General features: G+C 46.3%; 4 protein-coding genes across 4 annotated transcripts; 3 read left to right on the top strand and 1 right to left on the bottom strand.

The window, feature by feature from the left end:
- Window positions 1-10,156: 10,156 nt before the first annotated feature.
- LOC124685147 (hydroxyproline O-arabinosyltransferase 1-like) lies at window positions 10,157-13,720 on the top strand. Its single transcript, XM_047219469.1, has 8 exons — window positions 10,157-10,564; window positions 11,450-11,517; window positions 11,598-11,799; window positions 11,882-11,979; window positions 12,147-12,216; window positions 12,312-12,383; window positions 12,465-12,578; window positions 13,198-13,720. The coding sequence occupies exons 1-8, from the start codon at window positions 10,157-10,159 to the stop codon at window positions 13,267-13,269; spliced, it is 1,104 nt and encodes a 367-aa protein (XP_047075425.1). The 3' UTR covers window positions 13,270-13,720.
- Window positions 13,721-13,987: 267 nt separating this feature from the next.
- On the top strand, window positions 13,988-16,431 carry LOC124685146 (putative glycerol-3-phosphate transporter 5). The gene is made up of 2 exons (XM_047219468.1): window positions 13,988-14,997; window positions 15,717-16,431. Exons 1-2 carry the CDS (start codon window positions 14,055-14,057, stop codon window positions 16,232-16,234), a joined length of 1,461 nt encoding a protein of 486 aa, XP_047075424.1. The 5' UTR covers window positions 13,988-14,054; the 3' UTR covers window positions 16,235-16,431.
- Window positions 16,432-23,353: 6,922 nt separating this feature from the next.
- Window positions 23,354-28,885, top strand: LOC124685149 (probable protein phosphatase 2C 54). The gene is made up of 4 exons (XM_047219471.1): window positions 23,354-23,712; window positions 26,660-26,860; window positions 27,367-27,578; window positions 28,063-28,885. The coding sequence occupies exons 1-4, from the start codon at window positions 23,635-23,637 to the stop codon at window positions 28,631-28,633; spliced, it is 1,062 nt and encodes a 353-aa protein (XP_047075427.1). The 5' UTR covers window positions 23,354-23,634; the 3' UTR covers window positions 28,634-28,885.
- Window positions 28,886-44,824: 15,939 nt separating this feature from the next.
- LOC124685145 (putative UPF0481 protein At3g02645) lies at window positions 44,825-46,879 on the bottom strand. The gene has a single exon (XM_047219467.1). It carries the CDS (start codon window positions 46,795-46,797, stop codon window positions 45,055-45,057), a length of 1,743 nt encoding a protein of 580 aa, XP_047075423.1. The 5' UTR covers window positions 46,798-46,879; the 3' UTR covers window positions 44,825-45,054.
- Between the last annotated feature and the right edge of the window lie 18,043 nt (window positions 46,880-64,922).

Raw genomic sequence — 64,922 nt, 5'->3', positions numbered from 1 at the left:
ACTCACCTCACCTAAGGGAGATCACCTCCGGTATGTTTTACAAGTACACTTCAGGGCATCAAACAACGTCGGCTGAGTATGAAGCTGCGATACATGGGCTTAAGGTCGCAAAAGAAATCGGAGCGCTCGGGATCATTTGCTACGGCGATTCAGATCCGGTGGTGCGGCGGTGTTCCGGAGATTGGGATGCAAAAGATGCAAACATGGCCTCATACCGGTTCCATGTGCAAAAGATTGCCGGCTTCTTCGAAGGGTGTGAGTTTCACCATGTGCCGCGGGCTGAAAATGAAGCCGCAGATGCTCTATCCAAGTTGGGCTCATCTAGGCAAGAAATTCCACCCGGAATAGCCTTGGCACATCTAAGAATTCCATCAATCAAGCCAAGTCCGGAGTCGGAATCAATTTTCGTACCGGAGTCGCATGTGGTGCCAATGGAGATTGACGAAGGAAACCCGGGGACTGTACCGGTAAACTCGGGGACTACGACACCCATGCCGGAGGAGGCAATGCTCGTGGACAGCATGGACATAGACATGCCGGTGTTTGTGGTTAGAGAAGCGCCATCTTGGGTTAAACCTATTAAGGAATTCCTGGTCAACGGCACCTTGCCGGTTGACGAAAATGAGTCCAGAAGGATACAAAGGAGGTCCAAAGCTTACACTATCATCAACGGTGAGGCATACAAAAGAAGTGTTACCGGTGTCCTACAAAGATGTGTGGAGCCGGAAGAAGGAAAAGAAATGCTTGAGGAGATTCATCGAGGAGAATGCGGGCACCACGCCTCGTCAAGGGCGCTGGTGGCAAAAGTGTTCCGGCATGGATTCTATTGGCCAACGGCTTTGGAAAATGCGGAGGATATGGTAAGAAAATGCAATGGGTGCCAGAGGTACGCCAAGCAAAACCATACCCCAGCATCCGGTTTAAAAACCATACCGCTAACTTGGCCATTCGCTGTCCGGTGCCTGGACATGGTTGGACCATTTAAAACCGCAAGGGAAACATGACCCACATCTTGGTAATGGTGGATAAGTTCACCAAGTGGCTGGAAGTGAAGCCTATCGCAAAATGTGATGGCCACACGACGGTAAAGTTCCCGAAAGATGTAATTCGCGGTATGGATACCCGCACGATATCATAACTGACAATGGCACAAACTTTGCTCAAGGAGAGTTCAAACGATTTTGTGAAGACAAGAACATCCGGTTGGATTTGTGCTCGGTGGCGCACCCGCAAGGCAATGGCCAAGTTGAGAGAACGAATGCTTTGGTACTTTCCGGTATCAAACCAAGACTCATTGATGCAATGGAAAAATCGCCGGGATGTTGGATCGATGAGCTACCATCGATCGTTGTGGAGTCTAAGAACAACTCCGAACCGGTCTACCGGATACACGCCATTCTTCATGGTTTATGGAGCAGAAGCGGTCATACCAACCGACATTCTCCATGATTCCCCAAGGGTGCAACTCTATACCGAAGAAGAGGTAAAAGAGGCCCGGGAAAATGATGTGGACTTGCTAGAAGAAGCAAGAGAACTAGCTACGGCAAGAACAGCCATTTATCGGCAAAACCTCGGACGCTATCATAGCCGGAAGGTTAATCCAAGAGTGTTCCGAGAAGGGGACCTGGTGCTACGCCTGGTGCAGCGCACTGAAGGCCGGCACAAACTTTCCCCTCCATGGGAAGGACCTTTCATTGTGAGCAAGGCTCTCCACAATGATGCCTATTACCTAATTGATGCACGGGAATGGAAGAAAGGAAAGGCGGACAAGTCGGGAGAGGAGACCAAACGCCCATGGAATGTAGCTTTGTTGCGTCCTTTCTACTCTTGAAGTGGTCTTTGTAAGAGTTCCTTTTTTGTACCTTAATTGCTATGAATAAAAAGATGTCGGAACCTCGAATGAATCTCGGGGACTTGCCTTATTAAGTTGCATGAAACATGTTTATTTTTTCTGTTGCCGGTTGCTTATTGAACGTTTTTTCTTTCCGGTTTAGTAATGTGCTAGACCATACCGGAATCTTCGACTTTGCTGTTGTCCATAACTTGGCTTCATGGCAAGCAAGATAAACCGGTAGGGGACAAGCACATGAACTGCGGAAAGGGAGAGCAGGAAAGAACAATCCGGAAAAGTTTAACTAACCCCGGTTATACCGGTTTTTTGCAAAAATTTCGAGTTATTTCTAGGTTCAAGAAAATGCTTGCTTGGTGAAAGAACTTTGTGCTCATACGCCAAAAATGCCCAGAGAAGGTAGGCAGAGCCAGGGCAAAAGAGCCAAGTGTGCATCAATTGGATGCGGAAACAATTTCGGAATCATTGCAGTGCAAGAAAAAGCAAATTAACAAGCAAATATCTCAAGTCAAACATAACTTAATAAGTTAACCGGTACAGCTTACCGGCATAAAAGTTGCAGCACAAACCAAAAGGTTAAGTCTTATCTTACATCATAAACCCCGGCATACCGGGGTAGAATTTAACAAGTTTTATGACAAGTAATCGGGGACGGGTGATATCTATGACAAGGTCGGGCGGCGGGGGCTTCCGGGGAGCAGCGCCGGCATCAGGAGTTGGCGGTGGCACGTCCTCGCCTTCATCTTCCTCCTCCTCGCTCAGATAATCTTTGACATCTTCAGGAGGGGGGATGAAGGTGCGCATGTCGGCATACTCCGCGATGTGGTACGCACGGTCCTGCCGCTTAGCGGTAAGAACCGGATCCACATCAGTGGGAGCACCTTCACGCACGCCGATGAAGGCATCCAGGTCCAGCTCCGGATACCAGGAGCAGGCGATGCGGAGTGCGGAGTCCGCTCCGGCGCGGGCAGCGAGACACTGCCACTCCCGGATCCTACTGCGAGCGCCTTTAGCCGGTCGGTCGATGAGGGAGAAGGTATCCGGCACCGCTTCACCAGGCCAAAGGGTCTTGAAAAGCTGGGAGGCTACTTCAGGGATGTCGGAAAGGTTCCGATCCACTGAGCGCATGTGGGAGATCCGCGCGCTTAGAGCAACCAAGTGATCGTAGGGATCCCAAGGTGCACCCAAGTTGTCGCCGGCCTGCTTTGCCCGGTGCTCCGCAACCTTCTTGATAGCGTGAGCCTGGGAGTCCGGAAAGAGCCCTGCGAGACAAACAAAAGCTAAGTATATGATACCGGAACGAGTAAGCTTGTAAGCAGAAACCGGAAAAGAGAAAAGGAAAAACTTACGGAGGGCAAGCGCGTCAGTCCGCGTGACCAGAAGGTCGTACTCCTTCTGTTCCGCTTTCAGCCGCGCAACCTCGCTCTCGGCTGCTTCTACGGGCCTTCCTGGCCTCCTCCGCGGCAGCTTTGTGCGCTTTGGCGGCCTTGCCCTCGGCTGCTTTTAGCGCCTTGGCGCCCTCCTCCAGCTCTGCCTGCAACACCGCATTGGCATTGCCGGCATCCTCCAGCGCCTCGTTTAGCCTGGCCTCCGCGGCAGCTTCGCCGGCCTTCAGCTCCTCAGCGTACCGGACTCCGGCCTGCATAGCCTGGTCCTTGAGCTCTCTGGAGATCTCCTTTTGGGCGTCCAAGGCCTCCTGGTGATCCCGGATGAGCTGCTCCTTTTCAGCTAAGAGCCGGAAGAGAAGATATTAGCAAAACACAAAGGCAAGTGAGAAGCAAGTCAACCGGAAAGATAGAAGTTGTACCTTGGAGTTTGGCAACCTGGTCCTTGAGGGCCTCAATGGAGGCTTCCGGGATAGCTGTTGTGCAAAAAACTTGTAAGTCACGAAGAAAAGAAAAACCTTCCGGTGAAAAGATGTCGGAGGTGCGAGAAATTACCTAGGCACTTGCTGTGCGCCTCAGCAAGGCTCCGGTGCTCCCATAGAAGCTCCTCAAAGAGGGCTTTCCGGGCGTCGGCCGTGCTCTGTTGAAGGAAATGATGTTAGTGAAGAACAAAGGATTTTAACCCGAAACTCGGGGACTGGTAATGCCGGTTTCGTGCATTGCTAGCAAGTTTCGCGCTAAGAGCAAGCTCTCAACCCAAAACTCGGGGACTGGGAGTTTGCGGCATCTTTAAAAAGAAAGTTTCGCGCTAAGAGCAAGCTCTCAACCCAAAACTCGGGGACTGGGAGTTCGCGGTTTACTAAGAGAAAGATGCCGGTTTCGGAAATTCTTTAAAAAGGAAGTTTCGCGCTCAGAGTTACACTCTAAACCCAAAACTCGGGGACTGGGAGAATAGACAAGATCCGGAAAAGAGGAAAACCGGCATCAAGAAAATTTACAAGGGAAAGTAGTAGAACTTACCACCACGTTGGCGGTGGCGTCGTACCACGCGCTGTCGAACTCCTTCACGGCACGCTTGAGGCGCGTGAAGTGTTCTTCAGTAGAGCGAGGGCCGGCGGGATCTGGCGCTGGGAGGCGGTCCTTCCCCAAGCCGCGGGTAGCTGCGGAGATGTCCGCAGCGTTCCGGCGCTGGGCGTAAGGAAGGAGAGGCCCCAATTCTTGGCCTCCGCGCTTGAGCTCAACGATCCGGCCCAAGAGGCCGGTCGGTTTGTCTTGAACCGCCATGGCGGCAGGCCCGGTGTGCAGCACTAAGGGCTGCGAACCGCCTGAGGAGCTGCCGTCCGTACCCTTTCCGCGCGACGCTCCCGGCTTGATCTTAAGGGATGCCGGCGGCGGCTTAGGCGCGGTCGCGGGAGTTTCCTGGGTCGGTGGAGGCGTTGGCGTGGGCCCGGTTGCCTCAGGAGCAGAGGTTTCCGGTGGCGGCGGCGGTGCAGAGGTTTCCGGCGCGGAAGCTTCCGGCGCAGGCTTGGAGGAAGTTTTCTTCCTTTTCTTCTTCTCGAGGACGGGAGGAACAGAGGGTTCCGCCCGCCCGGCAGGGTCTTTTCCGGCGCCCATGTTGCTGGCGCCGGTGTCTTGGGTCTCTGGAGGGGAGGCAAGGTCCTCCTCCGCGCGGGGATCTGGCGGTGTAGGGGCCGCGCGCCCCGAACTTGTTGTGCCCCCCAGAGGGGAGGCAGAGGTGTTGCCGGCACCAGATGGTGCCGGACTGGAGTGAGGAGGAGGAGTCGAGGTCCGGGCCGAGCCGGCAGAGCCCTCAGGCCTGGGGCCAAGCTTGAGCGCGGGGCTGAAAGAAAGAAAAGAACAAAGTTGGGAAAAAAGCAACCGGAAAAGAACTTGGTGAAAACAGAACGAGCGGACCAAAGAAGCCTTACCCGGTGGCCGTCGGCATCTGCTTGCCCTTGCGGCGCCTCATGGCAACGACCTTACCCGCGACGGGCTCGGTCCGGAAGCGTTTGGCAGGAGGAGCTTGGCTTGAGCCGGCATCAGAGGCCGGCGTCTTGTTCTTCTGGCCCTGGGCCATGAGCTTATCCACAAACTCCTTGCCTGCCTCGGCCTGCAGCGGCGCCACGTGCTTATGGACCTGTGGGTTGAGGTTGGCTGAGGGCACATCTACAGAAGAACAATAGCAAAAGAGTATGAGAGGAATGAAAGAAAAGCTACCTCAAGAATGGTCAATTCATCGGACGAACCGGAAGGTTCCGGCGGAGCTTTGCCAAGACGCGCGGCTGGAGTCCGGCCCATCTTCAAGTCCTTCCAAAAGATGACGGGGTCGGGGTCGAACTTGTCGAGACCGCGCTTCCGGCAACGGCCGCGCTTGTCGGATTCGATGCCGGGGAAACAGTCCTTGGCCTGAAAGAACAAAAAAGAAAGAAGGTTAGCCGCAATAAAAGCTTCCGGAGAACCGACCCGAGTTGTGTAAATTCTTACTTCTTGGGTCGGAGGGTTAGTAGAGCTAAGAGGCCGGAGGCCCCATTCCCAGTTTTCCGGCATGGAGGTCTGGCAGATCTGCACGGCCTTGAGGACGACGTCCTTCTTGTCGAGAGGGAGGCCGGTGATCTTGGTAGGATCGCCGGGACCATACATCTCGCACATCTTGTGGGCGCGGCGCTTAAGAGGAAGCACCCGGCGTGAGATGAAGGTGCGGATGATGTCGTCAGAGCAGAGGTTGGTGTCCTTCATGCGCTGTTTCATGAAGCGTATAATCCGGTTTGTCTCGTTGTGAGACTCCTTCGGATTATAGCTCCAGTTAGTCTTGGTGGGCGGCGCCGGATCGAAAGGAGGCAGATCAATGAGATCCGCGGCGCCGTTGTTCCTAACATAGAAGAAGGTCCCTTGCCATGACCGGCATGACTCGAGACCGGAGAATTTGAAGAAGGGGCTCGCTTGACGAGAGCCAATGATGCAGGACCCGCATTGAACGGGGGGTTTGGGTTTCGGAATGTCTAAGCCCTGAACGGAATTAATCCGAAGGGCGAAGAATCGAGCAAACGTCTCACGAGTGGGACGAATGCCGATGTATGCCTCCATGAAGGTGACATAGCAAGAAAGGTAGAAGATGGCGTTGCCGGGAAGATGGTGAGGTTGGAGTTTGTAGAAATCAAGAAAGTCCCGAAAAAAGGAAGAGACGGGAAGGCCGAAGCCGCGCTCAAAGTGAGCGAGAAAGACAACACGTTCGCCGGGTTCGAGCACCGGTTCGATCTCGTCGCCGGGAATCCGGCAGGTTACTCCTTCCGGAATCCTCCGGGACCGGTACAACCAGTCAATCTCGTACTGGCTAACGCTGGAGCCCATCCAGGCTCCGCGGGTGACCTCGGAAAGATCAGTGCCGGAAGCTTGGCTAGAGCTTCCGGCATCTTGTTCTTGGGAGCTGTCGTTTTCCATCTGCGCGAGATCTGCGCTGACCCCGTCAGATGCGGGATCTTCCGGGTGACTGGAGGAAGAGGTGGAAGCGTATTGTTCGGAAGACATTCGGATTCGAGAAGTTTTCGGTATCTACTCGGAAAAAACAGATTCCCTAAGAACTACCCCCGCGAGAAGATCTACGAAGGACAGAAAAAGCAAAGAAAAGGAAAGAATAAATATGCTTTCAACCCAAGATCTGAACTGCGAGCAAAAGAGGAGTAAACGTGAATAAGGCCTAACCTGGGGCGGCAGAGTCGCACAGGGAAGTGACCGCCGGCGTCGAGGCGGGCTCGCTGTGCACAGAGAGGTCCGGCGACGGCGAGGTGGAGAAGAACTTGAAGAAACCTCAATGTCGCGGCAGAGAAGAAGGCGCCGCGGAAGTTCTTCCCGCGGAGAAGTCCGGCGGCGTCCGGCGGCGCGCTCGTGAGGGTTTGCTGGGCGGCGGAACTCGAGCGAGCAAAGGAGCGGCGGAGGCGCACGAGCAAGGAGCAGTACTGCGCGAGCGAATGGGGAATGCGAAGAAGAGGAAGGAGAAGGGACGGTTTGACCTTATAAAGAAAAAGAAGTGGGCTAAAAACCGCCGAACCGTAGCGGTTCAGCCGTGGGCCGCGACGGTTCGCCTCGCGTGTAGCCACGTGGCGCGAAGATACACGCGCGGAAGAAAAGGGCCACAGGGAGGCACACACGATCCGGAGAAGTGGTTGGGATCCGGTGCGGGTCAATTAATGCGCGCGCGGAAGCCGAACGGAAGTGACTACTGACACTGGCGCGACAGTCACAGTGCGCATGTCTCTGTCAGGCGCAGGACCCGATATATTCTCGACTTCGCCGAGGAAGTATTTAATGACTAAGAAGCCGGAAGATAAGCAGCCGGAGAATGCCTTGCAAAGAGAGAAGGCATGAGTCCGGGCAAAGATGCCGGAACCAAGTTGAGCACCGGACTGATTAAACCGGTATACAAGAACGTGAGAACCTGGCATGGTCTGTTGGATAGAATCCACCAGACTATACCAGCTTCGGGGACTAATGTTGGGGGGATGACCCCCGGTATGCCAAAGGCATGCCAAACCGGATGGTCTTATCCATCAAGGTACCGGTTTAATATTTATACCGGAGCTCCAAGTTAGGAATCTGGCTAAGTAAGCTAAGCCGGTATCCCCAAGAGGGGTATACCGGAACCAGGAAGGAAAGATACCGGAGCGCCGGAAGGAAGAACATGTCGGATAGCTGGTCAAAGATTCCGTCAGGAGCTAAAAGACAAGGATGAGCTAAGCAAAGTAGCTTTAAACGAAGGCCTGAAGACAAAGAAGAGGATGACGGCCAAAGAAGCCGGAGGACGTCAGCCTCCCCTGTTTAAAGAAGACCCCGGTGTCATCTATGATTAAAGTAGCTTTATAAAGTATCTTTGTAAAGTAGTTTGTCTAGTCAAAGATCCCATTAGGGTTTCTTGTCCTGTAAGCCACCCTCTCCCCTATATAAGGAGAGGGAGCAGCCTCTTTCATACGCGCGTGACATTAGAGACAGAACCTTGTAACCTCAAACCTGTAAACCTGTGGAGATCAATGAAAATGGTGATCTAGAGCGAGTTCTTCCTTGTGTATTTCTTCTTCAACCTCTGGCCTTCGCCAAGTTCTTGAGGAAACCATCCGGAAGTTCGTCCCATCTAGTCACAAACCCTCCCCCGAATCCTCTAGCATCCATTCGGCCCCAAGATAAGCCATCCTATGGCATCTGTTTGTTCCCCACGACGACAGTCGTCGCCTATGATCCTACCATTCCATTCTTTTATGTGTGAGATGTATCATTGTTGAGATATTTGTTCATTTGTTTGATTGTTTGAAAACTGTTGTAATTTGGTTGAGACATTTCTTTATTTATTTTATTATTTCAAAACTATTGTGATTTGGTTGAGACATTTGTTTATCTGTTGTAATAATTTGGATGATTATTTGATTAATTATGATCGATTGTTGTATATTGATGTTTATACCATGTTGCATATGAATTCTATGAAAAATCCTACTTTTACGGGTTCAGATGTCGCTGGCGCAGAACAGAGCCCGTGACCCATAAATACGAGTTCGGTGAACTGAACCTAGAGTTTTCAGTTCGCGTGTTTACGGGTCCTGTTAAAGATGCTCTAAGTGACCTTGTCAAGATGAACTCCCAAAGTGGCCCATCCCAAAAGAAATGGGTTTGAGGAATTTTCCACGGTTCAACTTCCGCCTATTTCGCGGTATATTGAACAGTCTAGGGGATCAAGTTTGTCAGTTTAGTGTGTTGCTTAATTTTTTTTCTTTATTTTCCAAGTCGTCTCATGGTTAGGCAAACACCCGCTTTTCGGTCCATGTCTACATCATATTTGGTCTACATTTAAGGATGGCAATGGAGCGGGTTTGGATGGATATACCAAAACTAGATCCATGTCCAAATCCATCAGCCTTGCTCCGCCCCACCCACGAAAGTATCCACGGGCATGGTTGTCGCTCCAAATCCAAATCCGTCGGATATCCGGATATCCATGTGTGTACGCACTATGCACGTGAACATAAAATATTTGAGCATAACAACAACATTTTAGCAGCATTTTGATAATATTTTCGTAGCATTTCAGCAATATATATGGGCAATGAATACGAGGAGGCAGAAGGGAGATGGGATGAGAGCAAACTCATTGTCCGCCGGTGCATCTCCTAGGCGGAGGAGAGCCGAACTTCCGGAGAGGTGGAAGGGATGGCCGCCGAACAAGCCCTCCTAGAGAGGGAGGCCATGAAAGAAGTGGTAATCGATGGATAAATCTTAGTTTTAGCGGGCCTTTTATGATTTTGGCCTCAAGAGAGAGGCAGCTAGGTCTAGGTAAAATCCCATGTTTCACTAACATGTGGTACTCACATGTCAGCTGGATATCTATTGGATATCCATGGAGCAAAACCTCTACCCATACCCACCCCATGAGTTATCGAATATCCACGCTATGAAATCCGTGGGCATAATCAACCCTCCATATCCGTGCCCGTTGGACCGAATATCTGTGGATACCCAGATCCGTGGATAAAATTGCAATCCTTATCTACATCTGCTTCTGGCAATATCTGTTTTTATTTGTTTTTAACTTTTTTCTGTAATATTATTTTTTGACGTGTGCATATGTACTGTTATTAGGACAGTGTAATTCATATTTTCACGATATTAAATATAATTTTTTGTCAAAAAGTGGCACACCAAGATTTTCTCGTAAGAAGAGTAAAAATGAAATACTGTAGGAATATATATGTAGTAATGTATGCAAATGGAAACACTCCACTAATAACAAAATCTTTCCCAGCTCCAGGCAAGGTAACCGGATGAGGTGTACGTTAGATGGAGTGGAGGGTTGCTTTGGCGTAGTGTTCAGGTTTGTATATTGCGGCTGCACTGCCCACGCACGCGCACGTTCCCAGCTCCGCTCCGGACTTCGATCGCCATGGCACCGCCGTGCGGCCGCGGCGCCCCGCCGCTGGTCTTCATCGCGCTCTCCGCGGCGTTCCTCACCTACAACGCGCTCCTCTCGCCCCGCTCCGTCCCGCCCCTCCCCACCTCCTTCCCCGACGCCACCGCCGCCTTTTCCTCCTCATCCCGCTCCCGCCGCCTCGCCTCTGGCGGCGGCAGCGGCGGGCCGAGGCCGTTCCACACCGCGGTGACCGCCTCCGGGTCCGTCTACAACACGTGGCAGTGCCGCGTCATGTACCACTGGTTCAAGGAGGCGCGGCGGCAGGCGCGCGGCGGCGACATGGGCGGCTTCACCAGGATCCTGCACTCCGGGAAGCCCGACGAGTTCGTCCGCGAGATCCCCACCTTCGTCGCCGACCCGCTGCCGGAAGGGACGGATCAGGTAATGCGCTCCGTTGCTTGGTTACCTGAAACGCCAATTTTACAATGTTGTTTGCTGTTTTCCTTGTTGCTTCCCTGGTTTCTTGTTACTACTACTAGTCGTTACTGGTTTTGAAGAAATGTGAGTAAAAATTAGTAGTTGAAAGTGAGAAATCTGAACTTGTTAATTCGGCATCATGTGAATTGGTTGATATGGAGAGGTAGGCACAATTAGCTTTAATGCAGCAGCATCATAGCAGTTATTGGAATTGTCTAGATACTGGTTTATGTTCACTTTGATGCTCAACTTGACCTCCATAACACTAACACAGTACCACTATAACAAATTTAATGTCCCAAGTCCTGCGCTCCCGGTTAAATGGAAAGGTTAAGACAGAAATTAAAATTCCAGAGAAAGATACATGATCATTAACTTCTGGACAAAATAACAGCTGTCCTACTTTACCTTATGCAAACATGTGGTGTGTGGGATCAAGTACCTCTGTGGATAGGAGCAAATGGTGAGGCCAAGTTGGTGGAAAAGACTGACTGGCAGCTAGGATGAGTAAACAGGATTATTGGACCCTGCTGTTACCTGCTTTGCATCATGTGGCGTCCAAGGCAAGAACTATCGATGTAGGACGCAAGCTGACAATAATGCTGTGGTCAGTGGGTCTCTCATCATGATAGACTCCTGTGGCCATTCTTCAGTTTTGTTGTACATGCATACTAGAATACTGATGGATGAACAATTCAAGATCTCACAAAGTTACTGACCAAGCCTTAGTACTAAAACCATGTATTTTCTTTGCAAATGTTTTATTTTTTTTGCTTTTCTGTTGCAAACTGTTCCCAAAACACCGCTCTTTGGAATTTTTCTCTTAACAGAGTTCATCCTAAATCTCAGGGATACATTGTTCTTAATAGGCCATGGGCATTTGTTCAATGGCTCCAGAAGGCAGACATACAGGAAGAGTGAGTTCAGTAAGTTCATACAAGAAGTATACACCAACCTTCAGATACAGTATTTTGGTTAACTTTTATATATTTTGTAGATATATCTTGATGGCGGAGCCAGATCATCTTATTGTCAAGCCTATTCCGAACTTATCAAGAGATGGCCGTGCAGCAGCTTTCCCTTTCTTCTATATAGAGCCCCAAAAATATGAAAAAATGTTGCGTAAGTTCTTTCCTGAAAATAAAGGGCCAATCACAAACATTGATCCCATAGGAAATTCTCCTGTCATCATTGAGAAGGTAGTTTTACCCTGTGGAATATATTCTGTGCATGTACTCATACGGAATCAATTAAGCAGTTATGTTTTCTCTAATTTGCTAGGAGTCTCTTTCTAGGATTGCACCGACATGGATGAATATGTCGTTAGCCATGAAGAAAGATCCTGAAGCAGATAAAGCTTTTGGATGGGTTCTTGAAATGTAAAGTACATCCATTCATTATCTTATTTCCACGATTGGTCCAAGCTTTCAATCAGGCTTTGAGAAATGCCTTCGAAATCTTGCTGTTGATGTTTATTCTAGTCAATGCACTGCATGTGTAATTATTCTGTATACTGATGTTTCTATGCTGCTATCCTGGGAAGCAGGTATGCATATGCTGTAGCATCAGCTCTGCATGGAGTGGGGAATATCTTACACAAGGATTTCATGATTCAGGTTTTTGACTGTTTGGTTCAGTAGAATGTAAGCATGCATATTGGGGAACTTGTGCAATTCTGTTCTGAGCTGATAATTCCATTCTGTTGTTTTAGCCACCATGGGACTTGGAAATTGGTGATTCATATATCATACATTATACTTATGGGTGTGATTATGATATGAAGGTATATAGTTTTCTCTTTGATGCAAAATTTCAGGATTCGTCTTATAAGTTCATGCTTTAACCATGTTCTTCTCTGAACTAGGGTGAATTGACTTACGGCATAATTGGAGAGTGGAGGTTTGACAAAAGATCCTACGAGAATAAACCTCCTCCTAGAAATTTGCCATTACCTCCGAATGGCGTACCTAGAAGTGTGGTATGGTTCAGCTCTACCTGCAGATCTAATATTGATTTTCTGCTTGAAGACCTTTTTATTGTTCATTCTAGTGAGCATTATTCTGAATTTTCGACGGTGTTCTTTTTCCACGGCGTACCTGTCCTGTCCTTGTTATCCACTCTTTCAAGGAGTTTTGTTGTCTTAGTCAGTACTCAATACACACTACATAAACTACAAAGGATGAACATAGGATTGGTATAGTTACTGGTGTTGCAAACAGGCCCTAGTTGCAAATCGCAATGAAGTATTAGCGATGTAGTAGGATGACCATTAGGTATAGGTGCAAGTTTAAGTATGTCAGTTTCATGGCAGAATAATACAAGTCATCCGTTATTCTTCATCCATTACCCTTCATCCGTTATTAGCGATACTTCAGATTTATCATCCAAAACAAGCCATTTTTTTTTTTGCAATAGATGTGCTTGGAATACCTTCACTATTCCTTTTTCTCCAGTTAAGGTACCTAAATGTGATGGGATGACGAGGGATAATAGATCGTTCATGCATACTACAGAGTCATTATTTTGCTATACCATGCTCCTATTTTCTTGGAATAGTTACTAGTCACATTTACTAATGGATTCTGTATTTTCCATAGGTGACACTTGTGAAAATGGTGAATGAAGCAACAGCCAACATACCCAACTGGGAATCTTATGCAGCCGAGTGACCTTGTATAATCTGATACTTGGCATGTCCATTCAATTTTGTCCCCTCACCGCTGAAGCTTGGACAACTGGTTCATATATAGGCTTACCCAGAGCTGTTGACATCATACATTTCTGCTTGGATCACCAAGTGTATGTTGAGGGATTGGATAGCCTAAAGCTGAATTAGTGCAAGTCAATATGATCCCTTTGGGTATATGTTACAATACACATACACTACGGCTAAATATATTTTACGTGAAAAGTCTGTAAATGTAGGTGAAAAGTCCAATGTAAATGAGTGAGAGGTGTGTTGAGCTCTTCTGGTTCTTGATCCTCATTCCTGTCTTCATCCTGATTCTTTTCTGCTTCAGAAAAGTCAGGCATAGACTGTCATTTAGGCAAGACACACTAATCTACTTGTTTTTCCATTTGAAGTGTAGCTGAAATGCATGAACCAAGTTTGCTTAGTAACATAAGTGGCTGCCTTAGAAGGAGTTGGAAGTGATACATTTTACTCATTTACCTAGTTTACCCAAGTGATTGTCATCTGCTGGCTAACTGGTTAATATGTTTTGCCAGGGAATACAAATACGCTATTGTTTTAAATTACTGAAGATAGATCTAGAAAGGAAATTCTTCTCGCCTTCTCAATTTAACAATGAAGAAAGTTCTATTTGTGACAAAGAAGAGTCAATTCCTTCGCTCTTACTTCTCTTCCAGTCGTCTCCTTCTCTTCAGATCCCACCTCCCCTTGCCTCCAATGCCACCGAACCCAACACCACCTCCCTAGCTTCCGTCTCCTCCAATGGAACCGGCGGCGGCGCCGCCGGCCTCTCACGTGAGCGCTCAGGGCGGCCATACCGCCGCCACAGCCGCGCGTGATCTCCGGCGCCGCCAGTACGCGGTGCTAGCGCTCACCTTCGCCGCGTACGCCGCGTTCCACGCCTCCCGGAAGCCGCCCAGCATCGTCAAGGCCGTCCTCTCCACGGACTGGGCGCCCTTCTCCGGGCCCAGCGGGACGCACCACCTGGGCGAGCTCGACCTCGCCTTCCTCGCGGCCTACGCCGCCGCCATGTTCGCCGCGGGCCACCTCGCCGACCGCGCCGACCTCCGCGTCCTCCTCGGCGCCGCCATGCTCGCCTCCGCGGCCACGTCGGCGGCGCTCGGCGCGGCCTACTTCCTCGACATCCACAGCCTCGCCTTCTTCCTCGCCGCGCAGGTCGCCAGCGGCGTGGTCCAGTCCGCCGGATGGCCCTGCGTCGTCGCCGTCGTGGGGAACTGGTTCGGCCACGCCTCCAGCCGCGGCACCATCATGGGGGTGTGGACCTCGCACACCTCTGTCGGCAACATCGCGGGCTCCTTCCTCGCCGCCGCCGTGCTCGAGTTCGGATGGGGCTGGTCCTTCTTGGTGCCAGCATTTTTCATTGCCGCGCTCGGAGTCGTGGTGCTGGTGTTCTTGGTCGCCCACCCGAGTGATGCTGGTTTGGAGCTGGATGCAATGGAGGTTGAGATGAATGGGGAAGGTGGGGAGGAGGTGGAGCTTCTTGTGGAGGAGAAGAAAGAGGTTCAAGTGGATGATGACGAGTTTGAAATGGAGATGGGGTCTCAACTTCCTCTTCCTAGGGCCATTGGATTCTTGGAGGCATGGAGATTGCCTGGTGTCGCGCCTTATGCGTTCTGCCTCTTCTTCTCCAAGCTTGTTGCTTATACCTTCCTCTACTGGTTGCCATTCTATATACGGAACAATGGTGCGTGCTTATATTCTCCTGCAGCCACAATAGAAACATACCATCTTGTTATCTGCTGCTTGCTGTTCACTACTTGGATACTTTGTGAAATTGGGTCAAGTAAAATGAAGAAATAGATCATGATTAGTTTGAACTGCTACCATTTGACATTGTAAGTTTGTAAGTCTCAAACTGAACTGTTAAATAATCTATCCTACCTTAACAGTTTGATATAGCAGTGGTTTCACTTTGATGCCGTGGTTAGCTGATTGCTTCTTATTGGACAACATGATCAGTAGTTCTGTGACAAGGGGGAGATTGATCTCTTGTGATTACCAGGGATCACATCCCTGTCAGCATTTCTACACATATAAAAGTAATGGAGTAGCTGTGTTAGTTTGCTGAGCGGCTTGTACGAGGTCAAAGCTTTGCATATTGAAGAACCCTCTTTTGTTGATCATATCCCTGTCAGAATTTCTACACATATTAGTTTTCCAGGTAGTAATGTGATAAAAAAGACACGCGACTAATCCAGCTTGTAGTAGTTGTAAAATACCCACACTTCCTTTGTTTCATTTCTGAAGTCTAATGAAAAGACAAAAACTACAAGTGACGAGTGCTATTTGGAGATTACTGTTATATTTGCAACCATTTTTTAAATACAGAACTTTTCCAAAGTATCAGTTGTAGTCTTAGCACACATCATGCATATACTTATATCACATGCCACTATGTTGCAGCTGTAGCTGGCCAGTTCTTGTCGCACAAGGCTTCAGGAATTTTGTCAATCGTATTCGACGTTGGAGGAGTTTTGGGAGGGATTTCAGCTGGTTACCTCTCGGACGCAATAGGTGCCCGTGCTATAACATCAGTTTTGTTTCTTCTCCTGTCAATCCCTTCGCTTATCCTTTACCGGGCATTCGGAAGCATATCCATGCGCCACAACCTTGGCCTCATGTTCATCTCTGGTTACTTCGTGAATGGCCCCTACTCCCTCATCACCACTGCTGTGGCAACAGATCTCGGCACCCAGGATGCGATCAAGGGGAACTCACGAGCGCTGGCTACGGTATCGGCAATAATCGATGGCACCGGATCTGTCGGCGCTGCGCTGGGACCCTTACTGACGGGGTACATCTCGACCAGAGGATGGAACAGCGTGTTCTTCATGCTGATCTTGTCCATATCGCTCGCCCTGGTGTTTTTGATACGCATAGCGAGAGATGAGATAGTTGCTAAGATCGGTGCCAGGCATTAGGCTTCGTTTGCTTTGCTGATGCTTCGGAATTGTTAGACACTTGATTTTTTCTGTGGGTTCTGGGAGACTTAATTACTTGCAGGAGTTGTAAGTCTGTAGGAGTTAGGTTAGGACCATTTCTTGGTGCATGTAAGTTGTTGGGCTGGTTGGTTGGTTGCACATATGTACACTCATAGAAATCAAAGGCTGGATACAAATTGTCCCTTTCTTTTTTGCATAATAGTGAGTGTATTGACAAATTATTAGTTCATTACATGTTATCCATGTTTGTTCTGATGCTTATGGCTTTTCCAGTGGTAGACTGTTCAATCAGCAAAAGATTGTTGTGTGCAAAGTATAAGTTTGGTGCCGCAAAAAACATAAGTAGAGCTCCGGTCATTTGAACACGATGTCCTAGAAAGCTCCCCACATTGTGGGTCCTCGGCATCTAAAGAATAGTTTAACCACATTTAAAAGCTTCGAAAAAATCTGATGTTTTACACAAGTGTGTATGCTTTTATTTCATCAAATTTCATGAAAAAGTATGTTTATTCTGGGTTACTAAATAATACAAATACATGGATGTATAATGGATGTACTACTTGCCATTATAGGTCCATACATCTGCTGTTGTTTAGAGCACAGATAACAATATTCATTCACAATTTTTGCATTTATGTCTATACATGTGAGATTTTTTTTTAAAGAATGAAACTGCAGCATTTTTCCCTCATTTTTTGTAAATTTTGTTCTCGGAATCCACTTGCTCCTTCCCAAAATATTTTGCATAGAAATTTTGGTCAGTGTCAAAATTTGTAAAGTTTGATCAAGTATAAAGAATCAAAGATAGAAATATCAATAACTACAATATAAAATGCATACAATAAAGGTACATTTGATGTTGGAAAAATGGAACAAATTGTGGAAAAATGGAATATCTCAGAATTTTATACTTAAAATTTGGGAATTTCGAAAGGGTGGAATTTTGGGAGACTGAACTGAAGGTGGACGATGGCCACGATGGCGACACTGGAAACAGGGAGCGCCGTTGCTTCGAAATAGAAGATGCGCCATTGCACATTAGCGCGGTATGCGACCTGGATTATCACTCCCAGCCCAGAAGCAGCAATTACTGGTCCAATGCAACTGGAGTCACAATCTTGGTGACCTGGTCACTGGTCAGGTATGCAGCCATTATCATCTTAACCGCGCGCACAGTTAGGGTCCTCAAGTCTTCGACTGCATGCTCTCACCATTCTTTGGTTCCACCAAAATAGGGTGACCGTTCCTGCTTTTGGATAAGAGAAATGTATTAATATCATGAATATACTAGTTACACCCAGCCAGCAACAACGAAATATTCTAAAGACATTACAGATGCATGACCCTAAGATAAAAACAAGAAAAAGAAGGGGAAAAAAAAATCAAAGAACCCGCTTTGGTGATCTAAACCTTGTAGCTACAAAAAAAAAACAACTACCAAGACACCACGGGGAGTCCGTGGTGATAAAACAATGTCTTCAACAAGGTCCTTGCTAGATACAACCAATTAATACTAGACCTTGAATTTTGATCTCGGAGTAAATGCGCCCTCTCAAAGCAGTGTCTTCAATAAGATCATTGCTAGACGCAACAAATTAAAGCCAGACCTTGGATTTTCACTATGAAAGATGAGAGCATGCACTCCTCCTGTGTTGTCGCCCCCACTTGCTGATGTCGCTGCTGCAAGTCAAGAACCACCAAGTTAGGTCCATATCACCATGAAGACACAGTCGGCCATTACTAGCCTCAGAACACAACCGCCTAACATTCTTCGCCACTGTCTTCTCCATGAAAATCGAAAACCAATATGTCTCATGGTGACAACAGACAACGAAGTTTTGCGTCACTTGGTGATTTAGCAGAGTATAGCCATGTGGCCGAAGATGGCTAGGTAAAAGTATCAGGCACAGTGACATCTCGTTCCACTTCTTGAATTGCCAGGAGTAGGGCCATGCCCTCTTTGATACCCTCCACCGATTGGCCTGTAAGAGCAATTCTAATAGTACAGCTGGGTGCTGGCTATAAGGCCAGCTATAGTCAGCTTATAGCTAACTTGTACAATAGTTGGCTTTAAGGATTGATAACTTTATGTATAAAAGGCCCACCACACATACTCACAAAGTGCCTAGGAGCACGTGCAAGAGCTGGCTCTTGCATGAGAGCCCATCTCTCTTCTCTCTCCACTTCTCTCTTATCCACCTAAGCAAAACAATACTATTTTAATTCTTATAGCCCGCTGAGTCAGCCTTATTATACTTGCTCTAATTGCATCTTGCACCCAACGATCATCTGCGAGACCTTGCTCGACAGTTCGGATGTTCCTAATTCAAGTTCTGATAGCCATGGACAGCCTCAACGCGATATCAGCAGCAATATTTCCATTGATCCAACGATCACACCAAAACAATTGATGCTTCCCATCGCCGATAGTGATGTGCATCAGGATTATTTTTTTGAGCCGAAAGCAATAGGGGAGTCCCCGACCGTAAATTTATTAAAAGAAATAAAATGTACAAGAAGGAAGAAAATGATGTACAAAATAACGGGCTTAGTGACGAGGGATCACCTCGCTAATGCCTACAGATTGTAGACTTGGGTTTCGGGAGAGAGCGACGATGGAGATTCCGGGAGCGAGATTAGGCACATGACGTACCCTGCTTCGGGTCCCCTCGGAGGAGGATCCCTACGTGCTGCTAGCAATCCAGTATAAGATCATAAGTATGTTTACAGGGTGCCGCCATAGGCGGAGCTATGTTGTCTATCTATCATCTATCTGTTGTCTCTCTGTTGGCCTTCTTCTATCGGGTACCCTGGCTGACTTTATATATGCAACCATCCTAGGGTTTTACAAGAGTCCTAGTTGACTACTTCTTCGGGTTGCCTTGTTGGGCCTTCTCCATATTGGACCGAGCCGAGCCAGGTATACCAATAATGGGTACCCGAAGGGTATACCCATGTCACTTAGCCCAGGGCATAGCCCAAACAAACTACAAAGCGTCTAGCCACGCCAAGAGGGTCATTCTGTAAGAAAGAAGGAAGAGGTCCCTTTTTAAAAGAAAAGTACCAAACACTAATGGAAGGTGTTACATTATCAAAAATGAGAGAGTTCATATGCTTACAAATCTTCTAACAAGTAGTGGCAGACGCTTAGCGTTGAGAGTTAAGTGTTTTTTTCCTTAGTAACATATCCTTCGTATTGATGCGGTCATTAGCGAGGAGCCAGAAAAAGAATTGATCTTAGGTGTGCATTTCATCAATCTCCAGATCCAAGGAGAGAAAATGGGAGCCTGAATATGTTTAAAATTTAACTTGTAGAATTTGCTGGTAGAGAAACAGGAGCCGCAACTGTAGGACCAAAGTCTTTCTCTTTGGTATTGATATTGGCTCTAGTTTGTCTCACAAGGACATTGAACAGAGCAATGTCTTTCTCACCCACCAGAGGAAGGAGCTCCAGCAGGAGGGGTACACCCGCATAAGTGAGCCAAGGGATGAGGGCACGCTGGACCCCAGCGGAGAGAACAACAACAACCGTGGCATGCGAGAGGTGGATTGTCCAACGACTCCACATGTCTAGCCATAAGAAGTTTTGTTGGATGGTGCTTGTGGTTCCCCCCCTCTATGTTGGAGGCGTTCTCCAAGTTAAATCTTGTGTCTCCCGCCGCGATTTCCTTTTTCGTTCTTGGTTATTGCTTGTCATATTTATAACAGGTTTGGTCTGGGCTTTGCGACATGGAGTCATTGAAGTTCGATCTACTACAGCTGGACTACACCGCAAGATTCTCTCTATGGCAAGTGAAGATGAGGACGATCCTCGCCCAAACTTTTGATCAGGATGAAGCATTGATGGTTTCGGGGAGAAAGACAGGGACGGAGCCAGCATGGGGCTGGCTGGGGCCATGGCCCCCCTCATGGTGGAAATTTTTGTGAAAACCCCCTTGCTAATATGCTTATTTTACCTGTAATTTCACCTAAATTTAGCTATATGCCCCCCTCCAAGAAATTTTGCATGTAGTTAGCCCCCCCTTGTGTCACTTCCCTGGCTCCGTCCCTGGAGAAAGATTCGTCGACATGGAACATTGAGGAAAAGCGCAAGGACCGTAAGGCTTTGTCTTTGATTCAGCTTCATCTATCCAATAATATTTTACATGAAGTGTTGCAATAGAAATCTGTAGCATCCCTATGATTGATACTAGAATTGATCTGCATGTCAAAAGATCTAACCAGTAAGATGGCACGTGAAGATGCAGTTGTTCTCGCACAAGTTGCAATAAGGTACGTCACTGATGAATCAACTATTGATCTTTAGAGAGACCGTTTCTGATTTGCTGTCCATGAAGGTAAATATGATGATGAAGATTTTGCTCTTTTATTGTAAGCCCCGTTTCCTAATTCATTAAAAAAATTGTGGGACACTATAACATTGAGGTGTGATACACTAACCCTTCTCGAAGTTTATGAGGCCCTCTAGCAGAGAGAAAAAAATGACAACTGTGGTGCAGGCAGAGGGTTCGTCATCAAAGGTAGAAGCACTACAGGTTCGAGGACAACAATAACTACAACAACAGAGATAAGAGCAAGACCAATAGAGGTCGCTCAAAGTCCAAGGAATGAGACAAAATTTGCGGGTATTGTAAGAAAACTAATCAATATATTGATGACTGTTGGAAGCCGTAGAACAAGGAGAGAAAAAATGGTACGTACCAACCAAAAACAAATATGATGGTGATGGTATGGTTGATGTTGTTTCGAGTGATAATTCTGATGTTGATTGCCTAGTTGTCTTTGCTAGTTGTGTTTCTGGTAATGATGAGTGGATACTTGATTCTGCATGTTAATTTCATATTTGCTGTAACAAAGACTGGTTCAGTTCTTATGAGTTTGTGCAGAGTGTAGATGTTGTGTGTATGAGAGATAACAACCCACACGAGATCGTGGGCATTAGATACGTTCGGATCAGGATACACGATGGCATGATACGTACATTGACGAAGGTGAGACACATACTAGGCATGACAAGAAATTTGATCTCGCTCAGCACCCTTGATGTCGAGGGGTATAAACACTCTAGTTCACATGGAGTTTTAAGGTATCAATATGTTCCCTCGTTCACCTGATAGCGATATGAATTCTGCAAGACCAAATATGCAAACCAAATTTAAGCACCCTTGATGTCGAGGGGTATAAACACTCTAGTTCACATGGAGTTTTAAGGTATCAATAGGTTCCCTCGTTCACCTGATAGCGATATGAATTCTGCAAAGTTATATGTTCTTAGAGGTAGCACTTTGACTAGTATTGTTGATGATGTTGTTATTCCGAATGAACATTCCAAAACTAATATTTGGCATATGCGTCTTGGACATATAAGTGAACATGGCATGACCGAATTACATAGGAGAGACCTACCAGATTGCTGCAATTTGAGTAATTTGAGGTTCTGTGAGCACTACTTCTTTGATAAGCATAAGAGAGTAAAATTCAATGCTTCCATTCATACCACTAAAAAGATTTTAGATTATGTGCATGTTGATGTGTGGGGATCTTTCCTCAAGACTTCTCTTGGTGGTGCAAATTATATGCTTACTAGCATTGATTATTACTCTAGAAAAATGTGCTCTTTCTTTTTGAAATATAAATATGATGTGCTTGATGCTTTTATAAAGTAAAAAGTTATGGTGGAGAAACAAAATGAAAAGAAGGTTAGATTGCTTCGTACTAGCAATGACATCAAATTTTGTTCTACTATTTTTAATGATCACTGCAGCGGTGAAGGCATTGTCAGGCACCACACATCCCGTACACTCGCATTGTTAGGCACCACACCATCCTGTAAACTCCTCAACGGAATGGTGTGGCAGAGAGGATGAACAAAACCATCATCTCCAAGACACGTTGCATGTTGTCCAATGCTGGTATGGACACACGTTTTTGGGATGAAGCTAGCTCCACCGCCTCTTACTTGATAAACATGTCACCTTACATTCCGCTTGATAAGAAAACTCTTTGAGGTATGGTCTGGTTCACCTCCTGATTATTCACAGTAGAGAGTTTTCGGTTGCATTTCTTATGCACATATCACCGCACCGGCTAGGATTTATCAGATTATAAGATAGAGAGGGGATTTGGTGACTAGGTGTATACATGAGCACCCTCTAGATACCACACGATCTGCGTTGAGATCCGGTTCTCGTCAATTGGATCTGTTGCCTTGACGTTGTCTTATCCATCGGTAAGCGTACTTGGCGTGGGCTGTGGGTCCTGCGTTTCAATGATTGGTAGCGCCAATCATTAGTGCCAATGATTTGGAAGTGTTGTTAGTGTTGATGTGGTTTGCTAACCTAACAATGATGGTAACGGTGGATTGCTAGATGTGACACGTGTCAACCAATGGATGCGTGCTCACGTATACACCCGGTCACCAGGCTTCTTTTGTTATAAGATAACCCACGATGTTTGTAAACATTACCAATATAGTAAATTTTTGCTGGCTGGCGCCCGTGATTTTTCCTCCTCTATGTTGGAGGGGTTTTCCATGTTAAATCTTGCGTCTCTTACTACGATTTCCTTTTTTCGTTCTTCGTTATTGCTTGCCGTGTTTATAATAGAGGTGTGGTCGCCAACCTGGGCAGCTGAAACACCACGGTACAATTACACCATGGCGTTGAGGTGCTTCCAGTGTAAACCAGGGGTGACGTGGCCGGTGCCCGTGTTTCCAGGCCCACCATGGCCACGGGGTGTCAAAGTCGGAGTGGAGGCGGTGCACAAGCTTCAACTGCAGTGATGTTCTTGATGTCTAGGCTACCCCGCGCTTTGGACAACACATTGTGTCCCACGCCACGAGACATGATTTATAGGAAGTGCATACATCCCTAGATCATCAATTTGACTAATATATAATATAAGTTATACAAAATAAATATTATATCATTAAAATATGTTTTTAATAATAGTATATATTTTTATCATATATATATATATTAAATTTGACTGAGTAAGCACTGAAGCCCAATGACGTCACATCTGACGCTCACGCACCACGTGCCTTTCTTCCTCCCTCTCTCTCTCTTATCACCGCTCTCCTCTCTTTCTCTATAAAAAATTCCAGCTCCATCCAACAAACAACCACCTCAAGCTTCCCCTTCGCCTCTACTTTCCCCGAAGGATTTCTTTCGCCACAGATATTCCCAAAGCATCTCCGTTGCTCTCCTCCTCGGATTCCTCTTCCTCTGCCCCTCCTACTCTACTCCTACCCTTACTATTCTTCTCCCTCCTAACTTGTTTCCCTTCCTTCTACTCCTTTTCCCTGGTGCTTGCCCGATCTTCCTACCAGCCGTGCCAAGACCCAAGAAACGCAGGAGGCAGGCCTGTCAGGGGCCGGCATGTGCGTGGACGACGCAGAGAGGCTCGATTTTGGAGACGCCGGAGTGGAGAAGCCCGCCGAGATCACCTTGCCTCATGTGAGTGCCTGCCTCTGTCTCTGCAGCAAGATCCGATTTTGGGAGGGTACTTTTTTGCTAGCAGACTAGATGAATCTCACCGTGTCCGGGAAATTTGACGATTTCTGTTGGTTCATCTGAGTTCGTCATGGTACGAAAGATGAATTGAGCTGGCAGCACAGCAACCATGCTGTGTTTGCTTTGTGGACACTTCTGGTACTTCCGTTTCTTAGAATCTGGAACAGACTTGGAGGATTGTTGTTGTTGTTACTGAGGGAGAGAATGCTCTTTGAATCATTCGATAGAACGGATTTAAAGTTCCTGTATTACAACTGGTAGATGTTCGGTAGGAGATTTCTGGTGAGGAGTGACAGGCCGTTGTTTGTCTATGCATTGCATCTGTTCTTCGCTAGTAGTACTCTGGAACTGTACTGGGTGTAGACGCTGTGTCCAATCATTTGCTTGTGATTGTGATGAAATTTACTGCCACAGGGTGTCAGGGAGGTACCAGTTCTAGACTATTGTACTACGTAGCAAACAGGAATAATTATTACTCCCACTACTTGCAAGTTTTTTCCCCTAGGTTGAATTGAAAGAAAACATGGTCCTAATGCTATGCTAAGGGCATCTCAAGCGGCGACGCATTTTAGCGTCCGCGCGCATCGGTTTGCGTCGGCCGAAATGGTTGAAATCGACCGCGCGTCCGTTTGCGTCGGGGGTGGCTCCAGCGGCACGACGCATTTTTTGGCCGAATCATTTTTTTATACATGAAACATAATTTACATAGTTAAAACATGAAAAAAAAAAAACCTAATGCCTACTGCTGCTCCTCGTCGCTGTCGAGCACGATGAGCTCCGGTATCGGCCACGGCCAGTTGCCATCCGGGGAGCGTACGCCGGGCGCGCCGGCGGTGCTGGAGGTGGAGGCGCCCAGAGCTGCGGCTGTGGCGGCGGTGGAGGCGCCCAGGGATATGGCTGTGGCGGCGGCGGAGGAGGCGCCCAGGGCTGCGGCTGTGGCGGCGGTGGAGGAGGAGCCCAGGGGTTGTACGACGGCGGTTGTGGCGCCGCCGAGTCCTGTAGTGCCAGTCGAAGGGCTTCATCCTCCGACAGGCCCGGCGGCATGACGCCTGTGGCGTAGCGGGGCAGCGGCGGCTGCACAGGCGCGTCGTTCTCGGAGACGAGGACGCCGAGCTTCGCCATCTCGTCGTCCGTCATGTTCTCCGGGAACTCGAAATTGCGGCCCTCCGCCACGGCCTGCTGCCATTCGTGGAAGACGGCCGCGACGTAGTCATCGCTGTCGTCCTTCACCTCCTCGTTATGGTACACGAGCGCCTCGATGTAGTCGTCCTCGTCGTCGTAGGCGGCGTAGGCGTCGTCGTCGTGGTCGTCGCGGTCGTGGTCGTCGTTGTACTGCGCGCGCGTCGGCGCCTGCTGACGACGCCTCGGCGCCTCCTGTCTTCGTGGACGAGTCGGCGGTGCAGCCCCGAAGGGAAAATCCCTGTCGCCCATGAAGCCCGCCCTTCTTCTCTTATCCGTCTCGGTCGACGGATACGTACGCCAGCCGCCGGAGTCGATGGCGTACGCCGGATCGGCGAGGAGGTCCGGCGGCAGGTACCGCCTCCTTCGCCGGATCTCCGCGGTCCGGTCAGGCTCACGCGCAGGGACTGGAGGGATGGGCACCCGGCGGCAGCTAAGCCGCCAGCCGCCAGGCAGTTGCACGCCGGACCAGGACTCGCACGGCAACCATTTGGCGTGCATTAGCCTCCCCAGCGTGACGGGGAGCGGCACCCTCTTGCTGCCGCTGCCGGAGGCCTCGAAGTCGTTTTTCTTCCCCATGGCGTTGCGGCGGTGGTGGTGCGAGTGGAGGTGTGGGGGAAGGAGGAACGCGGCCGGTGGACTTTTAAGGGCGGTCGCGCGCGGGATACGATGCCATTGAAGGCGGCGCAGAAGCCCAGCCGCCGCCCGCCAGTGCGCAGAACAGGCAGCCGCACCATTGATGGCGAAGGCTGCGGCGCAGACGCGGAAGCGCGACCGCCGAAGCGTTGCCCTCGATGCAGACTCGCTGCCAGGCGGGCCCGGTGGAGACGCGAGCGGACACTTTGCGCGTCCGCGCAGCGTCCGCAGAGGCAGGTTTGCGTCTCTGCGGACGGCCCGGTCACTTTGCGCCGCGCCGCTGGAGAGGGTGCCAGACGCATTTTCGGTCAAGGCGGACGCAAACGGTCGCTCAGCGTCCGTTTGCGTCGCGCCGCTGGAGATGCCCTAAGTGAACGTCACATTATTCTTCCTATGATACATGTTGATTGCTTGCTTTCAAGCGCCTGCCATTATATCAGTGATGATCGGTCTGACTGTAGCTTCAGTTTGCTGTTTTCATGGGTTGCCATCATTAGTTTGTGCAATTGTAGTGCTGAACCATCTTTTTGATTACATTTATCCATTTATATATGGCTCTATTTGTTTAATCAGCAGACGGCTGTAGGTGATTTTTATTGTCGCATCAAACTATATCGAATGGTCACTATCTAGTTTGGTTATCCCGTGTTAAATTTTCTTGTGCCATTGATGTACTAGAAATAGTCAGGCATCTATTGATCTTACTAAGTTGAGCATTAGTTAGTTAAACTAGGAGCTTTAATAATTCTCTTCAGAAAAAAGATTATGTACTAGTGAATGCAACCTGTTTATATTTCCAAGTTGCTATTCCAAGAGTAAGAGCACTAAACTAGACATGGTACTCATCAAAGCTAATAATAATTGGACTGTCTTCCGAAATTGGCTAATAGCAGTTATGAACATATGACCAAGTTACCTGATCATCACATGCAGTCTGAATGATTTTTTGTAATCAATTACTAAGTAGTAATATGTTCATAAGAAATTTAGTATGCAAAGCGGTGCTTCATCTTTGAATGGAAATCTTTCCTGTTTTTCCTACCGTCATTGTACTAATCCATTTTTGAACATACAGATGGAGAGTGTTTGTGAGAACACCACAACTGCTGATTTCAAGCAGAGTAACTTTGCCAATTTCCTCCCAAATGTTCGATCAGGGGGTTGGTCAGATATTGGAAGTCGTCAGTACATGGAAGATACCCATGTGTGTATTGCTGACCTAGCTAAAAGCTTTGGTTATCCAACAGTGGATAAGGAAGTTGTTTCCTTTTATGGGGTAGGTACTTGCTCACTTTTTTAGTTTTGCTCATTTTGACAGAGAAATTAATTCTATCCAATTTACTAGTGTATAACTGACAATAGTTAAGAAACCAGTGTCCAAATATGGAAGAAGAGAATTATGTCAGATTATATCGTGTTGCATGGTACACTCAGTAGTAGGGAATATGAGTTGTATTTTGTGCACCAGCAAACTTGTATAGAGTATGCACAGACAGATCGTATGTATCCTCAAGATCTAAACCTAGTCAATCCTATCCTTGATCCTTGACTACTAACCCTGGTCTACATTCAGCATCCTGCCACTATCCAGTAAAGTTCTCTTCATAGAATCATAGTTCTGTACAGAATGCAGTGTGTGTTGCGGACCTCAGAGTGTAACTGTAGTACTTATAGAGTTCCGTTTTTATTTTATTATGTGGTCATCATTTCAGTTGTTCTCCTTTTGCGAATCAAAATATATTATTGCAGTGTAAGTTAAGTTTTGACAGTTTCAATTTCTAGGTCTTTGATGGGCACGGTGGAAAAGATGCTGCCCATTTTGTTCGTGATAACTTACCAAGGGTCATTGTTGAAGATGCTGATTTTCCTCTTGAGCTTGAGAAAGTAGTGAGCAGATCCTTTGTGCAGATAGATAATCAGTTTGCTGATAAATGCTCTCACCACAGAGCTCTGTCATCCGGCACAACAGCACTTACAGCAATGATTTTTGGAAGGTAGTTTTCTGGCACATATAACTATGGTTCTCCCTTCTTAATTGCATCTTCGATTGAGTCGGTCATTACTACCAAGCCTGTAATACATTTGGTTTCCATACAAAGTCTCATTGTTCAGCATCTTTTAAATGGATTGATTCATAAAGTACATTTTTCTATGGACATACACTGAAAATGCATGGTAATCTGGTACCGTGATATTTATACTGTTTCTGTGCTGTGTAGATCACCTTGCATGTTCAGCAAATATGTTATACTAGAGAATTCTGCATATTTTGAATCTGCATCCCAAGCATATGATTTATATTTACACATCTTTTCTATCCCAGAAGATATTTCTAAAAGCACAATATTACTGACATTTATCCAACGTAAGGTCATCTTATTTTTTGCTGTTTTCTTTTACCTGTAAACTGCACTGCCAATTGGCATTCCAAGTGACCAATACTAATTATCATACTAATCATTATTATGTCTAGTGCAGGTCACTTCTGGTTGCCAATGCCGGTGATTGCAGAGCAGTTCTTTCCCGGTGTGGTATTGCAATGGAGATGTCGACGGATCACAGGCCATGCAGCCTGAGTGAAAAAATGCGGGTAGAGTCACTTGGTGCCTATGTGGATGATGGTTACCTGAATGGTCTGTTAGGAGTCACTAGAGCCCTTGGTGACTGGCATCTTGAGGGAATGAAAGAAGCAGATAGGCCTGGAGCAGGCCCCCTGAGTGCTGAACCAGAGGTCAAGATGACCACACTGACAAAGGACGACGAGTTCTTGATCATCGGCAGCGATGGGATCTGGGATGTCTACTCAAACCAAAATGCCGTGGATTTTGCACGGAGGCGTCTCCAAGAGCACAACGACGTGAAGCTGTGCTGCAAGGAAATCGTCGAGGAGGCAATAAGGCGGGGAGCCACAGACAACCTAACTGCAGTGTTGGTTTCTTTTCACCTGGTGGCGCCGCCTCAGATCAGAGTAAATCGGCCTGGCAGGGTGGCAAGGAGCATATCTGCTGACGGGCTCAATAGCCTCAGGGTACTCCTGGGAAGCCAATAACATCATTCTTGTGCTGTGATCGGAGTACTATGCCGTGTTGTTGAGCTCTAATTGTATGTAGTCATGTTCGCACCTCATTGTTCTTAGTTGTTAACCATTGCTGAGACAGTGGTTACTATTCTTGTTGGTAATTAAACCAACAAACATGAGCTCACACTTGTGAGCAATTCTTAGTGGCTGGAACCCAGCCTCACTTCGTCACATATTTCCCTATTTGCTCTGTAAATACAATTGTTGGAGATTGCCACTGCAGCTTTATTGTTTTAAATTGTGGCGAGTTCACTGTCTCCTGTTTCTCATGAATTTTCAGTTGACAGGTCATAAAGTACACAGAAGCACAGAGCTGAACACAGACGAGCAAAGTATTACCTGATAAGTGATAAGAGAACAATGCCCAACTGCATAGATCGCTGGCCCTTCCCGTTAAACTATTCCAACTTTTTTGCATTCCATTTAACTACCCAATTCAACCAGTTTCCGGACACCTTTTTGGAGGAATGCACGATCAAACATACGCAGTCCTGTGCGTTTCTTGGGAGACATGCAGGCAAATTTCCAGGAACAGATGTCCACTATAACTTGAGAAGCACTTGACAGAAATTCTTAATCCCATCCTCCCATGGCATTATGCACCTAATCCAGGGTCCAATGTCCTAAACATGGTTCCATAGTTGGGGCAGACACACTTGTCTAAAGGGGTGGCAGAGATGGCATAAACAACGGCCAACATTCCTGCATTGGTACTTCAGGTAGACCCTTCATTGCAGACATGAGTACGCCAATCACTTGGTGGGCCCAGGGTGGTGTCCTTGACCGAAGTTGTGTGTCTGGGTATATATGGTCTCAGGGTCAAATGGTTCTTCAGGCATCAGAGTCCACAGCTTCTCCTCACTGAGTCACAGTTCCATTCCAGCTGAGCTGAGTTGAAGACTTGAAGCTCTATTGTCTGAAGTCTATACTCAAGTCATTCAAGATCCTTACACAGATACCAGATGGTGAAGGTATGCTTGCCGCTTGCTGCAGCTGCCTTGGTTCTGCTCCTGATGGTAGCAACAGCCCAGGGTATCAGGTTGGATGCAGGGAGCCAGGCAGCACTCAGCAAGAAGGTGCTCAATGTAAGTGATTTCTACAGTCATCTCTTATGGTGCTTTTGTTTGGATCGGTTCACTAACTCATGCGCGTTCTTCGATCGGTTACAGAAATCTGTGGACAAAGGGGTGGTGATCAAGGCTGATGGTGAGGCATCATCGGATGAATTGGGCGAGACCATCTCTGAAGAGAAAAATAGGCACGGGATGCCTGACATCCATGTGGATTACTATGGCCCCAGGGGCCATAATCCCAGGCACCACTAAGCAGATCTCTCCCTGCATTTTCCATTCTTCTTTAGAGGCAAGATACTGCTGCTATAGCAAGATCTGGGATGGGGTTCTTCTTTTTTCATTTTCATTTTTGCCATGTTAAAGAGAGGAAGAAACATAGCTGGTGTAGTACTAACTCGTTGACGACATTTGGTTCAAAGAAGTATAAATTACATGGATTGGTTCCCTTCTGGTGGGCAGGCTCATGTTTGGCCGGGACATTGCCGGAAATGCTGCCGTTTTTCTCGCCAGCTACTCTGCTTTGAGCCTGGGCTACGATATTATTGTGCTTATACAAATTAGTATAAGCACAGACATTCATGGATCCCAGGAGCGATTTGATACTACTATGAACATATGAAGCATTTTTGCCACGCAAAGAGAGTTTTTTTTTTTGATAAAGGGAATATATTAATATCTAAAGATACCAAATACACCTAGAATCTGCAGCAAAGTAATACCCTAATAGTAGTCAGGATAAAGATGCACACAGCCAAAAATAAAATAAAATAATTAAGAAATAAAACTCCTGCTACATTATTTCAGCCCTAACAGCAACAATACATCCACCACCAAGAAAACACCCGAGCTTCAGACTGTCCAAAAGCGACGCCTATAAAAAAGGAATAGTGCACAAGCGCCACCGTCGCCCGATCAATGATCTTAGATTTTCACCTGAAGATAGTCCCGACTTTTAAAACAACACCTTCAACAAGAATATTGCCAGACACAACTAATTAAGGCCAGACCTTGGATTTTCACCCTGAAAGGGAAGACTCCAAACTTCACCTATGCCGCCGCCCCAACTTTATTGCTGCTGCGAAGCCCGGAATACCAAGCAAGTGTCTCAACAACGCAGAGACTTGAACCTCCATTGCTAGTCCTCCAATCCATGTCTTCATGATATTCTCTGCCTCTGACTTTATCATGGACCAAAATGTCACCTAATGAGTATAGAATAAAGCTTCGCGACGCTCCCTCCAGTCTGAATAAAAGCATGGGTACGCATGACCGAATACCACCCGATCCAGCAAACTCCAGGCAATATGTTCACTGTTACATTCGCCGATAGAGCCTTCCAGAACTCAACACTCAGGCCAGGTCAAAAAGGATAGGACTCAGGCAGCCCTTCATCTCCACACAAGAGAAACCCTATGACCGCCACCTTTATTCAGGTCGGGCCCCAGGGACCAACCCAGGCTGGCCAAGGCAATGCCGGCGACAGCGCAGATCAAAGTCCGGAGACAAGCCCACGCCTGCGCAACGCAACAGCCCAACCGTCTGACCTCCACCGCCGACGCCGACAGTCGACACCGCGGAGAGAGAAAGGAGAAACCGACCTAGGGTTTGCACCCAATCGGCCCATCCCAACCCGCACCTTCGCCACCGGCATGGCATGCCGCCGGTGGCAACCACCACCAGTCACTGGGTTGCGACGTTGCCTGCCAAGCCCAGAGGCCCACACGCACACAGGCGCATCACCTCACCCCGCCCAGATCCGCTGCCCCGATATCTGAGGAAGTCGCGAGGAGACGCCCGGCCACCGCTATCAGACGCGTGGGCTCTTCCCGGCAGCTTCCTCCGATGGCAGCGCGGGGGAGGAAACACAAGCGGCGGTGCTAGGATTGGTAGGTAGATTGCCCCCGCGTCGCCCTGGGCAAGAACGACGGGGGTCGTTTTTCTACCGCAAAGGAAGTTGCAGGGACCAGTCTCATAAGGCTGGTGCCAATGCATCACAGGCTATAGCCTCGCCACGTCAACTTTTACCCTCACTCTCACCCCACGGTGCCAGTGCACGTGCTATAGTGCCAGCTCTCACTTCTCTCTCCTCCACATCACCATTTCTTTTTCAGATTAAGTTATTTCACTCGATTTTTTTTAGACATTCAAAATAATGCAAGAAAATTATTTTATTCAACTCAAAATGTTACCGATTACATAAATAAAATTGCATAATAAATTTTAAAAATTACATAATAAATAAAAAATAAATTCTAATCCTCTTCCTCCTCCTCCTCCTCGTCGTCATCATCTTCCAGACCAAGCTCTTTTTCCACCATCTGGATGGCCTTCGCATGTTTGCGCTTTTCTCGCTTCGTTCATGTCGGCGGTTGATCGGTCTTTCATTTTGTTCCATTGCTTGAGTAGCTTAGCCTTCACTAAACCATTCCACATGTTCTTCATCGCGAAGGATTTACTTGCTACCTCACTGCTTGATGAGGATTCCTTCCCCTTCCTCCTATCCTTACGTGTCGCGGCCTTGGCCCTATCGCGGCCCGTTGGACGCTCCTCCTCCGTCGTCGTCTCGCTAGAGCTGTACTCACCAGAAACTCCCAGACGGCTTCTCTTGGCAGTGGAATCGGATCCACTACCAGGACCATGTTGTCCTTTCCACTTCGCTTCATTGCGAACAGCTTCCCACCAGTGGTGCCGTCTGAACGGCTGAGTCACTCTTTTGTCATTCGCGTACCTCGCCATTGCCGCCTTCATGACCATTGCATCGTCTGCTCCACTCTGACGTAACGCTTCTTCTTGGATGTGGTATGCATTGAACATGGACACCTCCTTGTTGTAGGCGTTCCAATGATCCTTCAGTTGCTTCGAGGTCCGATGACGGGCAGGATCCGAGGTAGAGTTGAAGGTTGCAGCTATCTGACCCCAAAAACTATTGCCGGTCTTGCAATTACCGGCGACAGAGTCCTTGGAGTTAAAAATCCAAGCATGAACCTACCCCGAAATAGATATTGTTAGTGAAAAATCCAAGCAAGAACCAACCCCGAAATAAATATGTGATGGGTAAGTAAAGTACCAGTTTTTCCTCGTCCGCAGTTGTCCAGTCAAGCCTCTTTGGACGCGTTGGTACGATTGTTTCCGCGGCACCGGACTCCAAGCTTGGAGCACTGGCTTCAGGAGGTGGTGGGGGGGGGTACGGACCATATGGCGCGTATGGATGCGGAGGCGGAGGGTATGAACCATATGGCGCCGGTGGTGGGGGGTAAGGAGGTACAGTCCCACTCCCGCTACCTGTAGGTGGAGCATGTGGAGGTGGTGGGGGGTATGGATACGGAGGCGGAGGGTATGAACCATATGGCGCCGGAGGTGGAGCGTATGGCCCATATGGCCCCGGAGGTGGTGTGCCGGAGGAGTATAAAACTCGGGGAAGCGGCGAAGAACCGACATTGGAGCGACGATGTGTCGGAGAGACATCATCTAGGTGTACTGGTGACCCGTCGGGCTGCAAGAGATCCGTGAACGAGGTCAAATCTGGAGTCCAACCAGACATGGTGGAGAAGATTTGAGAGAGTGAAGGAGATGAATGAGATGAAATGGGTGTGGAGTGAGTGAAACCATATGGGGGGTATTTATAGGGGGTGGGGATGAAATTTTGGGGTTTTTGGCTTTTTTTTTTCGAATTTTTTGAGCCAGCAACGGCTACCCCAACGGCTAGCTGACGTGGACGAATCAGATCGCGCCACGTCAGCTAGCCGTTACCCCCTCCCTCTCGCCCGCGCTCTCGCCCCGACCTGCCAGCGCTCTCGCCCCCCTCTCGCCCCCAGCGCGGGCGGCAGCCGGGCGGTAGCGGGCGCTACCGCCGGGCGGTGGATCCACCGCCCCGCGCTGCCGTCTCGCCCGCCTCTCGCCCCGTCGCTGGCGGTACCGCCCCTCCTCCAGCCCGCGTTGGCACCAGCCTAAAGGTAGTAACAAAATAACTGAAGGAGCAAGAGCTTAAACAATTTTGTGACCAAATCTTGCCCTGACCAACAATCAGATAAGCTATACACAAAAAGAGCAAAGGATGCTAACTAAGACTCCCATATCAGATATGGAATAAGACCCAAAATGTAACCAGCACCAAACGAGCAAACTGAAGTCCCATGCTTCAATAGCTTGATCCATATTCAAACTTCCACATCTCTATGTCCTGCTTCACTTCCTCTTGCTCCGGGCTCTATTCGTGTCACCGCAAAATGAAGCAATCAGTTTTGAAGAACAACTCAGTATGATGAGAAATTCTTTGTACAACCTAAGCAATTTTCATAGGAAATTCTTTGTCCCATATCAGATACTACAGAATAAGACCCAAACTGAAACCATCACCAAAGGTTTAAAAGAGCAAACTGAACTTCCACGCTTCAATGGGTTGATCGATATTCAAACTTCCGGATTACCCATTCTTGCTTCAATTGCTCTTACTTCAGCCACAACACCTGTCACTGCTAAATGAAGCAAGCAATTAAAAAAAACGCAGTATGATGAGAAATTATTTGTGCAAAGTAAGAAATTTTCCTACGGAAAATTTAGCAAATGTTGGTGACTCAAAACGCATCATAGAAACCCTACACATCAAGGATTTAGAATAATGAACATACATGCCGGTGGATTGTTGAAGCTCACTAGTAATCTGGCACGTGGAATGCACGTGTAGTCTTAGGAAACAACTGTTTAGGGCATCTCCAGCGGCGTGACATATTTTAATGTCCGTGAGCGTCCGTTTGCATCGCGCCGCGAACGATAAAATGATCGTTTTTGTCCGCGCGTCCATTTGCGTCTAGGGGCTGCTCCAGCGGGGCGACACATTTTTTTTTTCTTATTTTTTTTTTCATCTACTCCATTTAAACATAGTTCCAAATATTATATATTGAAACATGATTTTACACAAACTAATACATAATTGGGAACATGGTTTACACAAACTAATACATAGTTTGAACCATGGTGGACACAAATAAAATATTGCAAAATGAGGAAACCAGTTGTGTTGATTTCCGTATGTTCGCTGCCAAGAAAGAACATTCGAGGGCACACTCAGTCACCCAAACTGGAAAATCCAGCGGGAGATGGTGCCCTTGTTGGTTCTACCGAGGACGAACATCCAGAAACCTCCACTACTGGCTTCGTCTGGCCCGTAGCCAGATTCGCTGCAAAGAAAGAACACTCTAAGTTCTAGCTATCGGTATCCGAGCCGGATTCGCCGGTGTGGTAGTACCTGCGGCACGCCGTGTCGTCGAACACCTTGATGATCATCTCGCCGTCACCCTCGTAGAGGAAGGTGAGCTGGCAGCCGCGCTCGAGCTCGAGGTCGCGGGCGAACTTGTCCCACCCCGTGTGCAGGTACATCTTGCCCTGTCCGTCGAACAAGACCTCCACGGTCCAGCGGCAGAAGTTGCAGCTGGCCTCCCGTAGCTGCAAATGCGCCGGCTCGACGCCATCGATGAACTCGGCGAACTTGTCCGGGAGCCGCTTTTGATGTCGAGTGGGTCGTCGTCGATGCGGAGGAGGAACTCGAAGCAGCGCTCCTCCTGCGAGGACGAGGAGGGCGCAGGCGACGGCGAGCGTGGGGCCGTAGCTGCTCCACCACGGCGGCCCCTGCCCCGGCCACGGGGGCGCCCAGGGCCGCGGCCTCGACCGCATCGCCGGCCACCAGGACCGGCCATGGACTTTCTCGCGGGCCTGGTTGTGTCGCAGGAACACCTAGGCGGCGCTACGGTCGAGCTTTGTGGCGGCTAGGGTTTCTTTGGAGGAGTGGATGAGGAAGAAGAACGTGCGCCCCCTTTATGTAGGCCGGAGGCATGCGGTGACCGCGGGACGCGTGGCGTCGCCATTAACGTGGTTGGCGGAGGTGGGCTGCGGCAGCTGAGGCATCGCCATTAATGTAGCGCAGGCTGCCGAAGCGACGCAGCGGCGCAGTCGCTGGCGCGTTTGAGAAGACGTATCGACGCAGGGTCGCTGCCAGGCGGGCCCGACGAAACGTCCGCCAGACGCGAGCGGACACTTTGAGCGTCCGTGCAGCGTCCGCAGAGACGCATCCGCATATTTGGGTCAGGTTTGTGTCTCCGCGGACGGCCGGTCACTTTGCGTCGCCCCGCTGGAGGTGGTGCCAGACGCATTTCCGGTCACGGCGGACGAAAACGGTCGTTGAGCGACCGTTTGCGTCGCGCCACTGGAGATGCCCTTAATGCATTAATTATTCTGTTCTTGGTGGAGGGAATCAAAATTCAAGTTTTTTCTTTTGGCAAATTTTCCCTGCATTGGTCAAAAATACTGGAGAGTGAAGTTTTTTTTGACAAACTTGATGAGGGAGGGGGGGGGGCGGGGGGGGGGGTGACCGTGTCGGAACCTCATGCCCAGAGCACAGCAATGCACATCATCAGAAAAACCAGAGGCCTCACCAAAACATCCTATAGCGAGTTGGGAACTCAAACCGGTCCAACAAACCCTGAGCAGACCACTTCACACGCTCGAGAAGTCGCTGTCACCATCTTTCGTCAACCCATCTTTAGGAAAGATCAACACATTGACCTTGCTAGGCCTGTCATCGATGCCGCCACGGCGCCAGACAATATCACCACCTTGCGTGAGTCCATCAAGCCGCATCCATCACCGTGACCTCGCTGCACCATGTCGTTGAAACTCGGCAGCTTCGACGAGGTAGATACAAACCACTCTGCCTAAGATCCCCTCCAGGCACATAGAACCTTGAATGATCATTTTCATAAGGATACGACCAGAGCCTCCCTCAGTTTGAAACCCTTCTCTTGGGCAATATTGTCAAAGTGTTGCAATCGAAAAAGGTTCGGTTCCTTTCCTTTCGTTTGTGACGATAACCCTTTAGACTGGAATATCATCTATGTTGTTAACTGAGCCAATAATGTTCCTTTGGCATCCTCAACTCGGCCACTGTTTAGGTCTCCTCGTCAATGGCAATGTTGAGCTTCTCCAAAACTTCTCGCCTTGATCTAAGACACATGCTAAATAATGATAATTAGACACGTCAACTATGAAAAAAAGACACATGTTGAAGAACAATAATTAGACATTGTGTTGTTAACCGACAACTGACTATTGATTCTCCATTTTCCCCTAACCCCGACCCCGGCGCTGGCCTCGGCCCTGGCCCCCCGGCCTTGGCCTCGGCCATGGCCCCGGTCCCGGCCTGGCTACGGTGGTGGTGGCGGCACCCCCTATGTCAAATCGATAAGGGGGAGAAGAGGGTTTTCGCGGTGGCGTTCCATGGGAGGTGATGTAGCGCTGGTGGAGGAAGCCGGGCAGCACGGCTTCTTGGCCGGGGCCTGAGGCTCTCTGTCGGTAGCCATGGAGGATTCGGTGGAGCGGTGGCGGCCTCCGCCCCCGGTAACGGTTCGGCGGCGGTACGCATGATCCGCGTCGCTGCCCTCTTCCTTGGTGATCAGGCATGAGTGATTGGCGGCGTGGGGGCTGCTGATCTTGCTTTGTCTTTGGTGGAGGTCCTCGGGTTTCTCGCATGCGAGGATGAAGATCTTCCGGAGGTTAGTTTGCTTTGATCTGGCTGGAGAGATGAGTTCCAGAAAGCTCCGCTGGTGAATGGAACAGTGCATCTTATGCCTGTAGTTGCTGGATCGGGTGGTATTCGGTCGCGCGCACCCATGTTTTTATTCTGACCGTTTGGTTCCGGATGGAGCGGCGCGAAGCTCTATTCTGTGTTGACATCAGGTGACTTTTTGGTCCATGGTGAAGTCAGAAGAAGGAATATCATGAAGGCCGGATTGGTGGACTAGGTAAAGGAGGTTTGAGTCTCCGTGATGCTGAGGGATCTGCTTGGCGTTTCGGGCTCTGCAGCAGTGGTATGCATGTGGGGGTGGCAGCACACGAGAAGTTCAGAGTCTTACCTCTCAGGGTGAAAACCCAAGGTCTGGCCTTAACTGGTTGTGCCTGGCAATATTCTTGTTGGAGGCATTGTTTTGAGAGTGGGGATTATCTTCAGGGTGAAAACCTAAGACCTTTGGTCGGGCGACGATGGCGCTGGTGCACTGTTCCCTTCTTGGAGGCGCGCTTTTGGAGAGTCTGTACTTCAGGTGTTGTCATAGTGGTGGTTGTATTGTTGTTGCTAGGTCTAGAATGTTGTAGCAGGACTTTTATTTCTTAGTTTTCTTTACTCTTTTCCATTAGGGTGGGGCGTTGTTGCAGGGGCTGGGTGTAATTGGTATCTTTTGATATTAATATATTCCCTTTATCTGAAAAAATTTAGACATTGTCAACTATGAACAAAAAGCCACATGTTGAATCAAAACATACCATCTTACGTAGGAAGAAAATTGGAATCTCTAGGTGGAAGCACCTAGAATTTTATTTTGTGCCCTTTTGGAGAATAGTTTTCATGACTTTTAGTATCCCTCGCCCTTGGCTAATATTTCGAATTTGTTTGGTAATTGGCTTAATGAGTTAGGAAAGAAGATAAATGCCACATTAGACTTGGTGTGTGCGCTTTACTTTGGGCAATATGTAAGGTTTGGAATGATTTTATCTTTAACAAAAAGGAGTTTCCCATCATTTTCGAAGGTTATTCTGTTGGCTACTCACTGGATTCATATGTGGTCCTTTCTGCAACCGGCAGAAGAGCGTCAGATTTTGGATACTGCGTGCAACCATTTGGTGATGGTAGCATACGATTTCTAGTACCGGTACCGATCGGCGTTTTCCATGAAGATGCAAAAAGGCACTCCATGTCCTTAGATTTTTTTTCTTTCTTTTGGCTCATTTTTATTGAGACGCTTTGTGATCCATGAGCTGTAATTTTTGTAGTACTTTTCGTAACTGCTTAATAATACAGTAAAAATGTTGTATGCATCTATTGATGCAGAGGCTGTGATGCACTATTTTGAAAAAAAAGAAGCACCTAGATGGGCTCTTCAACATGGTAAACTCTGGGTGGTTAACCACATGGCCACACTCATGTGCTTCTTGTCACTACACTTTGAACACAACACATTCCATTTGCTGCATTAATAACAAATAAAAAAGAATAATAAGACACTCTAAAACACTAGCACAATAGGTACCATATATATAGTACTACGATAAATAGCATTCCAAGTAGCTAGCTATAATAGCTAATTAAGCTAAGATACATGGCATTTGGGCGCAGGGTGGCACTGCGTAGTACGTACAAAGCGGGAGCCCATAGCGCCGCCTCCCTCCGCGCTCTCGCCGCAAGTAGTGTTTCATCAAGCAATTTGCTGCACCAAGGCATTATTCTTGTAGTTTTTGAACACTAGATTATCTACACTATACTAACTATTTTACAATTTGATATACAAATTGCACTAAGAACTACAAGATCTACGGATTATACTATAATGTAAATCCATAATTTTACCAACTTCAATTGATCCACAAATTACACTAACAACTACATTTGATCTATAAATTATAATATAATGTATATCCATAATCTTACCAACTACAGTTTATCGACAAATTATACTATAATTTATATCCATAATTTTATGAACTACAATTGATGTAGAAATTACACGAACAACTACAACTGATCTAGAAATTATACTTATAATGTATATTGATAATATTGCCAACTACAAATGGCCTAAAAATTACACTTAACAACTACACCACTAAAAAATTGTCTACTATTTTTATCCACAATTACCCAAATCATGCATAACTAATTAACAATCAACTATACCACTAAGAGATTGGTGGCACGGAACGCACTAAGGACAGATGTGCGGCGGTCAACAGGATGGGATGGCGTGGTGGCGTGGTGTCGTGGTGGATGGAGAGGCGAAACGGACGGGGTGATGTCTTGGGGCGGATCGATGGCGTGACAAACGACAGTGATAAGGCATGGCGGTGGGGTGGCGTGGGATGGTAGTGGGCGAGAGAGAGTGAGAGAGTGTGCAATCGAATCAAGTGGGGAGGATGCAGCCGGGGCAATGTTTTTTGTGTTTGGTGTGGGCCGCGCGGTAAAGTTAGTGGTGTGGCCCACTGGGATGCACCTCTGGTACGATAAATACCTTGGGCATAGCACAGTGGGCCATATCGCCCATTTTTTTGGGTCGAGCGGGGTTGGAGTACACATAAGAGGTGGTGTGCCAAGCCCCATCTACGCCGCTGGTAGGAAGATAGTAGCAGCATGCACAAATTTAGTACTTCCTCCGTTTCTTTCTATTGTGCCTATAGAATTTTGGCATTTGTTTCACAATATAAGGCTGTAGCTTGGCTTTTTTCAATTACCCATTCACCGGTCAACTCCCACATGACATGCATGAAAAAAAATCCATACAAAATTGGAAACAATTAATTGAGATTCCTAATGCATGGCCCCAAGGATTGCTTAGATTTAGGAAGCAATGTTTTTCTTTCCTTAATTAAACATGGCTGCACATATATGGAGAGTCAAGTGGACAGATTTGGGATTTGTTATGGTAAGTTAAGAAGTTATCGATTTCCCTAATTTTAGTCTGATCTCAAATCGTTCAGCCAGGGGGTTTTATGTAAAAACTACTATTGTGCTAATTTTCGTGTCAAAAAACTATAAGCACTATAGAATGGAACAAAGGGAGTATGTTGCAAGAATTTTGGCATTTTCACAGTTTATCACTACTATTTTTTTCGCTTATAAGCTATTTCCTACTAGTGATACCGCGCTTCAGAATCCCTACTGTTTAGACCGACCCACGAAACCGATGAAACCCATGGAGTCCACGAGAGTGGTGCGGCTAGTTGTACCATTGTGCAAGGTTCAAGCTCCTCCGGACACCGAAGACGCTTGCATAAGGGCATCATTAGCGACGCAACCCGAAGATGTCCGATTCTGTCCATTTGGGTCGCGCCCCGGATAAAATTTCGGTCGATGTCCGACACGCTAGGCTAGTGCCCCAAACGGTGCAGCCCATTCAGTCCGTGCTAGCCATTTTGTCCAGCGTTGGCCAGTTGTCTTGGGCATACACATTTGACCATCTTATTTACAACATATTGAGAGCAATGAATAAAATAAATGTTGTTCATAATCATAAATAGTTCACAACCACATAGTCTCACAAACAAGATAATTTGACTAGCCATGTTAGTTTTCCACATGAGCCCACATATGCTCGATCTAATCGGCTTGAAGGTGGTCATGAGTTGTTCCCAAGACATTTGTCCGGGGTGTGGCTCAACCTAGTCACCCTCAAATTCCCAGTATTGGTCATAGATGTTGTCTTACGCTCGTCCTTAATGATCATGTTGTGCATGATCACACATGTTGTCATCACCTCTCACACCCTCTCCGTGCTCCAGGTTCTAGCAGGGTGCTAAACAATAGCCCACAGGGATTGAACCACAACAAATTCCCGCTCCACGTCCTTCTGAGCAGCCTCTTGCTCTTTGGCGACTCTCTTAGATTTTTCATATTCACGGTTGCATAGTGTCTTGACTAGGTGGACAGAAAGAATAGATGCCATCAACTAGATAATAATCCTTGCCATAAGGATTACCATTGTCTTCTGCAAGCCTAGCAAATAGCAGTGAGCGTTGGGGCACATTGATATCATTGTTTGATCCTGTCATGATGAAGAAGTGCCAGATAATTAGATCATGTGATGTAGCTGCCTCTAGTATGACCGTGCACCCCTCCACATGCACTTTGAACTGCCCTTGCCAACCAAAAGGAAAGTTCTTCCACTCCCAATGCATGCAGTCTATACTACCTAGCATCCTAGGAAACCCCCTCTTTTCGTTGAGGGACAAGAGGCGGGTAGTGTCTTTGGTGTTTGGCTCTCTCGGATAAACTTTGCTAAACACCGCAATAACTACGCTGCAGAACTTGTACATGGCCTCAATGCATGCGGAGGGATGGAGCCCAAAAGGCAGTTACCTCTAGCAACATGTGAGGGTTGTTGTATTGTTGGAAATGGGGGAAACACTCGCGGCGATGGTTGGGGATGGTAACAACCAAAATCTCTTGTGTGGAAAATGGTGCAAAACGGTGGCAAGAGAACGTGGTTCCTAGGCAGCAGGATCCGGTGGGAAGTGGCAGCAACAGTGACCTAGAGCCCGGATGGCTGCGCTGCATGGGTAGCGGCAGAGATGGCGGGCGAGGGTTTGGCTAGGGAGTTGATTGTTTGTGTGCCATTGGTGGGACGGCCCGGGATGGCCAAGGGGAAGACGCGGGAGGACGTGTGCGTTTTTTGGCCCGACGCATCTGCGACCTAAATTTAGTGGACGGGTGGGTCAGTCCACGCAAGTCGTTCCGTTTCGGTCATGCCACTGGAGTGTGTGTGGCTCGTCGTCCTGTCTGCCAAAGGTAATAAAATATATAAATAGGTATTTGGACCCTAGCAAAGACTACGAGCACCGGAGCGAGCCAAGACACGCCGCCATCCTCATCCCTCCATCACGGGAGTCGGGCAAAGCTTGTTGTAGTAGACAGACGGGAAGTTGTCATGCTAAGACCACGAATGACCAACGTAGGAGAGCAGCAACCAACGCCAATGATGAGAACCATAGATCGGAAGAGCTAAACATGTAACCAGACTGACGAACACGAAGAGGAACCGGATCGCAGGAGATCCACCGGACACAAAACTCCACGCGCCCTCTGCCAGTGCTAGACGGACCACCAGAGCAAGAATATGACGGGGATAACCTTATTCTACCATCAAGATGTAGCCCCCGCCTCACCATCCCAAAGTAGACATTAAAAAAACCTAAAACCAAAAACAGGAACTCGCCCCTCATCTACCTAGTGTCCATGCATCAACTTTGAAGATTGATCATGAGGCAAGATTATAAAGTCTAGATTATCATTATTTTCAAATTGCATGCTAAATCAGTATATATACCAGCTTTACGATGTGCATAATATAATACACTTGCAAGATATATATGATGTACTGTCTACAGCTCCATGCCCCCACTCTACTATGTATAAATCAGTGTCCCACGTTGGAAGCCATGATCTACTATGCGCGGATCATAAAATGAAAAACCAGCTACTTAGTATTCTACCATCAAGATGTAGCCCCCGCCTCACCATCCCAAAGTAGACATTAAAAAAACCTAAAACCAAAAACAGGAACTCGCCCCTCATCTACCCCTAGTGTCCATGCATCAACTTTTAAGATTGATCATGAGGCAAGATTATAAAGTCTAGATTATCATTATTTTCAAATTGCATGCTAAATCAGTATATATACCAGCTTTACGATGTGCATAATATAATACACTTGCAAGATATATATGATGTACTGTCTACAGCTCCATGCCCCCACTCTACTATGTATAAATCAGTGTCCCACGTTGGAAGCCATGATCTACTATGCGCGGATCATAAAATGAAAAACCAGCTACTTAGTATTCTACCATCAAGATGTAGCCCCCGCCTCACCATCCCAAAGTAGACATTAAAAAAACCTAAAACCAAAAACAGGAACTCGCCCCTCATCTACCTAGTGTCCATGCATCAACTTTTAAGATTGATCATGAGGCAAGATTATAAAGTCTAGATTATCATTATTTTCAAATTGCATGCTAAATCAGTATATATACCAGCTTTACGATGTGCATAATATAATACACTTGCAAGATATATATGATGTACTGTCTACAGCTCCATGCCCCCACTCTACTATGTATAAATCAGTGTCCCACGTTGGAAGCCATGATCTACTATGCGCGGATCATAAAATGAAAAACCAGCTACTTAGGGTTCTACCATCAAGATGTAGCCCCCGCCTCACCATCCCAAAGTAGACATTAAAAAAACCTAAAACCAAAAACAGGAACTCGCCCCTCATCTACCTAGTGTCCATGCATCAACTTTTAAGATTGATCATGAGGCAAGATTATAAAGTCTAGATTATCATTATTTTCAAATTGCATGCTAAATCAGTATATATACCAGCTTTACGATGTGCATAATATAATACACTTGCAAGATATATATGATGTACTGTCTACAGCTCCATGCCCCCACTCTACTATGTATAAATCAGTGTCCCACGTTGGAAGCCATGATCTACTATGCGCGGATCATAAAATGAAAAACCAGCTACTTAGGGATTTGCCAGCTTGCACGCGTCAACTACTAGCTGTATTATTATGTGTGTGCTGCGCCAGCCATTCGATGGATCAGAAAATTAATAGGTCGATAGAGTGGCAATTATTCTTCAGCATCGATCTGCAATGGGGTGCTCCAAATATTTATTCTTCAAAATTATTGAACACCTCTTTCTTATGTATGTTTTCTTCGCTAAATTCGGTTTTCCCCTAAAAGGTGTTGATCAAACTTTATCTAGAATTCCACGACATAGTAGATTGAGTTTGCATCAAGATCTCAAATATCTCAAGATTTCTCTGAAGACATCTGAACTATTTTAGGTTATCCAAATGAGTTTCGTACCAACGTGTATGTACATTTTCCTATTGTGGCACATATCGTTTATCCTGTGAGGGCTTTCATCTGCGCATTATTAATACAAATTACTTCCTCCGTCTCATGAAGGTTCTCTGAGATTTCTCAAAATTTAGATGTATCTAGATGCTATTTAGTGTCTAGATACATCCATATTTTGATAAATCGCAGATAATCTTTATGGGACGGAGAAAGTACTGAGGAATCAAATGGTTATGCTTTTTTTTTGAGGGGAAATCAAATGGTTATGCTAATCCTTCATCCTGATATGTAAGCCACTTGATCTATTACTAAGTCACATTGTTTTAGGATTGAGTAAGATTATGGGGAAATATCAACATTTGTAAAACCAAATCAATATCATTAGATGTACCATATAGTGATGTATGTATTTATTAGGTATTGTACATATTGATATTTTTTCTACGAACAAGGTCAAACATAAAAGCAATGTTTAAAATAGCCGGCTATAGGATATAGCCGCGGCTTTCCAAAACAGCTATAGCTCGGCTATAGCCGGCTATTTAAGGACTTTGACACCTTTTAGCGGGCTAATGCAGTTAGCCGTACCATGCAGGAAAGGCTATAGCCCGGCTATATTCGGCTATTTTAAACTATGCATAAAAGAGACTTAAGACAAAATTAAGTGGCCTTACATACCGGAATGAAGGAAGCTAGTTTTCGGTCGAGCTGACCCTTATTTTCACGATAACCACAAGCATGTTGCCAAACCAATGGCAGAATCTCATATAACCACAAGTATGACCAGAATCCACAAAATAATTCTCAATCCACTCGCAGCCAAATCATACTCATGCAAATCAATGTCGCGTAGCCTGATCCAGTAAGGCAAGCAGCGCACGCAGAGCACGCATGAATTAATGAAATCATCCTCCCGTCGCCGCCGTGACGGTGACGGCGCCGAACCACCGGGAGCAGGTGTAGACGGAGCAGAAGGCCTGGAGCGTGGTGAGCATCAGCATCATGATGGCGGCGAGGAATGTGAGCAGCTGCCATGAGCTGAACACGTACTTCCGCATGAACCGCTTCGTCTTCACGCGCCACCGGCCGTTGTAGTACCGGTTCATCTCCTCCACCGCCATGTCCACCGCCCTTACCTTCGTCAGCCGCGTCGACTTGCTCATGCCGTTCCATAGCTTCGTCACCTCGCCGTCGCTCTTCATCCGGTTCAGCACCACGCCGCGCTTCCGCAGCAGGGCCACGTCCCCGTCGCCGTCGATGATGCCGTTCATCAGCTCCGTGTACCGGGTGAGCACCAACGGGCCGGACGCCGCCGAAGACTCGTAGGCGACGAGGTTCCGGACCATCACCTCCGTGTTGCTGTCTACGGTCACCACTGGGAGGTGCAGCGTCGCCGTCTTGCCGTCGAAGCTGATGCTGGAGAGGCCACCGGTTGTGGCGGTTACCTGCACGCCGGCGTTGACGAGCTCGGTGACCGACGGGACCATGATCTCCTCGATCAGCGGCGGCCGGCTCAGGTTGGAAGACGTGGATGACGGGTCGACGCTACCGTCGGCGCCGGACATGAAGAACGACTCGACGGGGTGCTTTATCCCGGACATCCCGGGCACGACCGTGAGCATCTTCCACGGCGCCTTCACCGCAAACGCGATCGGCTTCATTATGAGGTGGAGAGGGCCTCTCCCGATCTTCGACGCCACGCCCCACATCGCGGCGAACAGCTGCGCCACGTACTCGCCGCCGCCACCGGACGCTTTCTCGTCACCTCCGCTGCCACCGCCGTTCTCCGGCTGCTCCTCGATGTCGTAGCTCTCGTCGTGGTCGTGTGCCTCCGCCGCGTCGTCCTCGGTTGGCTTGGGCACTATCAGGTAGTAAAGCAGCTCGAGCAGGTGCGCATGCTTAGCGACGTCGACCGCCGGGAATTCGCCATTGACCATCTTGAACGGGTAGAGCTCCTTCATGAACCCGGTGACCATGCTCGTGAGCAGCTCGCCGGCCTCCTCCGGCGACGCGCACTGCGGCTCGAGAATCTTGCGAAGAAGAAACAGCGGGATCTGGTTCTCCAGCATGAGCATGTCCCGGAGTATGAGCCCGTGCGCCGACTTCCTCCCTGCAAAGTCCACCAGGTGCGCCATCCTCGATGACACCCTCCGCAGCGCCGGCTTGCCACTACCATCATCCGCGGCGGAGGCGTAGATCTGCAAGAACTCGAGGAGGAAGGCGCCGTCGACGACCATCATCCAGGAGAGCGTCTCGCCGCTGAAGTCGAGGTAGCGGTGGTAGTAGGCGCGGACCTTGCGCTCGAGGCGGTCGGCGATCTGGGCGACGAGGGCGTCGAGCTTGAGGCCTGCTGGGCGGAGGCGACGCTGCGCGCGACGGGCGGAGGCGAGCTTGTAGCGCTCCATCTCGTACAGCTCGGGACGCCAGTGGTGGTAGGGGCCGATGGCGATGAACTGGGGCACGTACGCCTCAGGCTTGTGCACCAGCAGCTGCTTGGGCACGTTGAACACCGACACCGGGATGCCGTTGTCGTCCTCGTCGTCGGCGTCCTCCGTCAGGGACTCCCGGATCTGCACCACCCACCGGAGCTCGTCGAACACGAGCGGCCGGCGACCGCTGCCGCTGCCCTCGTCGGAGCTGGAGGCCATGAATAACTTCTCTGCGCTCGCTCGCTATGTACGTGTGCAGGGCGGGGCAGGGTGCGTGTGCCTGTGCTGTGCCGCCACGGCGTAAGAGCAGCTGGTTGTAGATTGTTAAGCTCACCGATGGTGGTAATATATAGCTGTTACTAATGATCGATGGATACTACTGATGAAATTAGGATTTTAAATTTAACGCGGGAGACGCCGATAAGAACGTGGGAATTAAGAACAATAACGGTCATGATCGAACTCCCGACATTTGGTGTTTCTTTTTGTTCTCTGTTTCTTGTTTGACGAACAAAATTACTTGATGTCTCTCTTTTTTTCCTTTCTTTATGTCTCTCTCTTGATCAATGGACATCGTTTTTCACATGTTTTCATTGTATAGACGGGGGCAGCCAAAAAGACGACGTACGTTGCTTTTCGGCCATATTGTGCTTGGCCAATAGTACGATCGATACTAGTGCCTTGGTGCAAAATCTGATCGATCACACAGAAGCCTAGTCAATAGCAAGCTAAGAGCAGGCCAACCTTTTACATTCTCCTCGATTGGTATCTTCTCTCTGGTAACCATCGCCCCGGCGGCCAGCTAGTGCAAGACAACGGCGGACTGAATTGCTGGTGGTAGTGGTGCTGAATATGTTTGCTCCTTGTGTAGCAAGAAATGACCTATTAGCGGCGTGGCAAAATCGCAAATAGTGACATGTATGTGGCATATCACTGATATAGTGCCACTGATACTTGATACATGTGACGTGCCATGGACACACCACCAGTAATTGACATACTGGTGGAGTGCCAGAATAACACGCCACTCATGACATAATAATGGTTGTGTGTCCTTATAGTGCCACGTCGGTACTATATTCCTCCCATGTGGGCAACGTTTATCCCACACACCATTGACGTGTTTTCAAAAGTAACATGTCACCGGTAGTGTCTTACTAGTAGCGTTGGCAAAAGGGCACGCCAATAACCATACCGAGTGGACTTGGCATACATCTTTGTAAGGGGTTGCATTGTGGTTTTGTTTCAACTTTTTATGTTAGTTAGATCTTAAAAACCTCGAAGATTTAGCCAACTTATTAAGTTTATTGCTATATTGATCTATTCAGTTGGGTTTATACGACCAATATCCAATGGAGATAGGGTTGACATAACGACGTTGCAGGACTTTGATGAAAAAAATAAGTACATATTACACCATTGATGAATAGGGAAGGGGAGGGATCCATGTTTGCCGTATGGTGCGTAGAAAAAAATGTTTGGTTAGGTTTTGTTGTTGAGACTATGTCGATGTGCCATTGATTGCGGTGGTGTTGTATCAAATAAATGTCTCCCGGATCCAATCCCGTCTTGGTGGCGCTTGGTTTGTCGTTTCGAGGAGCTCGTGAGCTTCGTCTCCGATGGTCTTCATGGAAGACTACTTGGTTCTTCGTGTTGTTCGTAATCACTAGTAGAATGTAACCCGCAGTTACTAGGGAAAAATCTTTAATATGTTAACAATGTTAAGTATTTTTTTATGTGGATATTTGTTCCTTCTTTTACCTTTTATTCTGATATACATAGTCGCTTAGACATGGACATATTCTTGTAGGCACAACGAATTTGTCCTCTTATTATTATATTGAAATAGTGATCATATGGGTATATGGGATGCTTTGTGCACCATTTAATTTAACCTGCAACACCCATATTAAAGGTATAAGTTGCTTTTTTATGCACCATTTTTGATACTATGTAAATTTGGTCTTCTAACTTCCAACTCGACTTTTACCCTTCAACTAGTAATCCTATGTACTCTTGGTTCTTTGATTGATTTACCATCCTAAAGTAGTTTTTTGTGATCCGAAAGGGTACTACAACACCACATATTTGTAGTGTCATCATACAACAAAATTAAGTAATTGGGGGAATGTAATAAAATTTAAAAATAAATGCAACTATTTGATAAAAACCCCAAAAATCACATAACTATGAAAGTTTCAAGGTTTGTAAACAAAAGTTCCTCTTTGATATTTTTATATCTCCTTTTATATTTATGATTTTATTTTTATCACAATTTTGTCTATCTGCTTCTAGTTAAATAAATTTTTGAAACAACGTTAAGAGAATTCTAACCTACATGAGAATTGATCTCCTCTAGATTTCATAATACGTGTTGTTTAAGAATAATCAATCATTAATTGTGTTTCCCAATAATTATAGAAAGTATTGTTAAATGGAAAATGTCAAAATGATATTGCTAGGTTTTATCACCATATAGTTTATCGTAATAGAACATCTATAACTTGTTTTTACCATTTTTTATACTACTATGGTCTAACTCTTACTTATAGAACCAGATCGATATATTAAACTACCAATATTGTAAATAGGAATACGATATATATTTATTAGATTAATTTGGTGACTACAGATATGTTCAGTCACCAATTTCCTCGTATAACTTTGTCTCTTTGAAACATAATTTGGGGTTGATAATATTTGCAAACAAATGATGACAACTTAATATTTTTTATCAATCCATTATTGTTGGTTGTTTCTTAGCATGTTATCGTAGAAAAACTTATAATGTGCTGGTTTATTTAAGTAATGAGGAAATAGACAAAAGTTGTATCATATGTAACATACATCTCTTGCACTCGATCATAGACAAAAAAAAAAACATTACTCCCCTAATCACATGCAAGCATGAGACAAAATCATTAAATGCATGATCAATTAGATATAACCCTCAATGACAATATGCATAAAACGGCCATCCCTTAAAATACACCACTATCTACGATGGAATGATAAGAGCCAATGCATAGAATAAAGGCCTTAGAGGGAACTTAAGATGGAAAACTCGTGAAAAATTCAATCTTCTTTTCATGAAAAGAGTTCCAAAAAAAACATTTGGAATCATGCTCCCATTATATTTTTAAAGCAAAAATGGAATAACAACGAAAAGCATCCAGCTCCCCACTAAAAAAATACCGTTATCATCAATATAATTTATTCGATATCGTATTGCTAGGTTCGTTGGCTAGAGATACCTTTATACCTTTCTGCGTCTGAAAAATATTTTGTGGTCCGCATGATACTCCGTAAAAAGCATAACGTTGGATTAATTTTTTTCATAATGGCAGGAGATATACCATATACTCATTGATTAAAGGAAAATAAATTTTAATTACATGGAAAATGGTTTAAGTGGATAGATCAAAGTTGATCTTAGAGAAGGTAAAATAAAAACGGAAAGCTCAACAACCTGATCGAACTGTGTCCCTCCATATTGTGCCGCATTTCCATCCACCTCTTCCATGATCCGCGTGTAGATCCCTGCTCTCTATGTTCTCAAATATTTTTGTGGATATATGCCATTGATTAAGTAGAGATGATAATTTTTTCTAAAAAATAAGTGCAGGATTTATAAGCCCATACAGAGAAATTTACTACTAAATATAGTGGAGTAATGTATAATCTCAGAGGACTAAGTCTTATGAAAGTCTCAAGCAACGGGTTGGCGCTATACCGAATAACTTACCCTTGATCAATTAATACCCAACTGCAACACAATGCTTATAGAGGTAGTGTACCTATGGTCATACGCCTGTGCTCCGGTGCCCCCCCCCCCCAAGTGGCGAACGAAGTTATGGTGAAAAACACATGGACGGTCAAGATTACCCGATACCGCTTCGGCGTTGTGTATAGCGGGCCCCGCGGGATTCAGGTGTACGGTATTTTGTACGCATATGGGGAAGACGTGGCGAGCAACGTGGCAAGGGAGAGGAGGCGTCGGTGACATGTAGACCAACGTGGCGAGGTAGCGGAATCGTCGGCGCATATAAAAGCCCTGGAACCGCTCGACCGCTTCCATTTCCCCCCATTCCCCACTTCTCTCCGCCAAAAAACCCTCCTCCCTCTCCCTCTCACTCCACCGGTAGTTGCGGTAGTAGATCGTCGGCGATTCACTAGATCTGGCGGCGATGGAAGGTGGTGGAGCTGCCGCGGACGATGTTAAGAAGCTGGCGGTCGTGGAAGGGGATGCGTCACCGGAGGCTGTTGGAGGTGATGGCGGTGTTGTAGAGTCGAGCAAGGCGGCGGCCAGTGCGAGGAACACCGGCGTGGAGACCTCCGTCATCGGGTCGGTCGCCGTCGGCTTGGTGGCCGTCGGCTCGGTGGTGGCGGCAATGGCGGATGTGGACGCCGACGAATCTGCTACAGGGGAGGGAAGGCCGATGCGGGTGCATGTAGCGTCGCATGCGCTGAAGCTGCCTCCACCGTCATGGTGTCGGCGGATCTGGTGGAGGAAGCTTCATCGGGCGCGGCCTTGAAGGCGGTGGCGGATCTGTTGTGTGCGCCGGCGTCCGGCGACATCTGCGAGGTGAAGGGCGACATGCAGATGGAGGTAAGTGCGCTATCCCTTATTTTAGGTTTCGATTAACATTTTTTGGAACTTGTAGTTGGTTAGAGATAACACGGTATGTTGATGGTAGAAGAGGTAATCACATGCTCTGATAATCCATCCTAATCTGTTGTAGTATTTGACAGTGTGGTGCTTGCCAATTATGGCATCAGAATTACCAATTGATTATTTTTGTGTTCTTACATCTCATTACTGCTTAAGTGCCTTGTAATATGTGAGTAATGATTTCGTCCGATAAGATTTTGCATAGAGCGGCAAAGAGTGAAGTTATTATTGAAGAGTAGAAATTTGTTTTGGTAGTTCTTATCATATTCTTTCTCACTTCTGGTTGGTTGGAGATAGCAAATTATCTTGATTGTAGAAGAGCTAATGACATTCTCCGATCATCCTATCCTGACCTGTTGTATTTCACGGTAGAATGCTTGCTAATTATAGCATCATAACAACCAATTGTTATTGTTTATAGGGATTCACTGCATCTGCTTGTATTGCTGAAAGTTTGCACTACTGCTTGTTATTGTTTATAAGCACAGTAGCTAGTTATTGTTTTATGTTGAAGGTAAATGCTATTTATAAATTTATAGGGATTCACTGCATCTGGTTGTATTGCTGAAAGTTTGCAATTGGACATTTGGTAGCTACTGTGCTTCTGGATACTATAGTTGAGTAGAAATGCTGCAATGATTTGCATCATTGCAAATTTATTTTGTTTTCAGGGTCTTGACTTTAATGTGATAGCACATTGGTATGTTTGGACATGAGGTCATTTGCATTATATGTGCAATTCGGCATAATAGTAGTAAGTGTATGTGATCCGAGCATGTTTTATAGTTGGTGAATGAATACTAACCCTAGATTTTGTGAACAATAAGTATGGTTTCAATTTAGGTAATTTGTTACGAGAATGTTGGCAGAGAGGTATAACATGTAAAATCTATGTGAAGCATGCATCTAAATTGTGTTTGAAGAAAACAAATCTTTGCACTTGTCATGGGTTAACTGTTAGAATGAATGGATAAATACTGTTATGTGTTGTTAAATCTAACTTAGCATAGATTTGCTATAATAACTGTGGGGACTAATCTTATTTGTATGCAGGCTGGGGAAGGGTCCAGGAAGCGGAAGCGGGAGGAGGTGGAGTCTGTGCCTCCTCCAAACCAGGAGGAGGAAGTACCTGTGCCTCCTCCAATCCAGGAGGAGGAAGTACCTGTGCCTCCTCCAATCCAGGAGGAGGAAGAACCTGTGCCTGCTCCAGCTCTTGCTGCTCCACCAGTGCCTGCTCCAGCTATTCCTGCTCCACCTGTGCCTGCTCCACCTGTGCCTGCTCCAGCTGTTCCTGCTCCACCTGTGCCTGGGCCATACGAGGAGTTGGAGGAATCAGATGGCTCCCTGGAGGTGAGCTATATAATTCTGCTGTTGGTGCTTCCATGTATTTCATTCTGGTAGCTTTCCATCTCAATTTATAACTTGGACACTTTGTTGTTGTCCAGTACGACTCCCAGGATTCAGCTGAGTCGGTGGACGGCAGGAACATAGGTTCCTTCAAGAGCAAGCTCCTGGAGAAGCTGGAGTCCGGGAAGCTCCCTTTCAAGAGGAGGGGCAAGTACTTCGCCCATGGCACTCGGTGAAGCCTAAGGGTGGCAAGCTTGTCAACCTGAGGCAGCACTGCGAAGAGCTAGCCTTTTCTGGCACCTCCAAGCAGATAAGGGCAGAGCATCAAGGGCTGCTGTTGGTGCTTGCTATGGAGGATGAAGCCTAGTTGCTCTGGACTCATGTTATTATGTTGCTTTTGCTTGAACTAGTTTGAAGTATGGATGTCAGTTGTGTTGAACTATGTTTGTTGTGGTGTTGAACTGATCTATTAGACCATCTATTATAGTGATGGTCTTAATTTGTGAATGTGTGTCGAACTATGTTGTGTAATGAATTATGATCTAGGTGCTGATGGTTAGTTATGTCTTTGGAATGATGGTGGTTGCATGGTACAGGCATATGCATATTGTGTTGAATCTTATTCTTCCAACTTATTCTTCCAGGATGGTAGAGGCATATGCACATTAGGCCGTAATTACAATAAACATCCAACTTATTCTTCCAGGATGTCTTATTCTTTCTCATTGCGACGGTGGAGATCATAATTTAGATGATGTATTTAAGAAAAGAACTTTGATAGTTATAAATTTGTCAATTTCTTGGGTCCACATTAGCCGAGACAATCATTGCACGTGGAAGGTTAGTAGCATGAGATCTTGGTTGAGATGATGCTGTGGTTAAATGTACCATGTTGTTCTGTTGTTTGGGTTTGATTTGGGAAATTTTGTAATATATGTAGTTTGGTGAGTTGAAAATAGAAGCAGCACCTTGAATATTTAGCAAGCTATTATAGGAAAGTAGCCGGCATGGGGTTGATGGCATGTTCTTGAGTGGGTTGTAAACACGAAACCTTGTAAGTTTATAGTAATTAATTATGGAAATATCTTTTTATCATAAGTATTAAAAAAAGAATTGATATAATTGTTTGTAATAAAAGACAACATTACATGCCATGGGTTTTGAGATTCTGTGGTTGCTAACATGGTATGGATGTGTCGAAAGTGGGGTTTTCGGACGAATAGATGGGGAATGGCCAAAAACTGAGCAAACCACCATGTATTGTGGCATGATTTGGCACCCTTGTGCACATTGTGACATCACACCCTGGTTGGTATGGATTTTCCCATTTTGGGAGTTGGTGGCATGGTGGCCCCATGGTATAGATGTGTCGAAAGAGGGGTTTTCGGAGGAAAAGAGGGGGAAATTGCCAAAAAATGACCAAACCACCATGGAATGGGCCAAGATTTGGCACACTTGTGCACCTTGTGATGTGAAACCTTGGTTGCCAAGGTTTTATCAATGTAGGAGTTGGTGGCATGGTGGCCCCATGGTATAGATGTGTCGAAAGACGGGTTTTCGGAGGAAAAGAGGGGGAAATTGCCAAAAAATAACCAAACCACCATGGAATGGGCCAAGATTTGGCACACTAGTGCACCTTGTGATGTGAAACCTTGGTTGTCAAGGTTTTAGCAATGTAGGAGTTGGTGGCCCCATGGTAGACATGTGTCGAAAGAGGGGTTTTCGGACGAAAAGAGGGGGAAATGGCCAAAAAATGACCAAACCACCATGGAATGGGGCATGATTTGGCACCCTTGTGCACATTGTGATATCACTCCTTGGTTTCTATGGATATTACCATTTTGGAGTTGGTGGCATGGTGGCCCCATGGTAGACATGTGTCGAAAGAGGGGTTTTCGGACGAAAAGAGGGGGAATGGCCAAAAACTGACCAAACCACCATGGAATGGGGCATGATTTGGCACCCTTGTGCACATTGTGACATCACACCTTGGTTGCTATGGATTTTCCCATTTTGGAGTTGGTGGCATGGTGGCCCCATGGTAGACATGTGTCGAAAGAGGGGTTTTCAGACGAAAAGAGGGGGGAATGGCCAAAAACTGACCAAACCACCATGGATTGGGGCATGATTTGGCACCCTTGTGCACACTGTGATATAACACCTTGGTTGCTATGGATTTTCCCATTTTGGAGTTGGTGGCATGGTGGCCCCATGGTATAGATGTGTCGAAAGAGGGGTTTTCGGACGAAAAGAGGGGGGAATGGCCAAAAACTGACCAAACCACCATGGAATGGGGCATGATTTGGCACCCTTGTTCACATTGTGATATAACTCCTTGGTTGCTATGGATTTTCCCATTTTGGAGTTGGTGGCATGGTGGCCCCATGGTAGACATGTGTCGAAAGAGGGGTTTTCGGACGAAAAGAGGGGGGAATGGCCAAAAACTGACCAAACCACAATGGATTGGGGCATGATTTGGCACCCTTGTGCACATTGTGATATCACTCCTTGGTTGCTATGGATTTTCCCATTTTGGAGTTGGTGGCATGGTGGCCCCATGGTAGACATGTGTCGAAAGAGGGGTTTTCGGACGAAAAGAGGGGGGAATGGCCAAAAAACTGACCAAACCACCATGGATTGGGGCATGATTTGGCACCCTTGTGCACATGGTGAACTTTTGTTTGCACAAAATCTAATAAGCTGCATCAAAAAAATTCAAATTTTGTATGAATCAAAAAGCTGTTAATTTGATCATACATGATAATTCTAAGATTACAGAAATAGATGTAATGTGCATGTCGTAAAATTTGGAACTTATAATTTCAAAAAACAAGTTTGAAATATGAAACTTTGCATCTTGAGAAATGTTTACAAATATTGGACGTTATTTGTGTAATTATGTGTTGGTACAACTTAATGGGCTTTGGGCCCATTAAATGTTTAACCCATGCGTTCACTCGCCTAATTACGTGTGACAAGGGCGGCGTGATCGGTTAGATATTGTAAAGATTGTGGACTCGTTGACCTAAGTCCCAACCTCCATCTTCGCACGTCCGCCGCCCCCGACCTGAACCACCGTCCGCCGCCCCCGAGCTGCACCACCGTTCGCCGCCCTAAACAGCACCCACCGTCAGACGCACACCTCTGTCGCGGCCACCGTCGTCTAAGGCTCGACAGCCAGAGCTCTCCCACGGCCACCGTCGATCTCGATCTGCCGTGGCCATCGTCGACTCTGCGGCGGCCACCGACGTCTCTACGACGACAAGGCCGAGGTATGCCGCAGCCACCGTCATGTCCACCGTCATGTTTGCCACCACCATAAGATGTGTCACGGTAGCCTCCTCCTCCGTAAACCCTAATTTGGTTAGCACATGCGCTAGAGAAACATCACGTACATGCGGTAAGTGGCCAGGCGCTATGAAACAATTCCCGTCTGATTAGCAGTTACCCGAGCAAACGAAGTACATATCTGTTATGACATGCAGTTCAAATCTGTTATCACATGAAGTTCAAATCTGTTATAACATGAAGTTCATATCTGTTATCACATGAAGTTCAAATATGTTATAACATGAAGTTCATATCTGTTGTCACATGAAGTTCAAATCTGTTGTAACTTGCAGTTCAAATTTGTTATGACGTAATTAAACCCCGGGGTATAGTGTATTAATTTCATGTGATGCGAGTAGTAAAATTTTATTTCGTACCGCGTATTAATTTCATGTTGTTCACAATTGGTCTTCAGGATGGAAGACCCGGATGGGGAGATTTTCTGTGACATTATTAGGTGGCACAAAGTCGTAGCAGCAATGACTGACGAGCAACGAGACAAATTACGCACTTGTGCAGTTGGCCGATGCATGCTCCAAATTCCATCCAGAAAGATACAGCCACTATTGGTCAAATACATGATGCAGGTTTATGACGCGGAAAAGGGTAGGTTCATCATAGAACCTAGGGTGGGTGAAATCTCGGCAACAAATGAGGATGTGGAATGCTTGCTAGGATTAGAAGATGAAGGCTTGTCATCTGCTAATATTTTGGAAGAGGAAGGAGAAGAATGGAAAACAAACATACCTCCTCGATTTCTTAGTAAAAAAACTGGCAATTTAGTCATGAAAGATTTGATTGAGCAAATCATTACTTCTAAAGCCACAGATGACGACTTTCTGCGAAGGGTTGTCTTAATTCTTATAGGGACAGTTCTGGCTCCTACTTCGACGTATACAGTTCATAAGCCGTTCTATGCATTTGTGGAACAATGTACAAGTTACACAACTTGAATTGGAACCAATTCACGCTTGCATATGTCATCGAACAGATCAGCACTTGCCGGAGAGGAATATATGTTAGGCAGTGGCCCAAAGGCAATGTCGCAATTTTAGAGGTACATGACCTTCAATGTTTTCGTTCTTTTTTTTGTACATATACTAATTGTGCATTCTATTTTTTCATGTAGTACTTGTATTGGTAGAAAGTGCAACCTCTTGATGAGATAGCACTATATGCTCGCATCTCTTCACGGCCACTTATGATCAATTGGACAGAAGTCTGTTGTAGCCTTGAGAGATAGCTATGATCAAGATAATGGTCGGGGCAAAGGTATCCTAAAGGTAATCAAAGCTAACCGGCCATATCATATGTTATAGTTGTTTATGTTGAACGATGTAGTGTCAAATATCGTACCGACGTACTAAAATTGCGAATTTTAGATTGAAGATATCATCACAGAGGAATATAGGCGAAACTATGGGAAGAAAACAGATGGAAACAAAGGTGCGGACATTAAAAAACCGCCTAATGGAAGGAGCAATGGAAAGGGCAATGGAAGGAGCAATGGGAAGCCCAGTAGCTAGAGAAAACCCGGCCCGTCGTGGGAAATAACGATGGAAATGACGATGAAGAGGATGATGCAGGATTTAAAGAGGGAGATAATGGAAGAACTACCAGAGAGATGCGCAAAGGTGAATTGGCGAAAATATTTGTGAACCACAAAGTTCAACATCTATTTAATTATTATTGACATGCGAAAATTTATTTCTTACTGCAGGATGTTGTCAAACTATTAAATAAGTCAGGTGTCAGGTACAAGGCATTCGTGGAAACACTTTCAGATCAGTACTGTTATGACGAAGGTTGCGGATCTTACCTCAACGGAGCAGCTGAACGGAAAGAATTTGTTTACGACAAAAAGAGTGACACCCGCAGTGTGTCATTAACTAAGGAAGATGTTGACAAGGTTAGTTCTACAACATTAATGCAGATTATCTGCTGCTTACAATGTACACTGTGTCTAGTAGTTTCGGTATTTGACCTGCGTCATGTGCTTGTATGTTTCCTTTCCGTAGGTGTCCAAAAAGGACCATAAAGAGGCCGATTACATCACACCTGCAAGGACCAAATGTGACTTCATAGGGGATGGCACGCCAGACAATCCTTGGCAACTTCCTGCAGGTATGAATGATGCCTCTTCATCGGAGGTGCCATCAAATATATTTGAACTCGCGCTCCAAAAGATGAACAAAGAGGACGAACATAAAGGGGCTGCCTCGGAAGGATCAAAAAGCATCAATAGTGCAACCGGCAAGAATGATGATGTAAATGGAAAGAGGAAGCGAAAGCTCCCTCTTAAACTGCAGTATCCTTATATCATTGAGAATCGAACGAAACGTCAACCTCGAAAAAAACAAACTCCCGCAATAGGTACGCAATGGACTTTTTTTGGTTAACTTTTTGAGTACTAATATGATACTGAGCACAATGCCTTTTCTATGTACAGCTACTGTGTCCAACAATGGTATTGAAATTCCGGGAGACTCAACTGCTTTAACAGCGGAACACATTGCAGCAGCCCAGATTTTTGTTCAACTCTGCTGCAAGACAGAGGAAAATGGGGAAAAAATGTGTGTACAAAAATGATAAAGGCGTCACATTGACATCACAACGCCTTAAAGTGGTTCTAGACCACAAATGGTGTACCGATGATGTAAGTAAATACCTGATGATGCAATTATGCACATACTTGTTGATGTTTGAATTATTGCACATACTTGTTGATGTTTTTCAGGTTATCGATGCTTACATTGGAGGTTTGTCTCTTCGTGTTGCGGATGATCGGTACTTATGTTCAGCATGGAGGTCATCATTCCTGCTAGAAAAACACCGCCAAGGCCACAAAACGAAAAAAGTAGCAACAACGATGATCACTTAGCCGTAAGAACTGGAACCATTCAACGAGTTATTGATGAATATTTTAAGCGGGACAAGGTAAAATATTTCATCATTATGACGACGGTTAGTACGAATACTAATTTATATTGCAATGACCAATTTTACTTTTACACAGGCATATTTTCCAGTTAACATATCGAACAATCACTAGATAAGCGTGATTATGCACATACCGAAGGAAGAATTCCAAGTTCTTGACTCATTATATCCATTAACCATGACAATAGACACTGTCAGGGCTCTAGTACTGTTTCTTCTACTACATATTGTCTTCAATTTGCATGCGTCCACAAACATCTAATTATCTATATTTGTATAGAGACAACAAATATCAGCTGACATACGGTAGTACAACAAATCTACATCTGGATTTTTCCCTGATGTGTGCACCTGGAATATAAAATCGTACGATATGCCGCAGCAAACAGATAGGTCAGTACATGCAAACTACAATTAAATACATATTACACTTGTATTGCATTAACTAACTGAATGAACTCAATTACTGTTGCAGCAATTCATGTGGCTTATTTGTTCCGCAATGCATGGAACATTGGGATGGAGATAAATGGACTAAAGAAATATCACGAGTGCTCGGTTTCTACATGCTGAACAAGCACCTTTGTTCCATGCTACATAAAATGATTAACCGATGCCTATTGTTTGCAGGAGATGATAAATGCATCAAGGAACCTCATTAACGCACGGATAGTTTTAGCAACTTCAAATCTCTTAGAGACGGTGAAAGCCAAGGTTGTCCGGATCTCCAAGAGATTCAGTAATTAGATAAAGCAGGAGTGATCATAGGTTGGGTTTTAGTCCCGTAGAAGGTTTCCCAGCTTGTGTGAATCTAAGCTTGTGTGAATCTCTATGTATGACAGTTACGTAAGATTGGCAACTAGTGTGATTGTGTGATTTTAAGTATTCATCTATCTATGAAGCAACTTGAGTGATTGTGCGAAGCATTTTTTACCAAGGGGTATTGTAAAGTGTAGGCAACCAATGTCCACAGAAATCAATGCTAATGATAAGCAAAACCTGATAAGTATAAACAAAAATACACTAAGATAAAACAAACAAGTTACTAATACAAGCAGACCGGGCAAAAAAAAATTAAGTGGACCAGGCATAGGTTACCCAATAGTGCAACTGCGCTATTAGTGTTTGAAATGTATGGATGATAATATGTGATGTACTTAGATGAAGCTCATTTCAGGTCAATCAGTGGATGATCAGGCTTCACATAACAGGCGATGTTATTTTAGCAAGTATCATGTCGTGCATATAAACCACTGACTTATACAAATTATCCTACCATGAATCACTTAGCAAGTCTATCGATATAGAAGGTAAGAATGGGATTAAAACCATGGTTTGTACCAACAATTTGTATGCATCAAAATTCTGAAATATCATCAGCATCAATGTAGTAATAGCACCATCAAAATACCGAGTACCATCAAATTTTTACAAATATAGCACATAATGATCAATGACTACAGCTTCATATAGCCAATGACTACATAACACATATCGGCATGCCAACTCAAGCTTCATAATGTCGTGGCAATTTCGTCCTTCAAAATAAGTCATTCATCATCCTGACCTACAAACATATGCGCAACATGCCTGCAATTCAAAAAACAGATGATAAAGTAAATAACTAAAGTTTAAAAGGATGCATAAATTTATTGATCGCCAACAAAAATTAATAATCACCTCGGATTCAGCTCACATTTCAAGCTACGTTTGGTGTGTCCAGCCTTTTTGCATCTGCTACATCGAATCCCCCTACCCCGCTCGTCATACGATAATGGCCTTCCATTCATTGTCACGGGTCCTTCTCCATCATATCTACGCTTTCGTTTCTTAGGCGCACCTCGAGCAGCAACTTGAGCAGGGCCACCCAATTCATTAACATTAGTATTCTGCGAGTTTGTGGGACGGTTGGGTACATTATCATACTCCATCTTGTTTGAAATAATGTCAGCATAAAATGCCTTGGTCCGCTCGAATAACAGTGGCCGGATCTTTGCATGCAACTTGCAATGCTTCAGATTGTAACACATTCAGCTCAGTAAATCTTTGTCGCTCCTCCGCTACGGGAAAACCCCAACCATATAGATCGCTCGTGCGCCTCGCTGGCAAGCCACCCCTAGCTTGTTTAGAGAATCGGAGCAGAACTAAACAATCCGATATTTCATCCAAATCCAGCACATCAAGTACATGGAGAATATGCTTGCAAGGAAGTCCCCTCCGGATCATCCTTCGACGACTGCACTCTACAAGTTTATCCGAGTTGGCCGATTTATAATCAACATAAAACTTTGCATGCTTTCTCTTTTTCCAAGCAACAACAAACTGCATCTCACCTTCTGTTCCCTTATACTGATCTATAACCTCAATTCCTTCTATTTTATATATCTCTTGCTGCAATATATAAAAGTTTGCCAGAGTGAATACCTTTGCAACAGCTCTCTCAATTCTCCTCAAATTGGTTACTGGTACAGGTGATGTCTGTGAACTGATGCAGTCATCTTTTGCCTCCGTCTCTCGAATGCGCACTATAGCATTCTCGTAGTGCAAAATCAAATCCACTAGTGTCATACCGTAGTCTAGGTGTAGGTGAAGACATGAGTTAAGACTTTCACTTCGCTGATTGCTTTTCATACCAAGCCAGAACCCCTCAGATAGGTACGCCGCTGCCCATAATCTCCTCTTCTTGTACATTCTTTTCAGCCAAGTTTGTGTTTTCTCCGTCTGCCATTTCTAGATAAAAGCGTGCCATCTTTCCTCGAATATATCTGGTGTGGTCGTGTAATACAAGAGAGCCCGAAACTCACTCAACGACTTGAAACTTAGGTGCCGAGCCATGTTCTTTTCAATGTGCCATGAACAAATACGGTGTGACTGCTCCGGAAACACACTTCGAATAGCTCTAATCATCGCACTATCGGCATCGGTGATTATTGACTTGGGTTTCTGCTGCAACATAGCTTTCAAAAAGACTTCAGTAGCCATACATATGCCATACATATGTGCGTTCCTTCTCATCTGATAAGATGGCACACGCAAAAACTGTCGTCCTCCAGTGATTGTTAATTCCAACAAACGGAACAAATGGCATACCATATCGGTTCATCTTATATGTGCTGTCGAACACGAGTACGTCTCCATAATCATTGTAATAGTCCCGGGACTGAGCATCACACCAGAACAAGCTTTTCAAACGACCTTTACTATCAACGTCGTACTAAAAAAAAAGTCAGCAAACTTCTTCCTCCGGTTCTCCATCATGGCAATGGCTGAGCTAGCATCACCACCTGCAAGTAACTTTCTCTTCTCCCTGCAGCACATGTTGTACAAGTCCTTCCTCGTAAACCCAACAGTGGTGTACCGACCATACTTGCTGAGGAAGGTATCCATGATCACATGCTTCCTAACCCCAGCTGCTGCCAATGCTAATATCTCCGCTTTCGGAAATCTTTTATCCTCCTATGTGACCATAAAAATGGGCTCTCGGTCGGTTCTGCACACTTATGACTGTGCTTGTAAACAAATTTTGCAACTCGCCAAAGCCCCGAACCTCTATCAAGCTTCACATCCAACTCCGCTTTACAATTGCAACGTGACAAAGGTCTCAACCTACGGGTGCGGTTGTCCATAGTCAGAAACTTGCTGTTACGTTTTCCTTCCCGTGAACACACAAAACGCTTTCTGCGAACTATTTTGTTAGCACCCTTAGTCTCTTTGAACTTGAACTTTCTTACACTGAATCCCTCTTGTCGAGCATATCCATTATAAAAAGTATAAGCAGCTGCCTCAGACACAAATGTCTTCTCCATTACCTCCCAGTAAAACTTTCTCTTATCTTCTGTATCACTCTCATCTTCATCCTCTGATCCATTCTTTTTCTTACCAACTGATTTCACCTGCATGCACAATTTGATAACATTGAAAACATAAATTTTTTTGAACGCCATGTCCGCGAGTCATACAACGAATAAATTCAAAAAACTTACATGTCTTCTTCTAACAGGTTCTTCTATAGTCTCCAAATCTGAATCACCGTAATAGTCGTAAGAAGAATTATCGCTAACTAAGACATGAGCAAACAAGAAAGATTAACGGTCATGTCACGACGACATAAAATGCATTGTTCAGTTATTAAATATAAATTAAACATACATATGACCTAATAAAATTAAAATGCATACCTCGTCAACAAAACCAGAGTCCAATCTCTCGTCATCAGTTGGCTCCTCCACAACATCACTCTGAATCTAATGCATTTTAAACCATGTCAACATCAATTCCATATTTTTATGCAATCAGACATTTATTACTACAAACTCACATTATCAGTGTCAACATCTTCTTCTTGCTCTACATTATCATCTTCTAGATCAATACCATCTGCATCCATCTATTAGCAAAAATAAGCACAATCAGTATTTAACTACTTACATGCAAGTACTAAATAAAACTAGTAGTTCCGTTTCACTCACACTTTCGTCGACATCATCGTCTCCAGAAGTTTGTTCATCTTCAGGAGGTGCATTCTCGTTGGCAGACGAAATATTGAATTCCTCTTCATCTGTATTTCCGCTGTCGTACTCCATTGAACTTGCACTCAAATCTGAAACGTCCATCGCCTGTCCAAAGTAACAACCAAATAAGTACATCTCAAAAAAGGAGCTCCAAACCCAAACCCTAACATCAACCAAATCATGAACATGCAATTAGTTTTTAGAATCAGTTACCTCCCACAACCAACAACGATCCGCCAAACCCTAACGCCGCCTGTACCAGCAGGAACAACCCGCGTGCGATCCTCCTCCGCGTCCGACCTTGCCGGATCCTCCTCCGCGTCCGACCTTGCCCAGCCTCCTCGTCGTCGGATCCGCCTCCCGCCTCCACGATACCCGGCTCAGCTCTCGGGATGAAACCGCCCTGCGCTACGCCTTGCCGTCCCAACGTCGTCGTCCCTGCCGTCTCCCTCCCGATGGACAAAACCTTCCAAACCCTAAGGAGGACCAGCAATGGCGCACACGAACGAAACCGCCCTGCGCTACGCCTTGCCGTCCCAATGTCGTCGTCCCTGCCGTCTCCCTCCCGATGGACAGAACCTTCCAAACCCTAAGGAGGACCAGCAATGGCGCACACGCAAGGATTCAAATAATTTCCCCGTAACCACCGCCCATCGTCGGCATCAAATCCACGTGATCGACGTAGTTTTTTGGTCCAACTCTGATTCTAATGCCATGGGGCCGGCGGAAACCGTCATCACCAAGGATACGTACCATATCTACGTGGCAACCGATCATCTATGTGAAAAATGACGTGGAGTATAATTATACGCCACTAATACGGCCCCACCTTCTCGAACGGGTATCCCACCTGAACGTCGTTCGCCGGCGGGGACGCCGGAGCACACCCTATGGTCATAGGGGTAAGTACGTATTTGTGAATGTTTGTACTGTGTTTAAAGAAAACAGGACGGACACAGTTTCAGCTCGAGCGATCGAGTGATGGCCACGTTGCCCAACATCTCGGAATCAAATCCCAGTATCATCATCTCGTTTATCTTTGACTCGATCGATCGTGCGACCTCTGTCCACGTTCCAGTCGAGGAAGGACATATATTGATCTGGGTAAACATTTTGAGCAATAATCAATTCAACTGTAGATCGACGTTGAGAAGGAATTCGATTTGACTGCATGGAGTGTTTAGTTTTATAATCCATCGAATGTCTTTTATATATCTATATATTTTTTCAGCAAGTGTGAGCCACGCAAAACTTAAGAATGAGCTGTTCTAGTATTTTCGTTATGACATGCGAGAGTGGGCGCACGCAATGATGTCGATCGATCATCAGATCATGGGCATCGATTCGCGAAGGATAGTACGTGAAGCTGACGGTACTGCAGCTAGCTGATCCCAAGCGTTCTAATTAAGCTGGCGTATACTGAGTTTCACGAAGATACACTGAAGTTTTATACGGAGTACAATGAAAAGAAGTGGCATCGTCAGCCCGCATCAGCAGCTCGCTAATCACGCAGGTGTGTTGCATGCTGCCTCACTTATGGTTGT

This window comes from Lolium rigidum, chromosome 1 (assembly GCF_022539505.1).
Source record: "Lolium rigidum isolate FL_2022 chromosome 1, APGP_CSIRO_Lrig_0.1, whole genome shotgun sequence".
In the NCBI taxonomy this organism is placed as follows: Eukaryota; Viridiplantae; Streptophyta; class Magnoliopsida; order Poales; family Poaceae; genus Lolium; species Lolium rigidum.
Note: the sequence above shows the minus strand (reverse complement) of the source record. Positions and strands in the feature narration are given on the sequence as shown.

What these genes read in the sequence shown, in the direction of transcription:
- LOC124685147 (XM_047219469.1), top strand. Translation starts at nt 10,157, where the DNA reads ATGGCACCGCCGTGCGGCCGCGGCGCCCCGCCGCTGGTCTTCATCGCG. An exon ending in ACAAGGATTTCATGATTCAG is followed by an intron (nt 12,217 to 12,311) that starts GTTTTTGACTGT and finishes CTGTTGTTTTAG; the next exon opens with CCACCATGGGACTTGGAAAT. An exon ending in ATGGCGTACCTAGAAGTGTG is followed by an intron (nt 12,579 to 13,197) that starts GTATGGTTCAGC and finishes TATTTTCCATAG; the next exon opens with GTGACACTTGTGAAAATGGT.
- LOC124685146 (XM_047219468.1), top strand. Translation starts at nt 14,055, where the DNA reads ATGGAACCGGCGGCGGCGCCGCCGGCCTCTCACGTGAGCGCTCAGGGC. An exon ending in ATTCTATATACGGAACAATG is followed by an intron (nt 14,998 to 15,716) that starts GTGCGTGCTTAT and finishes ACTATGTTGCAG; the next exon opens with CTGTAGCTGGCCAGTTCTTG.
- LOC124685149 (XM_047219471.1), top strand. Translation starts at nt 23,635, where the DNA reads ATGTGCGTGGACGACGCAGAGAGGCTCGATTTTGGAGACGCCGGAGTG. An exon ending in CCGAGATCACCTTGCCTCAT is followed by an intron (nt 23,713 to 26,659) that starts GTGAGTGCCTGC and finishes TTGAACATACAG; the next exon opens with ATGGAGAGTGTTTGTGAGAA. An exon ending in ACAGCAATGATTTTTGGAAG is followed by an intron (nt 27,579 to 28,062) that starts GTAGTTTTCTGG and finishes TGTCTAGTGCAG; the next exon opens with GTCACTTCTGGTTGCCAATG.
- LOC124685145 (XM_047219467.1), bottom strand. Translation starts at nt 46,797, where the DNA reads ATGGCCTCCAGCTCCGACGAGGGCAGCGGCAGCGGTCGCCGGCCGCTC.